Raw genomic sequence first — 72,089 nt, 5'->3', positions numbered from 1 at the left:
CAGGGGACCTGGGCGAGCCTTTGTGCCTCTCTCTCAGAGCCGATGTTCAGTGGTTGAGGTCTCAGGCTGGAACTACTAGTTTCTTGAACTCTCTTGAATGGCTGTAGAGCTGACTCTCTCTCTCTCTCTCTCTCTCTCTCTCTCTCTCTCTCTCTCTCTCTCTCTCTCTGTGTGTGTGTGTGTCTGTCTGTCTGTCTGTCTGTCTGTTGATGCTGGGAGCTGAACCCTGGTCCAGTGTATGCTAGACCAGTGCTCTGCAACTCTACACCTAGCTTTCCACTCTACTTGAATAGGCCCTGAGCTCAGTGGTCTCTGTCCAGATTCCCAGCTCTGGGGGCCATGGCCAGTGTTGCTGAGGTGGATGGGGATGTGACTTTGGGTAGCACTGGCATCACATAAATCAGTTGTTAGGTTTCGCCACATGCCTTGCTTTGTGTGGAATGCTGTTTAATTTTTCTCATTTGATCCTAAGTGATGAACCGTTGACTCAGGGTACTGGGTGAGGTTGTATGTCTAACAGTGCTGAAGCTGGGGTGAGACTTGTACTCCCGAGATCCCCTGGGTCTGTGCACAAGGAGGTCGCTCGGGCACTCTGGATGTCAGACTGCAGTTGCTTGCCTTCAATCACTGTGGAAAGACAAGTGGGTCCTTGGTGCTGGTGGAGCTGCAGAGACTTCTGCAGCCGCCTTGGCCCCTGTGTGCTGCAGCTGTCATCCTCCAGCCTCGAGCACATTTGTTGCTCCAGAGTGGATCTCAGTGTTTCCACCTGTCCTTTTATAGAGTGCCAGTCATGGAGGGAGTTCTGAGTGCTCACGGGCAGCCATCAGATCGTTGCATTTCCAGATGTAGCCTCAGCGTGTACTGGACAGTGCCACCAGTACTCTCCGGGCACTGAGTAGGTAGGCCCAAACCAGAGCAAAGCTACCTAGAGGCAAGAGTCCCCACGCTCCACTACTCAGGTCTAAGGAAGTGGGAGCCAGAAGGCAGGTTATCTTACGGCTCCTAATATCAGTTTCCTGGCTTATGAGTAACTTTGGTCTTAGATGGCCCTTCCAGCCATTATGAGAAAAATTGATCCAGTGTACTCAACGGAGTTAACAGTTTTAAAATTTGAATAACTGAATTTTAATATGTATTTTGTGTGTCCGTGTACACACAACTACATGAGTTTCTGGGCATCACATGTATGTGGGTCAGATGGCGTCAGACCCCTTGGAACTGGAGTTACAGGCCTCTGTGAGTTGCATGATGTCGGTGCTGGTAATCACACCTGAGTCCTCTCCTCTGCAAAAGCCTGAGTTAATATTTATTAAACGCCCAATATATGTCAGGAGCCACGGTCAAAGGCCTTAGATGACAGCAGTCAACAGAATACAAACGTACTTGGAGGCTAACAAGATCCCCAAATTACATGTCTATATACCATGCATACCGGTATGTGCACGTCTCTGAGTATGTACATTAGTGAAAGAACAGGCTGGATTTGTTCTAGGGTGATCAGGAAGTCTCACTGATCAGATCGAGTGGGAGAGTGTGGCACATAGATTTTAGGAAGAAGCTTTCAGTATGCAGTAGGGATGGCCACCGGAAAAGGCTGGGGTGGGGCTGTGTTGTGCTCTACCTGTTCTTCAGTAGTCACAGTGCCAGCAGCTTTAGGAAGAAGAGGCACAGAGAGGTTGCGTGATTAGCCTAAGGCCACGTAGCTAGTAGGGTTGGAAGAGGAGGTGATATTTAAACAGCAGTCTAACTTCACCTCCTGAGTCCTGGGGTTACAGTTATGCTCCTGGCTCTCTCAAATGCCATTCTGAATCAGCAAGCTTCTTCACACTGGGGACTCTTCTTTCACAAACAAGCTGGTGTTTAATTCATTGTTTGGTTCTTCTGGTTTCTAGAGGATTAAGCATCACATTGACCAAGGAGATTGCTAACCCAGGAGAGGCATGATTGATACCAGCTTAAGACTCAGTGTTCCTCTCTGTGAATTGGATGGAGGTGGTTCTTTTGATTCAGGAAAGTCCCATCTTGTGACAGAAGGGGAAGAAACACCTTACTATAAATCAGAGAAATGGGAGAACTGGGGTTGCCTCAGTCCCCCCACCTTCATTTTAATTTCCCTGGGATAGGCTCACTACACTGTATTATACAGCGGTAATTAAAGCACTTGGATTAGTGGACTGAGGTTTATAGGGCAAACAGGAGCCAGAGAGGAGGCGACAGCCTCTCTTTTATTCCCAGGCAGGTATCCGGATTGCCACATGCTTGCGTTTTCTTCCTGAAACCATCGCCTTCGCTGCTTGGATACCCTTCTTCCCTCTGTATTTCCACCGCCCGCTCAGCCTGCTGTTCAGCACAGCTTGTGTGGACTGGAGACCAGCACTCCCCTATCCCAACAGCCTAGGGAAAAGGGAGTCAGAATCCAGCAGGCTGCACATGAGTGGCAGAGAGCAGGGGCAGCCAGGAGCAGAACCTGGGCCAGAGTGAGCAGATGCCAGGCCTCTTCCAGCCTCCCCAGACAGCTGTCCACACGTTTGCAGTGGGAAAGGGCAGTGAGAGTAGACTCTCCCAAAAGCAGACCACCCCAGGGCGCCTTCCCAGATCGGATGCTGTGTCATACTGTACTGTGCTCACAACATTGTTTTCAACCATGACATTGAGGAATAAGGAAACAGAAATGGGGGCGGTGGGGGCGGGGATGGTACTCAATTTACAGTCTGGATCCTAGAACTCTAGAACTTGTTCTAGACCCTAGAACAAGGAATAGTTGAACATGGCTGATGAGAAATTTTGGCCAAATTAATTTGTTTGGGGACCAAGATAATTACTGAGTGCTTATTATTATTTTTTTTTAAAGATTTATTTATTTGTTTCATGTATGTGGGTACACTGTTGCTTTCTTCAGACACACCAGAAGAGGGCATCGGATGCCCATTACAGATGGTTGTGAGCCACCATGTGGTTGCTGGGAATTGAACTCAGGACCTCTTGGAGAGCAGTCAGTGCTCTTAACCCCTGAGCCATCTCTCCAGCCCCTACTGAGCGCTTATTATAGGACAGATGGCCTAGGTGTCCATGCATGGGAGAAGTGGAGTTGTGGTTACACACGTGCATCCTTGTGGGCTTCTGTCTCTGCCTGGTTGACAGGACAGGACTGGCAGTCTTTGCTATAGAGAACAGAAGAGGTATGCCTGGTTTAAACAGCCTTGGCCAGAGTGTAGTCCTGAGTTCTGGTTCTATGAGGTAGTCTGGTTAAAGCAAGGACAGAAGTCCTTACTGCTTGAGGGGAGTGATCTGAACCTCAGAAGACCTCCTTCCTTCCCAGGGCTGATCCCATCACTGGGTGATGGTCTTGAAGTGTTCCTGGAATTCAAGGTTACTAAAGACAATGGCTAGAGACCTCTGGCGCCTTTTGGGTTTGTTTTGAAAACACCAACAGAAGTGCCTCAGTCCCTGTTTGTTTCTGCCTTCAGCACTGGATGGGGCTGAGAGGGTTAGATAACCATTGTGTTTTAAATAGACACTCCCAGTGACTCCAACACCTACCTGCAGGACTGAGTGAATGACTGACCCAAAGTAAAGGAGACAGATACAAGAGGAAGGAAGAGGTGCGCTCTCAGCCAGCTTTTAGTTAAAGGTGGACCCAAGGACAGAGTCAGTGTTGTTCTGGCAAAAGCAGCTTTTCCGAGCCCGTTAAAAAAAGCCCATTGTGGTCCAGACTGACATCTGACCTTGAATCTGACGTCTCTTAGCCACGTGACTCTTACGTTTTGGTAGTTTACCATCTTGAACTTTACTTTCCTCATAAAGGAATAGAATGAAAAAAATTACACAAAGCAATACGTAATCAGGACTTGGTGGAATGTTAACCTGTTATACTTAGCGTTAATAACGGGATGACTGAGGGCCTAAAGGATGGTGACACGTGGGAAGAGACACGGTTCCTGATGCCCGCCCTTTTCTCCATATTCTCCGTTTGACCATACACCAGGAAGGCAGGGGGAGCTAGGGATTCTCATCTAGAGTTCAGGTGGGAGTGGATTCAGATGCTGGCTTGGGATGTGAGCGGTCCGATGGAGTTCAGAAACAGATGTTAAGTGTTTGAGTTTATTCTTCAAGATTATTTTCCACATACGTTGTGTTTATCCAATAGTCCACAGCAAGCCCTGTGAGAGGCTGCGGCTGCCCACTTGACAAACAGGAAAACGGGCACCGGATGTAGGAGTTCCCTGCCAAGGTCACCTCCACGGTCCTGAGGAGGTCTCCTGCCAGCAGCGGTCAGCAGCCAGTTAGAGAAATCAGGAATGAAGGATATTAGGCATGCACAGGGAGGTTACCTGTTCTGTGGGAATCTCAGAAGTAGGACCCCTCCTCTACCTGCAGGGTTCGGCACTCTCCTGCTCAGCCTCCCAAGTGGCTCATGATCCCCTCAAAACTTTTGGACCTGCTTTGGGGCAAAGGAGAGGGGATCATTAAGCATGAGGGATGGAGGGCCTGGGGATGTAGTTCAGTTAGAAGGATGTTGGCTGGGCATGTGCAAAGCATGGGCCAGGCATAGCGGTACGCTGGCAATCCTGCAGTATAGCACAGGCTGCATATACACTTAGAATGAAAAAAATTCTCCAAGGTGACAGACACTCTAGGTGAGAGTCCTCTATTTCCCTGAGGGTGTGCAATTAAAACAAAAAAGCCAGGCTTAGTCACTACTACTGTGTTGATGTTTGCTGTCCTTCCTTCCCTTCTCCTCCCTCCTTTCCCTTCCCCTCCCCTCCCCTTCCTTCCCCCTTCCTTCTCCCTCCCCTCTCCTTTTCTCTCTCCCCCCCCTTTTTCTTTCCCTCCCTCCCTCCCTCCCTCCCTCCTTCCTTCCTTCCTTCCCTCCTTCCTTCCTTCTTCCTTCCTTTTTCTTGAGACAGGGTTTCTCTGTGTAATAGCCCTGGCTATCCTGGACTTCCCTTGTAGACCAGGCTGGCCCCAAACTCAGGGATCCTCCTGCCTTTGCCTCACCAGTGTTGGGATTAAAGGCACAGTCCATCACACCTGGCCTTGTTTGCTTATTTTTGAATAATGAATTGTCTTTTGAGATAGACTTTTTCCCCCTGTGTAGCCTTGGGTGGTCTAGGACTTGATAAATAGACTAAGCTAGCCTTGAACTGGTACAGTGGAATTTGCTTCTTTTCAAGTTCTTCTTTTCTAACCCTTTATCCCCCAACCCTTAGTTTCACCCCCCCCCCCACTAGATAGGAGATAAAGAAGGTCAGAGGGGAGAGAGAGGGATAGAGAGCTCTGAATCTAATTTCTTCCTGTTTGTTCAAGCACAACTAACAATTCCCCAAAACCCCACTCCCCAAATGGCCAACAACCACCCACCCTACCTATTGGAGCTCTAGCATTTCTATACCCTTAGAAAAATTCCCAGAATTCCAAATGTGACACTATTGCAGAAACTATCTGCAGCTGGCAAAACCATGCCTTTGCTAGAGCACGAGGCAAACCATAGTCAGCTGCTGCGGACAGCTCAAAGCATCCCCATTTCCCACCCCCCAGGATTAAAACAAAAATACTTTCTTACAATATTCTTGTGTTTATTTAAAGAAACCCAAATTCAAAAATTCTTACCACAAACTATCAATGAATTCTCCTACCTGTCTCTCACTTGCTGGGACTGCTGGCCTGCTATGTTTTATGTGGGAAATATCATTGAACAGATAATGCAGATGAAAGGTTAGCCTTCATTTATGTGAGGAGACCATTTTTAGGAAAAGGGGTTTGCTAATGCAACCATTTCTATATATGCAATGAAAAAAGTAAAAATGAAATCTCCCGAAGCCCTTCCTGGGACAACCAAAAAGGGAAGGGGACTCTGATATACAAATTTGTAGTTTTACTGTCACATGTTGGCAACATTTCAAGTTTTCCCTTTTGTAGAACTTCATTATTATTTGTTTTTTTTTCTTCCTGCCTTCCTTCCTTCCTTTATTTTTATTTTTGAGACAGGGTTTCTCTCTGTATGGCTCTGGCTGACCTGAAACTCACTTTGTAGACCAGGCTGGCCTTGAACCTACAGCGATCTGCCTGCCTCTGTCTCTCCAGTGCTGTGACTAAAACTGTGAACCACCACACCTGGCTCATTGCTGTCTTTTTAAACTATTACTATTTTTATTTATTACTGCCATTATTCTTTTCAAAGGACATTTAAAACATTGATGATAATGATGATGGTGAAGAGGAAGAGGAAGAGGAAGAAGAGTATGTAATAGGTGTTTTCTCTCCCTCAGTGACACAGGTATAGGCCAGATTAGACCAGGTGGGTGAAGTTGGGGGAAGGAGGGCAGACAGGGTTTCCCAGCTTGTACAAGGGATGGGCAGAGGTTCCAGCCTAACAGTGCATTCATGTGCCATGATGCATATGTAGAAGTCAGAGGGCAGCTTTCTGGAGTCCTTCTGTCTGTCTTTTTTTTTTTTTTTTTTTTTTTGCAGTCCTTCTGTCTGTCTTATACTGCACGTGCCTGTGTCCTAAGCCACTGCTCTAATCCCAGTTCTTTTTTTTTTTAAACCATCTTAACTTTTTAATTTTTCTGAGAGAAGTTCTTACAAATGGCTATTAGAGTTGTTCATTTTATTTTACATCAAATGTTTTGCTTACATGTATGTATATGCAACACATACATTCCTGGTCCCCTCAGAGGCTAAAGGAGAGCATCAGATCCTCCAGAACTGGAATTACTGGTGTACTGGTGGGTGTGAACCACCAGATGGGTGCTGGAAATCGAACCCAGGTCCTTGGTAAAAGCATCAAGTGCTTTTAAGTATTAAATCACCTCTCTAGCCCCCAAAATGAGATCTTACACAGTCTGATCATAGACTTGCTGGGTATCCGAGGATGGCCTTGAATTTCTTACCTTCCTACCTGTACCAACTGCTAGGCTTAGAGCCATGTACCACCAAGCCTGGTTTCTGCATGTGCATATTACATGTGTGTACATATGTGTACATATGTTTGTGTGTGCATGTAGCCTGAAGGCTACTTTATCATTGTTCCTCAGGAACTGTCTATCTTGTAGCTTTTTTTTTTTTAAAGATTTATTTATTTTATATGAGTACACTGTCATTGTCTTCAGATACATCAGAAGAGGGCATTGGATCCCATTACAGATGGTTGCAAGCCACCATGTGGTTGCTGGGAATTGAATTCAGGACCTCTGGAAGAGCAGTCAGTGCTCTTAACTGCTGAGCCATCTCTCCAGCCCCCTATCTTGTAGCTTTAAAAACCTGTTTAAAAGCCAGCACTCAGGAGGTAGATGCAGATGGATCTCTGTGGGTTTAAGTGAGTTCTAGGAGAGCTAAGGACCCATGGGTTCCCAAGACTACCCAGAGAAATCTTGTCTTAAAAACCAGCAAAAACAAAACAAAGAAAAAACAACAACAAAAAACTGATTAAAATGTTTTTTAATATTTTATGCGCACATGAATGTCAGAGGACAGTTTTCAGGAGTTGGTTCCAAAATTTGCTTTTTATTGTTAATGGTTTATGTCCTGGTCAGTTTTTTGTCAATATGACTCAATCTAGGGTAATTTTGGAAGAGGAAACTTCAATTGAGAAAATGCCCCTACCTGAATGGCCTGTGGGGGAATTTTCTTAATGAATGATTAAATGGAGAGGGGCCAGCCCATTGTGGGTGGTGCCCTCTTCCGCCCACGGCAGGTGGTCTTGCATTTTATAAGAAAGCAGGCTGAGCAAGCCACAGAGAGTAAACCAGTAAGCAGCAGTCTGCCATGGGTTCTGCTTCAGTTCCTGCTTCCTGGGTCCTGTTCTAAGTTTCCCTCTTGATGTCCAAAGACAAAGTGTGATCTGTGAGGCTGAAGTAAACCCTTTCCAAGTTGCTCTTGGTCATGTTTTATCATAGTAATTGAAACCCAACCAAAGCCAAAATTGGTACCAAGTAGTGGGATATTGCTGTAACAGTTCTGCTTATGTGTTTGGGGGAAGATTGAGGTGGCATTTGAACGTTGGACTGGAAAAGCTATTGAACGTTCATCTCAGTGGTCTGTTCCGTGGGAGCTGGGAAGGTGAGAACGGGGAGAGCAATGACAATGCTGGAGGCCTGGCTTGTGAGGGTTCAGAGGGGAGCAGAGACCAGTGAGACTCCTCATGTGTCATTTTGAATTAAGGCTCTGTGGTTGTGGTCAGCGAGGGCTGAAGAACTGAGTGTGAATAACGAGAGACCAGAGCTGGTAAAGCAAACCTTTGCTGGGATAATTGGTTCTAGTTAGGTGGAACTGAAGAGTGGCTGTCATAGAAGAAATCAGTGTAGGGTACAGTGGCTCCTGTTTTTAAGCACTCAGGAGTTAGAAGCAGGAGGATCTATGTTAATTGGAGTCCAGCCTGGTCTGCATAGTGCCAGGACTACATAGACAGACCTTGTCTCAAAAAATGCACCCCACTAGACACACGGGAGTAAAAATACAAGAGATGAGATGGTGTTGGAACCTCCGAACTTATTCCTAGGAGCTGTACCTACACCAGAGGGTGACGGTGATGTCTGTTCTCTGTGGAGGTGACTGTGAACCACACACATATATCCCACTAAACTCTGACTATATTCCTGGGGCAGCTCCCATGCACAGCCACTCCCAGAACTCGTGTGACGGTTCTAACTGCTAAAGTGCAGTGTGGGAGAAGTAACAGATGGCAAAACACGGTGGAGAGAGACAGTGGTGTTTACTTTGTGGCAACTAAAAAAAAATTGGATGTTGGCAAATGGTAGAGAATCCGACTGTGGGCACCCCCAGGTTCTTCCCAGGGCCTTGGAAAGGGCTAATGCAGAAATGGGGCCTGAGTTCCAGTGTCATGGCTGTGTAGTGGACCTGATTAGCATTTTTAATATCATGGTGAAGAGTGGTTTTTTTCCAGGTGTGGTGGCTCTTGACTTTAATCCCAGTATTTCGGAGGCAGTGTCTGGTAGATCTCTGTGACTTTGAGCCTGGTCTATGTATTGAGTTCCAGGACAGCCAGGGGCTACATAGTGAGACCTTGTCTCAAACAAACAAACAAACAAACAGAAGTGATGTTTGTTTTGTTTTGCTTTTTTCTTCAGGGTCTTGCTGTGTAGCCCAAGCTGGGCTTTAAGATGCCATGTTCCTGCCTCAGCCTCTGCAGTGCTGAGGTGACATGTGCGGACTGCCATAGCTATCTGGTGCTGTGCTTTTGAGCTCAGTGGAGCCCATAGGGTAGTGTGGCACTTTTGACATGTGGGCTACTCAGTTACATTAATCAGGACACGGGAATAGTGTGTCCTTACTGAGAGTTAAACCCTTCAAGGGCAGGCAGATTGACTGCTTAATTAATTGACTGCGTAATGTCTAAGGTGGAAATCCTAACCCCATCATGTGACTTTGGATGTATCAGCAAGCAAGCTCCAAGGTCTTAGAGAAAAAGTCTGCCTTGACCCAGAGAACACTGGGGACTGCCTGTATTCTATTCAGAGCCAAAAATGAAGGTGGCCCGGCTGCCTCTCATGTCAAGAGGGAGTTTAACCTGCACTGGTTATCTGAGTTATCTATCCCTTGGTCAGGGTTCTGAAGGGAGGTTCCTAGGTATCGCTTCTGGAATTGGTTCTGATCATCCATTCCAGAGACTCTGTACCTTTCCCCGCCTCCCCAACCTGGGTCCCTGAACTGCTGTGAGGTTAGGAGACAGCGGAAAGATCAAAGGTGAATGGTTTTGAGCCATAAAATAGCCTGAAAAACAAGTTTGGAAGATGAACGGCTTTGAGTCTGTGGGGCTTAGCTGGGCAGTTCTGAGAATTATTGACATTCCTGCTTGTGAGTTCCAGAGACCCCGCCCCCTCAGAGGTTTTCCCCCACAGTTCCCCTCTATCTCCTGGGGACTGCAGATGGAATGTTCACCCTATGTCTCAGAACCCTGGAGATGAAGCCAGAGCGAGCCTTGTCCCTATATGATAGGAGCTATGAACCCGGGGACTGAGCAATTGTAACTTGCAGAGGAGGGACAGGATTCCAGCGTGACTTCCCACACCTCTTACCTGGCTGTCCTCTGCCTGGCAGCTGAACTCCGCACCAAGTTCCACCTTGGCTCTCTTTGTGTTGACTGTGCCTCTATGGGCTGGCTTGGGTCTCCCTTCTGCATGAGGGCTCTGGTGGGACAGGCTGGAGGTGTTCACGTCTGCCCTGTCCTTTAAAGACATAAGTAGGATGTGGCAGCTTCTGCCTTCAGCACCTCCACTCCACCCCACGCCCCCACCCCACCAGCCCTGGGATAATGTTTATATACAAATTCTGCCTTTGATCTCCACCCAGGAAAACACCAGCTGCTATTGGAAATCTTTTAGCTTGTGATGGAAAGCAGGACAGCAGGGCCTCATGCAGGCCTCCTCAGGCTTCTCTGGAGGGTGTTAGGGAACAGCAAGTGTGTTTTATTTATATTTTTTGAAGTCATCCCAGAACCGTGTCCAGGCAACTGAAGGTCTGTCAGAGAGCCGAAAAGCTTAATTCTGTTTAGAAGAGACAAAGGGATTAGGTGTCCCTGGGACTTTAACCAGAGCATTGTTGGTGGTTTTGATTTAGGTTTCGTTTAGGGAAGGCAAGTGCAGAAAGGATGCCAAAGATCTGGGCTGCCAGTGTTGTGGAGATGTTAAGAAACCGGCACACATGAGGTGCTGGCAGGGCTATGAATTAGTGTGGCCTTTGGGGGGGAAATGCTGGCAACGTGTTTCAGTACTAATGAGCCTGACCTTAGATGCAGCGACTCACACACTGGAAACAGTCCTGTGCAAGGACCTGTATTCAGAAGTTCTCGCTGCAAGACTGGGGCTGTAGGTCAGTAGTGGGATGTTTGCTTGCTTAGCATGTTCAAGGCCTTGGGTTCCATCTTTAGTACTGGAATAATAGTACTTATTGCAGTAAAAGGGACAGAGTCATCCTCAAAGAATCAATAAAAAATATTGTGTTGGGAAAAATAGTCACCCGAGTCTATTAGAGAACAGGTTCAATAGGTTATGGTTTACCCAAGCACTGTATGGGAATTAAAGAATTAAAAAAGGAAATAAAAACAATGAATAACATACAGATGGTGCTTGGTGACCCTCCTATTCCCAGGGCCATCACTTAAGAAATTAGCTCACTTATAATATTAACTGAGCCTTCATAATACTAATACTTTGGGTTCTGTTATTAGAACTTTTTTCTTTGTCTTGTGGGGAAAGGGATGTTATGTAACTTGGCTAAGGCTCCATCACTGCTGAGTACAGGGCTTGTCTCAAACTCTTTGCCTCAGGGACAGTGACCACCATGCAGTGCCTATATAGACATGTTTCTGATTTGCCATGAAGTGAAAGATGCAGGTAGCAGAAACATATTTTACATACATTTTATGTATGCAAAAAAGAAACCATCCTCATGTATGTTTATCTGGAAAAAGGAGCAGTCTGCAAGAACACACATTGGTTTAGCAATTCTTTGTAGGAAGGAAGGCAGAGTAAGCTATTTAAAAAGTTTTTTTATGCTAGGCATTTATATTTTTGCAGGCACCCCCCAACCAACACACACACACACACACACACACACACACACACAGACAGAGAGAGAGAGAGAGAGAGAGAGAGAGAGAGAGAGAGAGACTTTATACAGTGTTTTAGATTAAGTCCAGAGCCTCATGCATGGCTGCTGTGTGACAAAATGTTTCCTGGGGAGATGTAACACACAGGTCTCACTCCTCATAGGAATTCTATGACTGAATTCAGTTTGGTGAACCAATGAGTTTTGTTGGAGTGACTTACATGAATTTGGGTTAGGGGTTATTTACAGGAGCAGAAATGACCCAAGCAGCTGCCCTACCAAAGCCCCCTGACATATAGGTGACAGCTTACAAAACTGGGAACCTGGAACTCATAGCACAGCCTGCAGGCAGCTCAAAGACTTGGGAAAGCATCCTGCCCAGCTACCTGGCTTTCTCTAAACCTTTGCAGGCAACTTCTGTGGTCTCAATCTTTGCCCTTTGTAGTTTGGCTTTGCTGAGTCTAACGGTGACACTTAGCTTTTATTGATTATTCTGTTGGGAAGGAGCCTAGTGAATCTGTTTGGTTTCAGGGACTTCCTGAAGGTATTTTGAGTTGTTTTCCCTTCCTGCTTAAGGAGCTTCCCTTTAAAATGGAAAGTTTCAATTTTGGAGAAGACTGTTATGCAACAATCATACATAAGTTTATGTCTCCAGCTTTCTTGAACTGGTCATTTTTTAAGAAGAAACAAACAAACAAACAAAAAAACACCCCCCTGCCCCCAAATAACCAAAGTAATACTGTCTATGTTTGTTCTCTCTTGTTGTGATAAAGACTGTATCCAAAAGCAGGTTGGAAAGGAAAGGATTTATTTACCTTATATATTTTGGGTCACAGTCTGTTGAAGGAAGCCAAGGCAGGAACTCAAGGCAGGAACTGAAGCAGAAGCCAGGAGGGGTGCTGCTTACTGGCTTGCTCTTCATGGCTTGCTCAGCCTGCTTTCTTTTACCATCTAGGACCACCTGCCCAGAGGTGACACTGCTTACAGTAGACTAGGACCTCCTGCCTCAATCATTAATCAAGAAGATGCCAGCAGACTGATTTCTGGAGGTATTTTCTCAATATAGGTTCCTCTTTCCAGATAATTCTACCTTATGTGGAGTTGACAAAACACACACACACAGACACACACAGAAACACACACACACACACACACCCCACACAACACACCAGCTAACCAGTACACTAATAATAAGAAAAAAAGAACTTAGAGCCGGAGAGATGGCTCAGTCAGTAAAGTACCTGCCTGTCACAAAAATCTGAGGACCTGAATCTGGATCCCCAGAAACAACAGAAAAACCTGAGAGTGTCTGCTCACCTGTAGTCCCAGTATTAGGGAAGCAGAGAAAGATCCCTGAAGCTCATTGGCCAACCAACCTAGCAGAACTTCAGGGTCAGTGAGAGACTCTGTCTCAACAAAAAAGAGGGTGGAGACACATAGTGTTAGTGTAGACCTCAGGTCTGCGTGTGCACTCACATACCCATATGGGCAAGCATTCCCACGCACACCGTGCAGACCCTCTCAAATAATAATAACTTAGTTTCCCTTGCTAAATAGCTTATTAGAATGAGGAGACTTCCCGTAATCCTGGGCTGGGAGTGACTTTCGTGTGGCATAAAAACTGTGGCACCGTGCCTAGAGGAGTTATAGATCACCTGAAGGGAGCAGAGAGGTTGCTCGTTCCTCTGGCAGGCTAAAAGTCCATGAACTAATGAGCTGACCTTGTCCTCCAAAGTCATGTCTCCTCTGGGAAGGTCATTTACGCTCAACCCTGCACATTTCCTCTTCATCCCCCTGCCCCAGTATGTGGTTTGATCACTTATTGTACTGTTGGACATTGTGTAAATAACCCAGCTACTTGGTCTTTGCGAAAACCCCTTCTCCTTCCGGATCACTCTGCAAGAATGGATTCCTTAGGTATTCCATTTATAGGTTCTTTACAGTTTGCAAATCTGATTCCTAGTCATTATCTCAGCTAACTGGCGTTGGGACCTGACCTAATGCACCTTGTATAACCTCTCTGTGAGAGTTAAGCTATGCATGGGCTTAGGAAAAGTTTGGATGGAGAATTATAAAGGTTGTCAAAATTGCAAGTCCCCTCTCCCAACTTTTGTAGTTCTGGGGATGGAGCCCAGGGTCCAGAACATGCTAGAAAAATGCTCCCCCACTGAACTACTTGTACCTCAATGTATCTTTCCTTCAATCCTTTGCTCTTAAAAGCCACCTCTCCTGTGTTCAGATACTGATTTCTGAGGTATCATATCACAGAGAATATTTAAAAAACAAACAAACAAACAGCACCCGGGAGGAGGCAGAGGCAGGGGGATCTCTGTGAGTTTGAGACTAGCCATGTCTACAGAGCAAGTTCTAGAATAGTCAGGGCTACACATCAAAACTTTGTCTTGAAAAACCAAACTGGGCTAGAGAAATGACTCAGTGGTTGAGAGCACTGACTGTTCTTCCAGAGGTCCTGAGTTCAATTCCCAGCAACTACCTGGTGGCTCACAACCATCTGTAGGGTCTGATGCCCTCTTCTGCTGTGTCTGAAGACAGTGACAGTGTACTCACATATATAAAATAAATAAATAAATCTTTTTAAAAAAGTGAAAAAGAAAAACCAAACTGAACCAAACAAAGCAAAACAACAACTACAACAGCAACAACAACAACAACAATATTGTTGGCACTGAAGAGATAGTTTGGCAATTAAGAGTAGTTGCTGTTGGGGGTTGGGGATTTAGCTCAATGGTAGAGCGCTTGCCTAGCAAGCGCAAGGCCCTGGGTTCGGTCCCCAGCTCCGAAAAAAAGAAAAGAAAAAAAAAAAAAAAGTAGTTGCTGTTTTTGCAAAAGACCAAGTTTGGTTCTCAGCATCCACCTGGTGGTTTATAACCATCTGCAACTCCAGTTCCAGGGAATCCATTGCCCTTCACACATAGTGCACAGACATACATGTGGGAAAACACTTACACACAATAAAAAAGAAAGACAGGAACGGGTCTGCCTGTTGTGTCAGAGCAGAAAGCACCATGTTTCTGTTTTCTGTCTTTTTATTTCTCAAGGCAAGTTTAGGGACTTGTTGTTATTATTATTGTATTTGTTAATATTTTAAGATTTAAGGACTATTTTAAAGATCTATTATTTCTGTAAAGAAGATAAGGCTGTATGAAAGGTCCTCCGTGTTTCATGGAGAAGTAAGAGATGGATTTCTCTCTCAGGCCTGTCTGTCTGTCTGTCTGTCTCTGTCCACAGAGTTCAAGTGTTGAGCCTTTCCTTGGAGGGAAAAATAGAAAACAAACAAACAGAACAGGAGGCTGTGAAAACGCACCTCTCTAACATTCTGTCAGCATGCTCAGCTTTATTCCCTTAGAAATAAACCGGGAAAACCAGACTGGCCGTCAAAGAGCAAGTGTAATAATGGTCAGAGCCTATTTTGATTCTTTCTCTTACATCATCACTGTCATCACGGTGAGTGTCGTTCTTGGTGTTTCTTGCTTTCATTTTAAATGATCACACAGTATTTCAGGAGAGTGGTGTCCTTGGGAGAGAGTCCTAGACATGGGTTGAATAGATCCATCACTTACGGCTGATGTTCCTATGTTTGTCAGCTCAAACTGCTTTCTAAAAGAGCTGTGCCCCCTCCCCCAGCTTTATTTATTTATTTTCTTGATGAGACCTTGTCTTTTTGTGCCCCATGCTTGCTCAGAACTCCTGTGAAAAGGAAAGTGACCTTGAGTTTCAAATCCTTCTGCCTCTCTCTGCCTCCTAAGTGCTGGCAAAACGGATGTGTGATGTCATGCCCAGCTTCAAAAGAGCTGCACTTATGTGAGTTGTAATCAAATGCCTGTCATGTACATCACTGTGTGTTCTAAGGTGGGGTCTCACCCCTGCATCACTGAGTGTTCTAAGGCAGGATCTCACTCTTGCATCACTATATGTTCTGAGACAGGGTCTCACCCCTGCATCACTCTGTGTTCCAAGGCATGGTCTCACCCCTGCATACATCACTGTATGCTCTGAGACAGGGTCTCACCCCTGCATCACTGTGTGCAGGGTCTGGGAAATGGTGGAGTTGGAGAGGCTTTACTATAACAGGTAGCAGCCAAATTAGCCCTCTTCAGTTTGTTTTCTCAAGTGCCTTTCTCCCTTCCCTAGGGAAGACTCCCACCACCACTGGAGAAATCGGATCCCAAAAGACTGGTTGCTTGTCCAACACTCTTACCCTTCCTGCCTCAATGCCCCTGAGTCATGGCCACTGGAGGTGGTCTCCTTGCTTCCCGGCTGCCCTGGAGAGGCTGCCAGAAGACCCAGGATGGGGAACATGAACATGCCCAGCTTTTGACTCTAGGTTTTCCCACTGCTGCTTTTGTTGACTGCTGCTGGCTCCGAGCTCCCAGCCCCCAGAGGACATTGAGGACCATTGCTAGGTCCTCTTCGACTTGCTGGGGCCAGCAAGGTGCAGTCCTAGGATGTGGTTACCCTCTCTATTTGTCTGTTCCCCCCACTGTCAGCTGAAATCTTCTCCCAGGCACGGGTGGTCTTTTTTTTTCCCCAAATAGATGTGACTGTGTCACTTAATAGGTTTGCTTAATGCCTTAACAACTGTGGCAAATGAAGCCGGAGGGGCACTGGGTGCCAAACTGAGTTCAGAGAGAAGGGAGCACCTTGCAAGGCGTTTCTCCTTGTGTACTGTTTCCCCATTCAGCATTGGTAGGGAGGTGCAGGCCTTGGGGGGACACTCAGGCTGGGTTGGGTGACTCATCCTGACAACTGCTACTCAAGGGGCTGGAGCAGGAGTGGAGCTTTGAGTGCAGAGGTAGAGACTGCCCTGGAGACTCTGGAGACCCTGTTTCAGAAGAAGGGAAGTTGAGTGTGCTGAGGCAAGGCTGAGGCAGGAGGATTTTTATGAGTTTGAGACCAATATGGGCTACACAGTTTAAGGTCAGCCCGAGTTATAGAGTGAGACACTGTATAAACGAACACGGATGGTGTGAGAAGCCTTCAGACAAATTTGAAAGTGTAGAAAGTCCACGGTGACAGCAGCCAGTAGCTTTCCTAAGTCAAACAAGCTGCTGTCTGCATGTGGGCATGGTGCCTGATGCCCAGTTCAAACATAGCCTAGGCTCCGACAAATGGTTCTCCTCCTCACTGGCAGGGTCCTGGGTGGCCCCAGTTATCTTTCAAAGTTTCAGGGTTTGGTTGCTGTTGTTCTTTCAAGTGCCGAGAGCAGGAGCCCTGGCCTCTAACATGTTCTGCAAATGTTGTACCCTGAAGTACAATTCAGCCCCAAGCTATTTTATATGGCACAGAAAATGCTAAGTGTGGCCACAAGTCGTGGCATACGCCTTTAATCCCAGCACTTGGGAGGCAGGTGAATCTCTGTGAGTTTAAGGCTAGTCTGGTGTGTAGAGTTCCGGGACAGCCAGAGTTATGTAATAGAGAAGTCCTGTCTCAAAAGAGAACAGAAAATAAAACAAAAAGCCTAAGCACAGTGGTTCTCAACCTTCCTAATGCTGCGGCCCTTTAATACATTTCCTCCTGCTACGCTAACCCCCAACCATGAAATTATCTTCATTGCTATTTCATGACTGTAATTTTGCTAGTTATGAATTATAACTATCTGATATGCAGACGGCCTTAGATGACCCCTGTGAAAGGCTTGTTTGACCCTGCAGAAGTTGAGAACAACTGGCTTTGCGACAGTCCGTGGTCTTTGTTTTTATAGAATGTCTTACGTAGCAGAGAGTGGCCTTGGAACGCCTACTTCAGTTACCGGTATGTACCACCACAACCCACATAGGTGTTTGTGTGTTTATCAGTGTTTTTAAAAAGGAAAGCTTCTGTTTGAAAGAAACCAATTGAACCTTGAAGGAATTCTATTCCTTTTAAACCAGTATTGGGGAGCAAGCCATCCCTGTGAGCTGAGACACCTTTCTGAATTGACAAGAATCACTCCCAAACCTGGGGATACGTCTACAGCAACCCCACTCCATACTAGAACATGGTGTTTTCTTCTTTTCCTCCCTCCCTCCCCCTCTCCCTTTCCGTCACCCTCTCCCTCCCCTTCCCTCTCTGCACCCCCCCCCCTTCCTTCTCTCTCCTGTTCTTTTCTTGAGACAGGGTTTTTCTGTGCAGCCTGGGCTGTCATGAACTCACCCTGTATTCCAGGCTGGTCTTGAACTTACAGAGATCTGCCTGCCTCTGCCTCCTGAGTGCTGGATTAAAGGTGTGCGCCACCACTGCCCCATGGACATAGTGTTTTCGGTGCTAAAACCAGACAGTTCCTGGCACACCTGAGTGGTCAGTTATCCCTAGCATGGTGAAAATGTGTGATGGTATCCTGTGGAAAGATCCGAGGAAGAGAAGGATTCTGTGCAAGATTCTGACGAATCTGGGTGTGCCGGTTAGGAGTTAGTGAAGTGCCCTCCAGAGGAAGGAGGAGGAGGAGGAGGAGGAGGAGGAGGTTGTAGCATGTCCCAGATTCCTGGGGTGTAAAGTGCCAGCTACCTGGCATGAGTTCAGCACATCCAACTTCGCCTGTTCAGGCTAACGTGCTGAATGGTGAAAAAGATTGGTTCCTTCCTCTTGCCTAGGTACCGTCCTACCCTCTGGGTCTCTTGAGTGGGGTGGAGCCAGTGCTGAGAGGGGCTGAACTTCACCTGCAGCCCGGGGAGCTGGTAGTTCCTCTGCTGTGTCTAAGCATTTTGGAAAATCAGATTAGTGTTCTGAAAAACACTTGTAGCTTTGCCCTCCTCTGAGAGGCTCAAAGGCTGAGGAAGAGCCCACATCTGTTTACTTTTCTTTCATTTGGAACTCCTTGGGCTGTTCCTATAACCAGTCACCCTTCCCCCAACCTACTGCCATCCTGCAGGTTTGGGTGGTTTGAATTTTCAAGCCATTGGCCCTCAGTGGATTTGAGGGTTCAGTGAACACTTCTGCTGTCCAAAAGCACTCTTTGAAGGCCGAGGACCAACTGACGCATGCTGGGCTGGACGAGCGCTGCACCTGTCGCTTGTGCAGCTGTCAGCACGAGGGAGAACAGACAAAGCTAGCCTACCAGGAACCAGGGCCTCATGCGTGCTAGTCAGACCCCAACTTACCACTGAGCATCTCATAACTGCAGCTCGGTTCTTCCTCTCCCTAATTAAGCCCTAGAAAAATCTAAGTGATGTATGTATGTGGTGGTCATGTATGACGATGTCATATATGAAGGTGGTCATGTATGAATGGATGTGTAGTCATAGCAAAGGCTGGATGGGCATTGCAGAGGTTAAGAAGGGAAGAGGGCAGATGGTCTATGCTGTATTCTGCTTATGAGTGTTTTTTATATTTATTTATTTTCACTCTCTTTTGTTATATTGCTGGCTGTCCTGGAACTCTCTTTGTAGATCAGGCAGGCCTCGAACTCACAGAGAGCTTCCTGTCTCGGGGTCTCAAGTGCTGGAATTCAAGGCATGAACCACCACACCCAGCTATGTATTCAGTAACTCGACATGTGAAACTGTAGAATTACCCCTAAGATTAGGTGACTATGGCTAAGAAAAATACAATGTCATACAGGAGAAAGTTCAAGATTGAATTTCTAGAAGTGAAAATAGGTAAGCCTGAGACCCACAGATAAGTAGAGGCTAGATTTATTCATTCGTCAACTATTTGCTGGGCTAGAGATGTAGTTAATCTGGTATAGTGATAGTTTAACATGCATATGGGGGTTTGGGGATTTAGCTCAGTGATAAAGCGCTTGCCTAGAAAGCGCAAGGCCCTGGGTTCGGTCCCCAGCTCCGAAAAAAAGAAAAAAAAAATTTAACATGCATATGGGCTTGAGTTCAATCCCCAGTATCACGTAAAACTGGGTATGGTAGTGCACAGCTGTGACTCCAGCATTTGGTGACTGGGGCAGGAGGATCTGAAGTTCCAGGCTATTTTTTTTTAGCTATATAGTGAGTTTGAGGCCAGCCTGGGATACACTGAAACTGTCCCAAAAGAGAAGAGGTTGGGTATCTAGAAGAATGTAAAGTCCTCCTCTTGTAGAACTTCAGTCCAAAGGAAAGAAAAAGAGAAACAAAAGGTTTATGGAATTAGAGGGTAGAGCTTAGTGGTTAAACATTTGCCTAGCATCTGTAATACCCTCCTAACACACACACACACACACACACACACACACACACACACGGACATACAGAGACACAGATACACACACATAGACACACACACAGACACACACAGACACACACACATAGACACACACAGACACACAGACATACACACAAACACATACACACACACAGACAAACACACACAACAGACACACACACAGACATACACACAGAGACACAGATACACACACATAGACACATACACAGACATACACACACAACAGACATATAGACACACACATACACACACACAGACATACACACACAACAGACACACACACAGACACAGATACACACAGATACATACACACACACACATTTGTTCAAGGAATAAGTTTGTGGGTGGTGTTATGAGTTAAAAAAACAATCTAGGCTGTCTAGGCTATTGAGTACACAGAATAATAGGGGAGCTCCTTTTGTGGCACTGGTATTGAAATAAGACCTATACATTCTGGGTAAACTATCCTGAGCTACATCTTTAACCCTTTGTTGGGAAGGGACAGTGAACAGAATCTTATTGTGTAGCCCAGGGTGGCCTTGAACTTGAGATCTTTAGCCTTCTAAGTGTTGGGATTAAGAAGAGTACACACTGCCTTATATTGGTGATACATGCCTTTAATCCCAGCACTCAGGAGGTAGAGACAGGCAGATCTCTGAGTTTGAGGCCAGTCTAGTCTACAGAGTGAGTTCCAGGATAGTAAGAGCTACATAGAGAAACCCTGTCTCAGAAAAATAAAACAACAAACAAACAGTATATATCATGGCTAGCAGGACAATTGTTTCGTTTATTTTTAAGATCGGTATTGAAATATTCTGTAACCCAAGCTGGCCCAAAACTATGTGTATAGTAGCTCTGGTTGGACTAGAATTTGTGTTCTCCCTATTTCAGCCTCCCAAGTACTGGGGTCACAGGCATGACACATCACATCCAACTTAGAGATGCTTTTTTTAAAAAACAAGAAACAACGATAGAAAAAAGACTATTTATTTACTTTGCTCATGTGTGATGTGTGCTTTTCTGCACGTTCGAGCATGAGCACATGTGTACTTGTGTCATCGAGTGTGCATGTGGAGCTCTGAGGACAACCCACAGGAACGGGTTTTCTTCTTTCCCCATGTGAGTCCTGGGGATGGAGCTCAGATGGTCAAGCTCATGGGCAGCTGTCTTCATCTGCTGAGCCGTGTCCTTGACCCCAGCGATGCTTTGTGATCGAGAGTGTTATGTTAGCAAGGACTCTGAAGGGCAGAAACCCAGTGATGTGAGAGAACTAGACTTGCGGATACCCACAGGAGGTAGGTGTTCGAGGTGTCTGTGCACAGCAGCCGAGGATGTGTTAGAACAGCCATAAGCAGGAGGTAGTTTGTAGAGGAAGGCTTGAGTGAGGTAGCTGGGAGAGGGTGTTTATGCGAGTGGGCAGGAGGGTTCTAGACCTTGCAAAGCCTTGTAGAATGCTATGAAAAGGAGCTAGTGGGCAGGGAGGCAGGACCACTGGAATGCGGTCAGAGAGATCTTTGCCCATCTGGAGGACTTCAGAGTGTCTGTGTCTTAGGAGTTGCAAGAAGTGTGTGCCAAGGAGCTTGAGTCCGGAGGAAGCAGGTAGAACTGTCTAGATGGGCAGAGAAGTGGCTCTTGTCAAAGAGGGCGGGATGGGGCACACATCCTTCTATCTTTTCTTTTTCTTAATTAATTTATTTATTTTTATACAAGCACACTATAGCCATCCATAGACTAGAAGAGGCCATTGGATCCCATTACAGATGGTTGTGAGCCACTATGTGGTTGCTGGGAATTGAACTCAGGACCTCTGGAAGAGCATTCAGTGCTCTTAACCTCTGAGCCATCTCTCCAGCCTACATCCTTCTATCTTTTCAGGCCGGGATTCTCAAAGCTTTCGCCCCGAATGAAAAAAGTCAAGCCTTAAAGGGAAGAACGCCTTACCGTTCAGTTGAGGAACTGCAGAAGACAGGAAGACAGAGTTAGCTCAGATAAACTTGGAGCAGGCCTTGCTTGGCTGGTTGCCCTTCCTATAAATATCAGCTTCCTAGGCCTGGAAACACAGCGGTCAGGGACGTTGGAAGCTGTTGGGGAACATCCTTCCTGGTCCGGTGTCTAGGAGTTCACTGTCTGCACACATCTGCACGCAAGCACCAGAAGCAAGCAGGGTAGGCACAGTACCAGAAGGTGGTTATTCTGAGACCACTCCCTTTGCCCCTGTGGGATGCCTTCACTTCCTCTGGGGGCCCAGGCAGTTCTCTGGCGGGCCTTCAGCAGAGAAATCTGTAAAAGTCATTCGCCTGATTTAAGAGAACTAGGCCTTTGTGCAGGGGCTGTTGGAACAGAGGGAGGTCAGCTCCCCTGCCAGAAAAGGGATGGTCCTCCGTTGGTGGTGAGCCATGCCACCTGCCCGCCACTATAGTCTTGAGGGGAGAGGGGGAAATGGATGGAGGAGCTAGGATAATTCGGCAACACGTGAGTTAAATGGCCGAGGAAAATCCACAGAGAAACCAGACATTCTTCCTTGCATGCAAGCTCCTGCCGAAAGTTGGAAGAGGAAGGAATATTTTTCTTGCTTCTTAGACATGACATCCTGTGAGGGGAAGATTTAGAACAGATGGGGACCAGGGGAGCTTCGACGGATTTGCTTGTTTCACCACAATTTTTCCCTGTCCTAGGGCCAGAAAAGTCTCCCCTGCCCCCTTTAGTGAAGTTAAGAAAAAAAAAAAAAAAGGACTAAAACAATGTGGGTGGACTGTGTGGCTCAGCTCGTAAAGTGCTTTGCCCCTCAGACATGAGGACCTAAGTTCAGGTCCGGAGTACTCACACAAACAGGTCCATGGCAGTGTTAGCCTGTAATTCCAGTGCAAGGGAGATGAGGCAGGAGGATCTCTGGGACTTGCTGGCCTGCTCATCTTGCAGAATCAGTGAGCTCCGGTTTTAGTGAAGCGTTGTCTTCAGAAGTAGGGTAGAGAGCTAGAGGAAGGCACACGGAGGCATCCTTCCTCCTCGTGCACGCACACAGACGTGTGCTTTCCCCGTATACAGACATGTACACCTAACGCATGGACTCCACACCACACAGATAAAAAAAACCCAACTGGATGTGATGGCACACACCTCTAATCAATCTCATTACTCCGGAGGCAGAGTCAGGCAGATGTCTGTGAGTTCAAGGCCAGCCTTGTCTACGTAAAGCGTTCTAGGGCAGCCAGTAGCCAGAGCTACATTAGTGAGACCCAACAACAAAGTTAGAGAGGAAAACTCCAAGAAGATTGAATCAAATGTTTATTGTAAAGCATTCCCCTGGGACCAAAGATAGAAAATGGATTTAATTTGTGATTTCAGAAGGAGGAAGGAGAAGCTACCATGAGTTAGGTCAGGTCAAAGAAAACAGAACTGGCCGGTTAGAGTTTAGAGCAACCCAGTTGAAACGTAGTAATAACTCAGGGTTATCGATAGGAAATAGACTCTAACCGCATAGAGAGTACCTCTCTGCCCAGCTCTTATGCCATTTAAGTCTTACTATAAATACAAAGGTTGTGTCTTTTACCCAGGAACTGAGTGATCAAGGCCAAGTAGAAACCCTGGACTGGGGTTAAAAATTTCTACAGCAAACTTCTCTGTGTTATCTGTATTAAGGAGGAGGAAGAGGAAGGACCCCAGTCAGGTGGGGAAGAGGTTGTCTGACTGACACAGGTGAGGGGTGTTCTGAAATCTTCCAAGCGCCATGTGTGGGAGAAAACCTGTGCTCCCTCAGTTTGAGGGTGTGGGCTTTGGACCCCAGCTTGGGTAAACTACAGAAGGCTGTCCAAGTAGGGGAGAGCAGCCAGGTCTGCTAGAGTGCACCTGTGACCCCAGCACTCGGGAGACTGAGGCAGAAGGATAGAGTTTTAGAGGTCAGCCTGTGTACTGGCTGGCTTGTGTGTGTGCTTCACACAAGTTAGAGCCGTAAGAGAGGAAAGAGCCTCAGTTGAGAAAAATGTCTCCCCGGGATCCAAGCTGTGTGGGTTCTATAAGAAAGCAGGCTGAGCAAGCCATGGGAAGCAAGCCAGTAAGCAGCACCCTCTGCGTCATGAATCCTCCGGTTCCAGCCATGCTTGAGTTCCTTTCCTGACACCCCCCAAGTGATGGACTATGATCTGGAAGTGTAAGCCAAATAAACCTCTTTGCTCCCCAACTTTCTTTTTGGTCATGGTGTTTTGTTGCAGCAATAGAAAGCCTAACTAACTAAGTCAGTCTGGGATACGATGAGCTTGTCAAAAAAGGAAACAAAAAAAAAAAAAAAAAAAGAACCAAAAAGAGAAAACAAAAAACCAAGTGTGGTGGTTTGAATATGCTTGTCCCAGGGAGTGGCACTGTTTGGAGGCATGGCCTCGTAGGAGGAAGTGTGTCCTTGGGCGTGGGCTTTAAGACTATTGTCCTAGCTGCTTTCAGACGATGTTGTAGAACTCTCAGCTCCTCCTGCACCTTACCTGCTCCTGCCATGATGGTAACGGACTGAACCTCTGAACCTGTAAGCCAGCCCCAATGAAATGTTGTTCTTATAAAGAGTTACCTTGGTCATGCTGTCTGTTCACAGCAGTAAAACCCTAACTTAGTTAGACACCAAAGCAGTGATATGAAGGGTCATAGCGTACTCAGATGACTGCAACACTGTCCCTCGGTCACCAGATCCCTGCATGAAGTTGTCTCTGAAACTGTAGCTGGACAGTTTTGCTAAGAATATCCAGAGTTATTATGTACTGTTTCATCCGGGCTGCTCTTAACTCCAAATGGCCAGCCCTCAGGGCCATGTTTTCTTGACCTGACCCATGGTGGCTTCTCCTTCTCCTTCTGAAATCAGTGTTTCCACCGTGTTCTGCAGAGGGAGCATGCCAGTGCTTCTAGAGATTGGGAACTGAAGAAGAATTGACGATAAAGGGCACAAAGGAAAAAACATCTTTTTGAGGCAAACTCGTACTCTTTAGCCCAGGCTGGCCTTAAATGTGATCTGTGCCCTAACTCCTGACTTTTCTGCCTCTGCCTCCTTGAAGGACATTTTTGTTGTTGTTTTGTTTTGTTTTTTTTTCTGAGACAGGATCTCTCTGTCCTGCCTGCCCTGGAGCTCACTTTGTAGACCAGGCTGTCCTCAAACTCACAGATCTGCCTGCCTTTGTCTCCCAAGTGCTGGGATTAAAAGTGTACACCACTATGGCCCAGTTTTAAACTTTTGTTTTGCATTATTTATTTTAGGCGTGTGTGTGTGTGTGTGTGTGTGTGTGTGTGTGTGTGTGTGTGTGTGTATGGGGGGTATGTATGTATGTACTTGTGCATGTGTGTATGTGTGTGAATATGTTTGCATTTGTTAGTGTGTTTTTTCCAACCATCTACATCGCTGAACTATCTTGAAGGACTCAAAGGAAGTTTTTGGTACTATAAAAATGTTCTCCACCCTGACTGTGAAAGTATTTATTAAAATTCATAGGGCATTTTACTAAGATGCCTGAATTTTATTGTATATAAACAACAGAAAATTCCTTATCGTATTAGGTTGCTGGAGTCATACTTTGACGTTTGTTTGTCTGTTGTAGTTTATGAGACACAGTCTGACTAGGTAGCCCTGCTCTGCCTGGAACTCTCTCTGTGACCAGCTGACTTCACCTCCACAGAAATCTGCCTGCCTCTGCCTCCCTGGTGCTGAGATTAAAAGTGTGTGTCAGTGTGCCTGGCACATTTGGGTGTTTCTTGAGAAAACTGAGAACAAGTCACTTTCCCTGAGCGACAAAGTGATAAAGCCTGTTGTGTCACGTTTGATATGGCAGGGAAGGCGCGTGCCCAAAATATGAGTTCTTTTTTGTTTTTTGAGACAGTGTCTTGTAGCGCAGGCTGGCCTTGAATTCTGTATAGCCTAGGCTGACTTTGAATTGCTGACGGACATGCATCTTTCTCCCACAAGCCACCACATCCAGCTTGCTTCTCTTTCTTTTTCTTTTCCTTTTTTTCTTTTCTTTTCTTTTTTTCTTTTTTTTTTTTTTTTTTCTTCTGACTGGTCTTTCTCTATAGCCCTACCAATCCTCATGGCTCAGCTTCAGATTAGAAGTAAATACCATCCCTGTTGGTTCTTAAAGTGGAAGGGACTTGGTTAGAGGGAATCTGTTGCTGACTTCTCTCCATCTCCCTCTTCCTCTGAGCAGAGAACATCTCTGTGTGTTCCTGGGAATGCTCTTGACACGAACCAGGGAATTTCTTGTGGTATCTTTTTCTTTTTCCCCCTCCCTCCTCCCTCCCTCCTCCCTCCCTCCCTCCCTCCCTCCCTCCCTCCCTCCCTTCTCTCTGAGACATAGTTGCTCTGTAGACCAGGCTGGCCTCTTCCTCCTCAAATGGAATTAAAGGCAATACCACCACCACTGTTCATGGTTCTTTTTTAATAAGCCAGAGCTCTTGGGGCAGATGGCCTATTATTTGTTTGTTTGTTTGTCTTCTGTATTTGGTGGGGTTAGAGCGTGTGACTCTGATGAAGAATCTACTCATCATGCAGAATAAAGACATTCAGAGCTAGTTTTTTGATGTGTCAGACTCTAGAGCCAGCCATGTCTGATCTGGCTTTGTACCCAGAACTCTCCAGGGACGTGAGCTAACGATTTCTGCCCCTTTCCCACTTACGCCCCATTGACTTGCTCCTAGACCACTTACAGATGTTTTCGCAGTGGTGCATCTTTTGACCTACATGATTTTGACAGAAAAACTAGAGCTTCTTGTCCTAGGAGATGATGGGGTAGGAGACAGACAGCTCAGTCGGGGAGTCTCAAGAGGAGCCTCTCAGGGTTTCCTGTCTCCTTTTATTATGGGGACTGGAGCAGGTGCAGAGGGTCATGATGGAGAAGAATTTGGGAAACTGAAGGCCGGGAGGACAGGCATGGCCTTGGTCCAACAAGGGGAGGGAATGTCAGGGCCCCATCTTGTACCAGCAAGGGGGTCTCTGGTGATGGCCAGGGAGCCAGCAGGGATTTGCCCACTGCAAGGCAGTCATGGGCTCCTACCCTGTGTCTGTATGTGACTTCCTGGGCCTCTTCTTCCTTTCCATCGAACCTAAGTGTTACACACGTATGTCACGTATTTCAAGTGGAAAAAATGCTTTTTTCATAATTCAGCACAGTTGGAAGGTGATAGGACCTCTGGGAGACACTGTCTTGGGAGTCATGTTTAGGTCACTGGGATTGTCATTGAAGATGATTAGGGCCATAGGTTTCTTCTCCTTTCTCTGCTTCCTGGGTCACAAGGTTGAGTGGTTTACTCTAATGTTTTGGAACAAAATGGGGGAGGCATCTTAGCGAACAAAAGGTTCTAGGGAAGTGACATGTGCTGGTGCACTGGAGATCTTTACAGATGCTCAGTTTAAGGTTGTAAATGACATGTTTAAGTAAACGTTGGAGATATGAGGGCTGGCAAAATGCCTCAAGCATGTAAAGCCACCTGCAGCAAAGCCTGCAATCCTTGATCCTCGAGACCCACAAGGTGGAAAGAGGGATGTAACTCCCACAAGCTGACCTTTGACTCTGCGACTTTGGCTGGTTCTCTGAAGATTCCTTAACAGTCTCTTGGGGACACTGTGCCTCTCTCCCAATTAGTGGAGAGGTCTGTTCCTTAAAGGTACCTGGATTGGCTTGTGGTTGGCCCTACAAAGGGTCTCCCCAGAGGCCCCTAGCATGGAGTTCTGGAGGGGAACTTCTCAAACCGTTAGATAACCCTTTTCTAGCTACTACAGTCGAGATGTTGACAGCGCTACATAGCCTGCTTTGCCAAATCCTTTCATATTTATATCAGGTTGTCCAGCCTCAACCTACTGGGCCGTTAGATATAAAGGTCTTACCGGTGTGCTGTTAGTTCCCAGAAACCCCAGGGCAGGAGAGTGGGAGAGAGCTCGGAAACTAGACTGCCTGCTATGTAATTGAAAAAAATGGGGTTGGGGATTTAGCTCAGTGGTAGAGTGCTTGCCTATGCAAAGGCCCTGGGTTCGGGTCCCCAGCTCTGGAAAAAAAAAAAAAAAAAAAAAAAAAAAAAAAAAAAAAAGAAAATGCACAACGGGCGCTTTTTGTCTGACTTAGAGATAAGTAGTGAAGTAAAAAGTAAGCGTAGGGGCTGGAGAGATGGCTCAGAGGTTAAGAGCACTGACTGCTCTTCCAGAGGTCCTGAGTTCAAAACCCAGCAACCACATGGTGGCTCACACCCATCTGTAATGAGATCTGGTGCCTCTTCTGGTGTGTCTGAAGACAGCTACAGTGTTCTCACATAAATTAAATAAATCTTTAAAAAAAAAAAGTAAGTGTAGGGCTAGGGAGATGGCGCCGAGGTGAGGTGCTTGCTGTGTGAGGCCCTGAGTGAGCATCCCAGCTCCAAGGGGAAACATCAGGCTCAGCAGCTTGTGCCTGTCATCCCGGCCCTGAGAAGTGGAGGCCGAGGACTGTGGGGCTCAGTGCCTATCCAGTCTGGACAGTGCATGAGCTCCAGGTCCAGAGAGAGATCCTGCCTTTAAAAAAAATACATTGAGGGGCTGGGGATTTAGCTCAGTGGTAGAGCGCTTACCTAGGAAGCGCAAGGCCCTGGGTTCGGTCCCCAGCTCCGGGAAAAAAAAAAAAAAAAAAAAAAAAACATTGAATGGCAATAGATAAAGACCTCTGGCTTTTACCAGAGTATACATGAGTGTGCGTCTACACACATGTGTGCCCTGTGTAAAGCACACACATAAAAGTAAGATGTAGTTGATCAGTATGTGGAAACAGTAACTCACAGACAGCGAATAAAACTGGAATTTGGAAAGCACAAGAATATTCTATGTTGCCTCTTATATTAGATTCCTCTGTCTAATCCTCAGCACAGTCCAGTGAGTTGAAATGCAGACATGTCAAAAGACGATGGGCCAGCATCAGGCAGGGTGGCTTCAGTGCCCGCAGCGCTGCCTCCAGCTTGAGGTTCCGAGTAGGTTGGCAGTTGGTCTCTGGTTATCTGTTCCCTTGGCCGTGACATTGGATGAGGGGGCCCTTGCTAGTGTCTGTCAGTTACTTCTTGTGAGCCAGGCACAGCTCTCAGTGCTCAACAATCCTCTCCACACCCCTCTCCCTATCTCTCGGAGACAGGGTATCACTGTATCACCATAGCTTGGCCTAGAGCTTGCTATGTAGACCAGGTTAGCCTCTAATGCACAAAGATCTTCCTGCCTCTGCCTATTGAGTGCTAAGATTTAAGGTGTGTACTACCATGTCTGGAGATCTTTGTCCCTCCTCTTCTACCTGCTCCCTTTGTGTGTGTGTGTGTGTGTGTGTGTGTGTGTGTGTGTGTGTGTAAGAATTAGAGTTCTGCCATAGGTTTGAGCCTAGTTAAACTCTTCTCAAGATCTGAAGTCCTAAGGTGCCCTTCTATGGTAGCACCCTATCTGTAGGGCCATGTTGGTACACCCCAATACTCTGTTTTCTGAAGGCAGGTGTCCTGCGAATCAGAGATAGAAGCTAGAACCTAGCTGTCAGTGGATGGAGTGCCAGGCCAACTGTGCTGGACTGGTCCAGAAATGCCGTGTCTGAGCTGTGCAGCATTTGAGGTGCCCGGCATACAGGGGTCTTGCTTCTCCTCCTGCCTCTGAGGTAGGAACTTTGTCCTGCTGTGCAAATGGAGTCACAGCTCCCAAGACTGTAAGCGTCTGTTTGAGAGTTTGAGTGGGCAAGGTAAGGACTGGAGTCCAGGCTTGTCTGGTCCCAGAGCCCATGCTATCTGCTCTGTTCTGTATGCTTGGTTGAGCAAGGAGGCAGAGATGCGGTGAGTTTGTACGAGCAGGGCTGGGGTAGTTAATGAACACATGGTCTTGGACATGGGATAAACTGAGGTTCAGATCTTGTTCCTTTCTTACCTGATTGTGTGTGTTCTGATAGGCAACGTTTCATCGGCTTAGTTCAGTAGTCACCCCACTCAGATCATTCCCCTGCTTTACAGAAGAAGAAACAGGTTTTCAGTCTGTCTTGTACTTCAAGGATAACACACCCACGGGAACTCACTGAGCCAGGATGTTAAGGGTCTTGCTTTCAAGTAAGATGAAGCTGTGGCCCTGTGGCCTTCAGCTGCCCCACTGCTGGGTGGAGGTTTGCTGCAGAGGCTCTCTGGCATCCTCCAGCTCGCTCCCTCTCGTAGGGTCACCTTGCATCTCTGCCTGCCCTGTGGCATCCCACGGAGTCGAGAGGCTGTCCCTCAGACCTCCTCCCAGTTTCTTGATCCATAGGAAACATACGAAGTGGCCCTTAGAATGAATATATTCCGACGGGAGCTGTGTAAGGCAGGAAAATAAGGCTTTCGAGTTGCTGCATATAAACTTGAGCATCAGTGAAAAGCTTTTTATTTGGTTTCCCACCCAGACTTTAAGAAGACAGTGGGCCAGTCGGACTGGGAGCATGTTATCGGCAGTGGTTTGGAACAGCAGTTTGGAACACTCTTTGAAGAGTGAGGAGGGAGATTTACTTTGGGGAAGTTAAGATAGCCAAGAGTCTGGGATGTCAATAAACACATGTGGAGCACGGAGAGCCTGCTCTGAAAAAAAAAAAAAAAATGGAAGTCAGCACCTTACTCCCCCCACCAAGTGTCTGAGGAGGAAAATGCTTAAAGTAAGCCATGTTAGCAGCTTTTATAGCTTCCTCCTCGTAATGTGCTGGGCAGTCCCTGAACAGGCTGGTGTTTCATTTCCATGTAACAAGGCCCAAGGAGCAGGCGTAGTCTCCCAGCAGCAGCCTGACTGAGCCTTGCCTGTGGAATAAGGGGATTGCCTCGAGCCGTGTACAGCAACATGGCTGGGTGACTGCTGGGTAAGCCAGGAGGAAGGCAAGGAAGGAGCAGGATTCCTGGCCTCCTCGCCAAGCTTGCTTGGCTTGTTAGGTACTTAAACCTAAGGTGCTTTCACAGCCAACAAAGGAGGTGGCAGGCAGCAGTGGGAAGGCAGCCATTCTGGGGAGGAAAGCACCAATGCGTGCTGTTGAACATGCATGGGAACCTTAGTGTGGGGAACCACAGGAAAGTCTTTGTGGCCTGTGCTGTCCTGGGCAGGATACTTTCCATGACTTGATTTTAACCTACGCTTATCTTCTCTCTTGTTTGGTAACATGTACATCTGTATATGAAACGTTTTTGAACGTGGAGTTATGTGCATGGTTTTAAGAATATACGTCCGGGGTTGGGGATTTAGCTCAGTGGTAGAGCGCTTGCCTAGGAAGCTCAAGGCCCTGGGTTCGGTCCCCAGCTCCGAGAATATACGTCCGGTACATTAGTGACCTGTGTGAATATATTATGCAATGTTCTGGGAAGCTATACACTGTAGGGAGGCAGCAGCTAATAGCTTTAAGATATTAGTAAAACTCAGAACATCTCTCCTAGACGAGGGTAGGCACTTAGATTTGCTGTTTTCCTATAGAGTAGTAGATTTTTTCTTCCTTTTTTTTCCCTCCAGATATTGTTTAGAGACTATGCCTTGGTGTGGATGTACACGAGTCTAACACAAACCCAGGGCTTTGCACATGATAGGCAGGTACTCTACTGCAGAGTTCACATTGCTAACCCTTGGTTTTGTTTTGTTTTGAGAGGGAATTCCATTATATAGCCCTGACTGTTCTGGAACTTGCAATAGAGACCAGGCTAGCCTAGAATTCACAGAGATCTACTTGCATCTGTCTCTCAAGTGCTCGGATTGAAGGCATGTGCTAGAAATATTCTAAGTGAATACTTAAAATATATCACGCTTATAAATTAAGTTTTTTTTGTTTTGTTTTGTTTTGTTTGTTTTTTTTGGCTGTTGATGAACGTGGAGGTGGCTCCCTAGGTTTCCTCAACCCATTTCATCAGGGGAAGGGTGTGATCTTCAGAGGCTAAGTCATTTGCTCAGAGCTCTAGCTCAGTTCAGAGACATGGCTCTCCTGCTTTGCCTAGCCTGTGCTCTATGCCCAGCCAGCAGGGAAAAAAGGAAACCGTTATTTGCCAAATGCACACAGCTATTGTAAGCTTTCCAGCTGGAACTCCCCAACCCTGTATTCCTAAGACCACCTCTGTGACCCCCCATACTCCTCTTGTAGGCTGAGGTTCTGAATGCAAATGTGTGTATTTGTAGGAACTCATGCTCTCACAGACCTTGCACAAATGTTTCCGTACTCCAGGTTTCCATCTCTGGAGCCTGCAGGAGTCAGACCTCAGGGGCTGGGCATTTAGCCCAGCTCTTCATTCAGTAGAGGAGAATTAGGTCAGCTTAGAGGCCATCTGCTGTGTCCTGTGTTGGCCCAGCCTGCACCCCACCCCCCAGAGTGTGGGGGTGGATCTGGGCCCTGCTCTCCCATAAATTCTCTGCCTCATCTTCTTGGTTGTCTCTTCCCAATTCTCTTCAAGTTGTCTCTTGGTGAAGCTTCCAGCCACTTGGCTCTGCATTTGCTCACATCCCTCGTGAGCCTGTGTGCAGCAGGGCAGGGGTGAGCTTAGTCTCAGTCCCTCAGACTTCATCCTCATCAGCCTCTGGAACTTGTCTCATCCTCCCATGCCTGTGCCTTGTGGCATGTTGCCAAGGCCAAGAGAAAAAGTCCTGTGTGCAGGGAAGATCTGGAAGATAAAATTTCTCCAAAGTTCTCAGTGGTGAAAGCTGTGTTCCTTCCACTCTGCCATCTTTGCCGCTTCCTGGCCAGCTCTGTCTTTCTTATTGCCTTCCTTCCAACTTCCCCTCATAGCTGTAGCTATTATCCTAGTCTCTTCTTGTAGAAAACTGACTGTGCGTTCTTGTCACACAACAGCTGGAGCAAAGCAGATGAGTGTGTGTGTGTGTGTGTGTGTTTGGTATTGGAGATGTTCAATCTCCATTTGAATTCAGTTCTTAGGCCCTCAGGCATGCTATGAAGTCAGTCACCTTACCACAGAGCATATACCCCCACTCCAATATTCCTGTTTCTTGAACAAACCAGGGTTTCTGAAGTGACTGTGCCCAGGCTTTCATGGACTGAGTGTGCAGAACAGATGGGAAAGTAGGACTGTGCACCCTCCTGTACTCACTTCAGAAATACTGGTGCCGTTCTCAGATGACCCTGTGAGTGTGTTTAAGTATGTGGTAGCATCTTTTGACCTGTTCACATCACGTGGGCCTCCAGAGCAGTGGAGCCAAGCATTCACTCCCTCAACCTGTTAGATACCTTTGGTGGAGAGCTGACGTCAGGGTCTGGGATTGTGCCTGCGATGGTCAAGGCTTGGAGATGACTAATTAGAAGGCCTACTGGAAGCCAAGGTTACTAAAATGGCATCCCTACCTCCAACCTCATTAAGTGCAGGTCCCTGTCCCCTGCCGCCCTCTGAGGCATGCAAAGAGAATTAGTTTCCTTACAGGAAGCCCCTTGGGCCAGCAGGAGAGGAAGGAAAGAGGATTAACCCACATCCTCCTCAGGCCTATCTTTCCTTAACTCTGCAGAGTGGAGGTTCCGTTGAGACCTCTGGTATGCAGGGAGTGAGCAGCTCCCCTCCCTAAACAAACAGGTGGACATAGATAGGGAGCTAGTGTGGTATCACTGAGGGTCATAGTCAAAGGAAGAAAATACCGGTGGTTCAGTTGTCCTGGTTTTTGTTGTTCTTTTTCTTTGTCATCATCCAGTACCTCTGCATCCCCACCCCCACCATCTCAGATAGGGCTTCTTTGTTATAGCCCTGGCTATCCTAGAACTTACTCTGTAGACCAGTCTGTCTTTGAACTCACAAAGATCCTCCTGCCTCTGCCTCCAGAGTCCTGGGATTAAAGGCATTTGCCAACACTGGCCAGCTATGTTTTTTTCTTTTCTTTTCTTTTCAATTGACCTGTTTTTGCTTTGTTTTGTTTGCAGTTTATTGTGAGAGCGTCATTCCAGTCTGTGTGACACAAAGGTATCACTGACTTTGTTCCTACCCTGAAGGATGGTTCCTGGCCTAGCACCAGCTGCAGCCCAGGGAACATGTTAGAAATGTAGAATCCAAGATTCAGCCTCATCTCACAGAACCAGAGTTTTCAGTGTCATGGGGGCTGCCTGGGCCTTGCTTGTGCACTGGTGTTGGGAAGCCCTGGGCTAGTCCACACTGCCCCTCTTGTTTTGGCCATGACCCACATCGCTAGGTAAAGAGTGTTCTCACTTTTCTTTCACTGAGTCTCCAACTCGGTGTGACATATATGGACACACATGATAAGTGTTCGTATATGAAGACAAGATACAAGAATACCTCCTCACAGTGTTGACTCACACTTCCAGGGGCCTGTTTCCTTCCCGGGATAGGCTCAATGAGGACTTCCCTTGGGGCTAAAGGATGATACAGACAGCATCTTTGTCTATCTGAGAGGGGTGGGGTGGGGTGGGATGGGGTGGGGTGGGTGGGTAGGGGTTGGGTCCTTTTAGTTGTGAGCGTATCATGCAGCATGTGGCCTGGTGGTTTATTGTGTGAAGGAAGCTGTGGTTGGAGCCGGGTAGCTGTGAGCCAGGGTATGTTAAGGACTTAAAGCAAATATTAGAAGAGAGAAACTTGGAACAGGGTGTCTCCCAGATTAAGTCGAGTGTGGACACACCACACACACACACACACACACACACACGAGTTCAAACACTGCATTCTAGGCTGCATTCCAGGCTGTGACTGTAGCTCAGTGGTCAGCTCTTCCTGGGTATGAAAGAGCCTCCTGAGTTTGAATCCTAGCATCTCGGAAACTGTAATGACAACTGGCCATGCTTTAAGGGTTAAACGTTATGACAGATGAAACCAATGGATGTTGAGGAGAGATTGCATTCTGTGAAGTGGCAGGTATCTGGACACTCTTTTGATAAGCATTTGGGGGCTCTGCCAGTGAGGGGTGTGACACAAGACAAAGTTCCTGTCCTCAGGGGACTCAAATTACTATGGGGAGGGCTGGTGATAAGCAGAGAAGAAATTTACAAACAGCCAACTTTGATGATCAGTGCTTTGAAGGGAATAAACAATGGGCGGAGGGAGTGGCCCAAGATAGGGATGGGATGGGATGGAGAGAGATAGCTCCAGCCAATTGTCTTGTTAGCCTTCCTCTGAGGACCGCCATTTTATCCGCTACGCTATCACTTTTTAAATGACGCACCTTCTCTCCCTCTCTTCCTGAAACAAGCATGAGAGCCAAACATTGGCCGTTTTGTAGCCCTGGCTCTGTCTGTGGCTTTCCCAATCTCTGATCACAAAGTCCACCCATGTTTCCCTGGAAGTGACAGTCTAAACAGGCAGGCGGGATTTCAGAGCCTGTGGCCTGGTCCTCTGATCCCTGTCATCAGGTGTGTTTGAGTTGTCATTCTCTCCCCTCCCTCCCTCTCTGCAATGAAAACTTCTTTCCTTTTTGCTGTCTTCTGCTCCTCCTAGGATCTCATCCCTAGTCCTCAAACTCTGGTCCCATCACATCTGTGCTCCTGTGATTCCTTTCCCAACCTCTTTCTTGTTTGCTGGGTGCCTGTCCTGCACCAGGCCACGTGCTGCATGATGTACTCACAACTAAAAGGACCCAACCCCCACCCACCCACCCTTCCCCAAGGTTCTCACATAAACAGATGCTGTCTGTATCATCCTTTAGACCCGAGGGAAGTCCTCATTGAGCCTGTTCCGGGAAGGAAACAGGCCCCTGTGGAAGTGTGAGTGCACAGTGTGAGGAAGGAGGTAGCCTGAAAGGGCAGGTTACTAAGATCAGGATTCAGAGTGTGTGGCCATCGATAAAGAGGGCTGGAAGGTGTTTGCTAGGCAGAGCAATCCCCATGTGAACAAAGCAAGTCTTGAGCAAAAGGGCAACAGCTCCCTGAGAGAGGTGAGAGGGCCCTGTCCTCTCCCCCTCACACCTCTCTAAGTAAATAGCCAGCTGCTGCCAGCCCTTCAGCCTGTCCTTGCCAAATCCAGCAGCCGCTCCTCAGGCTCACTTTCTGTGACCTGTCAGCAGCAGCATTTGGCACAGTTGGCCATTCACCTCTTCACTTGGCTTTACTGCCTCCTGGGCCTCCTGTTGTCCCACCCCATCCCCCACCACCACTTTCTCGGCTTTCCTTTTTGTCTTCCTTCTGACCTTTCCTGTTGGAGTGTCTCTTCTGTCAGCTCTCCTTCCCTTGAGGATCTCCATTTTACAGCCTGAAATGCCGCCACTCCACACCCCCAGCTCATCGCTGTGCCTAACTCCGCTTCCCCATTTTAGCTAGACACCTCAACCTTAGTGAGGTCCGATTTGTTCTTTCTCGGACCGTCCTACCAGATACTTAGGGCTCAGACCTTGACCCTCGTCCCCCACATCCTCACATTCGGTGTCACCGGCACCTGTCCATGTGGCATCTTTTAGCATCTCACCCCATCTTCCCGGTCTGGGTCACCGTCAGTTCTTGCCTATCCTGTGCCAGTCAGTTCTGACAGCTTCTGTGGCTGACCCTGCCCATTTCAACTGGACCAACCAAAGAGACCTTCTGGAACGTCACCAGGTTATGTGCCTCTGCTCAGAGTCTCTCAGTAGTGGTAGCTACCTCAGCTGGCACAGTGCTCGCTGCTTCAGTACCAGTGCACTCAGTCAAAGCCAGTCTTCACCGTAGCCTCAGGGCCTAGGTGGACTGCCTCTGCCTGCCTGCTTGCCTCCCTCCCTCCTTCTCCCTCCCTCCCTCCTTCCCTTCTTTTTCTTTCTGATGTTCTCAGGCTCATCAGAACCAGAGCTTTCAAGTCCTCACACAAAGCAGTCTATCAGTGAGCCCTTACCATTCCCGCCTACCCTGTTACTAGACCTTCTGGGCTTGCTACTTTAAGGCATTTGAATTTGATGACTGGTGCTTTGGATCTAATCAGGTTCTCCTGGAGCTACACCCTGCAGTCAGACCTTAAAGATTGTTATTCCCTCTGCCTCCGCCCTGCCCATCCCCACCTCAGCGCGCAGCATTTCTTCCATATCAGGTTTTGTTGTATCTCCACCTACATTTTACTTCCTTTCTGCTGGCCAGCCATCTGATGCTCTTCCCTACGTGTTTTCTACTTCTCTGTACTTACAGCCATGGCTTTTTATCTTTCTCAGTTAAAAGGTGAGCTCTGGGAGAGCAGGAATTCTCGTTCTTTCTCCTCCTCCTCCTTCTCTGTGTGATATACGTGTGTGTGTGTGGTGTCTTTGTTTTGTGCCTTATTAATAACCTTGAGACTGGGTTTCTCCCTGAATCTGGAGCATGCCATTTTGGCTCGCCTGCCAGGGAGCTCCCAGAATCCACCTGTCTCTGCCCAACTGAGATGTTGGGGTTGCGAGCACAGGCAGTCATGCCTAACTTTTGCCTAGGTAATGAAGATTTGAACTCAGGTCTTCAGACTTGCAATATAAAGGTTCTTGCCTACGGAACCATCTTGCTAACACTTTTTTCTTTGAGATAAGATTTCCCTAGGTAACTGAGGGCTTCATTCCATCCAGTGCACGTTGATCTTGCAAACTCCATCTCCCAAGGCTGAAGTAGAGGTGTGTGCTACCACATACCACACCTGGGACTGTTTCTCTATTCACTGTTAAAATCCTGGGGTTTAAAATAGTGCCCAGGCTAGAGAGATGGCTCAGAGGTTATGAGCGTTTGTTTTTATAGAAGACCAGGGTTCAATTCCTAGTGTCCATATGTGGTTCATAATAATCTATAACTCTAGTGCCAGGAGATCCCATTCCCGCGTTTGATCTCCATGAGCACTGAGCACGCAGGTAATGCAGAGACATACATACACTGGGCAAAACACACAATAAAATAAAATAGAAATGAATGAATCTAATTTTAAAAAAATCCAGTTCCAGGGGCTTTGACGCCCTTTTCTGGTTTTTAAAGCAGTGCATGCAAATGGCACATGGACATCATGGACATAGACTTAAGTAAAACACCCACACATGTCAAACATCTTAAAGTAGGGCCTATCCCACAGGAAATGCTAAAACACACTTTTTTTTTTTAAATTTTTGAGGTGTTGGAGATTAAAGCCAGAACTTTACACACAATGAGGCCCTACTGAACCACACACAGGCAGGCACACACACACACACACACACACACACACACACACACACACACACACAGCACATATATAATAATACACATATAAAATAACACACAAGGACACGATAACATACACACCTTCAAACCCATGAGCACGTACACCTCTCCACTTACACAGATCTTCATTAATTTCTCTTATAGTGGGCTTCAGTGTGTATTTCTGTGCAAACACTTGCAGTGAGCGCTCTGCAAGCTTCGGTACCTGAGTTCGAGTCACATAGGTGTGTGCTTGCAACTCCCATTGGTAGGAGCAAAGATAGCAGATCCTGCCTAGCTGAAATGACTAGTGTTTTTTTCTTTCATGTAAGGATCTTAATATTTTTTTTCTTTATAAGTAGTAGCAGAAAGATAGCTTTGAGGTTAAGAGCGAAGAGCATTGGCTGCTCTTACAGAGGACTCTGGTTGTAATCCCAGCACCTATATGACAGTTGAAAACCATCTGTAACTCCATTTCCAGGGGATGCAATGCCCTCTTCTGACATCCATGGGCACTGCACAATAAATATGGTGCACAGAGATAAACTCATAAAACACCCATACACATAAAATAAATTAAATTAAAATAAAAAATAATGATATAAGTTCTCTTTATGTAGCCCTGGCTATCCTAGAACACTAGACCAGGCTGACCTCTAACTCACAGAGATCCAGTTGCTTTTGCCTCCCAAATGCTGGATTAAATGACACACCACCATGCCTGGATAATTTCTCTTCTTTCAAAAATCATCATTAAGAGAGTTGCTAAAGGGGCTGGAGAGATGGCTCAGTGGTTAAGAGCACTGACAGCTCTTCCAGAGGTCCTGAGTTCAATTCCAAGCAACCACGTGGTGGCTCACAACCATCTGTAATGAGATCTGATGCCCTCTTCCGATGTATCTGAAGACAGCTACAGTGTACTCATATACATACAAATGACAGACTAGGATAAAATATTTGTAAAGCATAATTCTCATAAGAGAGTTGTATATACGATATATAAAATACTTTAAAAATGAAATAAGAAGACTCAATTTAAAAATGTACACGACGATTAATCTTGAGTATCAGTAGGAGTTAGAGTCACCCAGGAGATGCACCCTGGGAGTGAGGATGTTTCCAGGGAGCTTTAATTGAGGAAGGAACTCCCTCGAAATGGGTGGCATCACTCTGTGCCCTGATCCTGGACTGGATAGAGAAGACACCGAAACACATTCATTTTTCTCTGCTTCTGACAATGGGTGTCATGTGACCTGCAGCCATTTTGCTATGGTGCCTGCTGCCATATCTAGGGCCACTTTCACTGCCACAGCCTCCCTGCCTGTGATGAGCTGTGAGCCTCTCAAGCTGTGAGCCAAGCAGCTGTTTCCTTTCTTCAGTTGCTTTTTTTCTCAGGAATTTTGTCATAGCAGCAAGGAATGTAATTAAAGCCATGGGGAAATGATTTGAAAAGACACTTATCTAAGACTATGTAGGATGCTTAACTTGCTAGTTATTGGAGAAATGCAAATGAAAATGAAGTGAGCCTCAAAGACGCGCCTGTTAGACTGCGTCAAAGTTAAAAGAGACAGAGCTTACTGGTGTTGCCAAGGGAGAAGGCATTGGAACTTTGATGCACTACTTGTGAGAGTGCAAATAACTCATCCACCTTTTTGCTTTTTCGATTTTTACATAAACAAAAAACAGAGTTTTGGGCTGGAGAGATGGCTCAGTGGTTAAGAGCACTGACAGCTCTTCCAGGGGTCCTGAGTTCAATTCCCAGCAACCACGTGGTGGCTCACAACCATCTGTAATGAGATCTGATGACTTCTTCTGGTGTGTTTGAAGACAGCTACAGTGTCCTCGCATACAATAAATAAATAAATATTTAAAAACAAAACAAAAACCCACAGTCCCATATGATGATTTCATGGATGTATAACAGGCATTTTCTCATCTTTGTTTTCATTTCATTCCCGCCACTTCCTGTTGGAAAGCAGTTTCTATAAGGACTTAGCATCCATGTCTTACGTGCTGTAAGTATCCCACTCCTAAATATATACCCACAAGAAAAGAGTGAGGAAGCAGGTTGTGTGAGTGTTCATACAGAGAGAGCAGCTGTGTTTTTAAATCGGAGACCCAGAGGCAGCACAAGTGACCGTTTACAGATGGCTGGATGAGCACGCGGGACAGCGAAGAGGCTTTCCTGGAGAACTCGCAGTCTCACTTTCTGCACTTCATCTTCAGGGCAGGATGTTTAGGAGACACATTCCAGCCCTCTCCCATCATTCTTTCTGGATATATTCCTATTGGATTCTCCTCCTCCACCTCCTCCTCCTCCTCTTCTCCCCCGACCCCTCCCTCTTTCTCTGTCTGTTTTTCTCTGCCACTGCATACATGCATGGGGAGGTCAGTGGACAACTTGGAAAAGATGGGCCCCTCCTTCCCCATGTGAGTCCTGGGGATTGAACTCAGGTCATCAGGCTTGGTAGCAACTGACATAATTCACCAAGGCATCTATCTAATGGTCTCTGCTCCTGGTATCAAGCTCTCTGAATTCCCAAAGAATCCCCAATGTGTTTATGAGATTTTGTTACTGTGCCAAGGTTACCCCTTCTTCATTGTTGTTTCTTATTCTGGCCCATTCCGTCTCAGACGGGGCTTATGTGGTTTTCTCGGGACCTCTCTTTCCGAGTAAGTCTTCTTCTTGCCACTCCTAACATGAGATCACTGCCTGGCTTTATTTAAAATTCTTTTAACATGCATGTAGTGTGTGTGTGTGTGTGTGTGTGTGTGTGTGTGTACACGTGTGGAGGTCACAGGACAACTTCCGGGACTTAGTTCTTTCCTTCTACCGTGTAGGTTCCAAGGGTCAAGCACCTTTACCCACTAAACCATCTGGCCAAACGCTTCTTCATTTTTTAACTGTTTGGATTTAGCACAGAGCTTATAGGCCACATGTATTTGAATAGATGAGTGAACGAATTGATCTTTAATTCTGTGCTTCATTATTTCAAGAATTACTTCAGCAGCTGAATGGTTTTTATAGATTACATATCCTCTTCCCAACCCTTGTGCATGTGAGCCTTTGTCTTGTCTGTCTGTCTGTCTGTCTGTCTCTCTTGAATCAGGCCACATCTTTTACTCTCTAGCTTGATAGTTGATAAACAAAGCCTGCTATGGCCTTGAAGTCTCTCTCCCCTTGCTAGCTGTGAGCAAGCCAGTCTCCTTCCACTCAAACCCCGGTATCCAGGCCCGAGACAACTTTCAATTATGACTTTACTTTTATCTGGTGCCTTCTGCTTTGTGACCCTGATACATAGGCTAGGTCACATGGTATAACCTCTCCCCTTTCCTAAAAACCTTCCCTTTTTCTTGGGAACCAGGGGCACCCCTTCACCACTGTTGATTTATCCACCATGACTGTATTACCTGACGTTCAAGAGCTAATGCAATTTTCTCCCTTTAGGGTCCTATCGCGCTGCCTGTAATACAAACCCATAACTCTCCTAATAGTTCTAAACCGAGGGGGATTGGCGGCTCTCGCCCTTCAAGACCCCATCATGATCTACCTGAAGTTCTTACTGAGGTGTTACTCATCCTAGCTTCCTTTCTACAGAGGCCATAGCATCTTTTATTATTTATGACACATCGATTGGCTCTTTATTGAGCTGAACCTACGTTCCATTTCAGTAACACACCAACAGCTGTGACTCAGCCTGGGTTACTGGGACATGTGCTGTCATCCTGATTTTTCCTGTTTCTGTCACCAATAAGTGACAGAAACAACTTCAGGGAGAAGAGGTTTATTTTGGCTCACGGGTCAATGGTATAGGATGATTAAGGTCAGAGCTTGAAATACTCAATCCTGTTGCAACCACAGGCTGGAAGAGAGAAAGAAGAACGGATACTTCTGCTCAGCCTTCCTTCTCCATACTGTCCAGGATCCCAGCCAGGAAACAGCACCACCCGCAGGGAGAGGATTGATGGATTGATCCACCTCAGTTACTCAGCTGAAGCTAATTCCCTCCCCCTAGGCATACCCAGGGCCTGGTCTCCAAGGTGATTCTAGATTTCGTCCGGTTTTTTTTTGACTTAACACAAATCATCACATGACTGTTAGGGAGAGTTGTGGGTTTGGTTTTTTTTTTAAATTTCTTTGTTTTTGAGACAGAGTCTTACTTTGTAGCCTAGGCTAGATTCAAACTCAGAAGCCTTTTGCTTCTGCCTCCCTAGTGCTAGAATTACAGGTATATACTGGGATTACAGGTGTATAACACTATGCCTAAGTATTCCTTCCTTCCTTCCTTCCTTCCTTCCTCCCTCCCTCCCTCCCTCCCTCCCTCCCTCCTTCCCTTCCTCCCTTCCTTCCTTCCTTCCTTCCTTCCTTTCCCCAGTTGGCCTAGAACTTGGTATGTAGATCAGGCTGGCCTCAAACTCACAGAGCTCTGCCCACCTCTGTCTCCTGAGTGCTAGGATTTAATGCATAAGCCATACCAACCTTCTTTTTTTTTTTTTTTTTTTTTTTTTTTGAGGTTGAATACAATTCTAATTTATCTGTATAGTCGTACAACCAGGCCGATCTATTCATTTTTAAATAGATATTTAGGTTGTCCCCAGATCTTTTTCATTTGGTTTTGTGTGACAAATCTCATGTAGCTCAGGTTGACCTTGGACTCCTGATCCTCCTGCTTCTACTTTATCCCCGTGTGCTGAGATTATAAGTATAGGTGTGTTGCTCTCTACATTTTTTTTTTTCTTTTTTTTCGGAGCTGGGGACCGAACCCAGTACATTTTTACTCTGAAGAATGGAGCTGAAAATAAGATCTTTGAGATTCTCTTTCTTCTTTCTTTCTTTCTTTTGTTCGTTTCTGTATGTGGTGTGTGTGTGTGTGTGTGTGTGTGTGTGTGTGTGTGTGTGTGTGTGTGTGTGTGTGTGTGTGTGTGTGTGTGTGTGTGTGTGTGTGTGTGTGTGTGTGTGTGTGTGTGTGTGTGTGTGTGTGTGTGTGTGTGTGTGTGTGTGTATGTGTGTGTGTGTGTGTGTGTGTGTGTGTGTGTGTGTGTGTGTGTGTGTGTGTGTGTGTGTGTGTGTGTGTGTGTGTGTGTGTGTGTGTGTGTGTGTGTGTGTGTGTGTGTGTGTGTGTGTGTGTGTGTGTGTGCTTTCCAGTTCATATATGGAGGTCAGAGCACACGTGTGGAGTTGGGTCTCCCCATCCATCTTTATTTACCTGGGTTCCCAGGATCAAACTCAGGTCAGGCTTCCAAAGCAACTGTGTTTCTCCTCTTGAGCCATCTTGCCAGGCCAAGATCCCACTTTCAGTGCTTTTGGATTTATACCCAGCAGTGGGGTTGCTGGATAGAAGGGTAGTTCTAGCCTTAAGGTTTTGGCCCTCCCGCCATTTTCCATGATGGCTACCACCACTCTCAGCAGCAGTGCAGTTCCCCATGTCCCCAGCTGCTCACCAGTAAGCTGCCAACTTGATTTTTACTGCTTTATAAGAGCTGTGTTGATAGGTTCTGATAAGGCTTCTACTCCTCTTCCTCATCCCTTTCTTCCTCCCTCCCCTTCCCCTCCGCTCTCTCTCTTCATGTCTTTGTGTAGCCCAAGCTGGTCTCAACTTTGGGGCCCTCTCTCCTCCACTCCCCATGTGCTGGGGACAAAGGCGTGTGCCGCGACAGCCCACCTGACATGTTTTCACGTAGCTGTTGGCTATTGGTGTGTTCCGTTAGAGAAATGTCTGCTTTTAAGCTGGGTTATTACTTCCTTGTTGGTGGTGTTACTGTATCGTAGAAGTTCCTTGCATGTTTTAGGAATCAACCCCTGACCAGATACAAGTGAGAAATATTTTCTTTTTTTGCTGCAGAGACTGCCTTTAGCGCTTCTTAACATTGTCCATGGCCATTACAACATCAAAAAGAGGCCCGAGCCAAACGCTCTTCATAGGAAACTGGGTAAGTAGATCTCAATCCATGCGTGTAACACAAGTGCTTGTGTTAGTTTAAAAGACATATGGTTCTGGGCAGACTGATGTGGAGATAAATAAGTGTAATGTTGAGCAAATGAGAAGTGTTTTTTTTTTTTTAAGATTTTTTTATTTTTGTGTGCATTGGTGTTTTGCTTGCACGTACGTCTGTGCGAGGGCATCAAATGCTTCTGAACTGGAATTACATGCAGTGTGTGAGCTGCTGTGCATGTGTTGGGACTTAAACCCAGGTCTTCTGGAAGAACAGCCAGTGCTTTTAACCACTGAGCCATCTCTCCAGCTCAAAATAAGTAGTTGTAAACCTATGGATATGGCTGCAGGGTGTTGGCCTAGTGTGAGTGAGGCTCTGGATTTGGTTCCCAAAAGTTGGAAAGTCCTAAAACGGAAACAAAATTCCATAGAATAAGATTCTGATTTCAAGAAACAAAAACTTATAAATCTATAGAGACCAATAGACTATGAGTTAGTGTTTGTTTTATGTTTGAAAAAGGGCCTTGCTATGAAGTCCAGGCTGGCCTTGAACTCCTGTCAGTCTTCTTGCCTCTGACTCTTATGTACCGGGATTACAAGAGGGAGCTCCACCCCTCCTGGTGCAAGCATGTGTGTGCTTGAGTACACACACACACACACACACACACACACACACACACACACACACACACACTATATTCTATATTGATATGTTCTTAGAAAAATATAGAGCTGTGAGTGTAGCTTGGTAGAAGAGTGCTTTTCTATTATGTGTGAGGCCCTGGCTTTTGATTCCTTAGCACCACAAAAGGGGTGGAAAACAGAGGGAGAAAAAAAAATTCCCTTTGACCCAGAATGACTTGGGCGTTGACACATCTAGAGAAACTTTGTTTCATTCTTCTTTGTGAACTCTGCTACTGTTTGTTAGGGACTTGCTTTTGCTTCTATAATTGAAAAAGAACCATAGAAATTAAGAAAACAGCACCCGACTGGAAAGATTCAGTACTGTTTTAGTAAATTCCATGTGTCTCAAAGATTGATTCTTAGCTGGGTGGTGTTGGCCCACGCCTTTAGTCTCAGTGCTCTGGAGGCAGAGGCAGGTGGATCTCTGATTCCAGCCCGGTCTGCAGAGTGAGTTCCAGGACAGCCAGAACTGCACAGAGAAACCCTGTCTTGAAGGAAAAAAAATTGCTTCTTAGACTGATTATACTGTCGTGGATTTTTGTAGCATCTTTCAGAAATCTATTACTTTCTCCTTTCCGGTCTTGTTTTTTACCTTCAGGGTCTTTTGAGAGGTGGAGTGCACAGAAACCTAAGTCCAGGGAGGGAAGATGCAGTCCACGGATGCAGTCAGAGCCTGTAGCCTGGGGTTTTGTTCCCATGGTTCTAGCCCAGGGTTGATGCTAGGCTAGGAAATCCTAATTCCTGGCACCTGGCAAAGGTGACCTCTCACGGGTTTTGAGGCATAGACTCCTTTTTGACTCCTGCCCTTACCAGCTGTAGGCTATGTGGGACCTTGGGCAAGTGGGCAAGATTTGTTTTTTTTTTTTTAATTTTGTCTTGTTTTTTTGTTTCTTGAGACACTGTCTCTTGACGTAGCCCTGACTGTCTTAGAACTCCCTATATAGACCAGGCTGGCCTCAAACTCCGAGATCTGCCTGCTTCTGCCTCCGGATAGGAAGTTTCTTCACCTCCCTTTCTGACTGTGGGCTCCTCATCACAATCAGAAACGTTCTCATGTTCATATTACAGGATTGTTGAGCAGTGTGGGCATGAAGGACCCACTGGCGCTCCATAGCTGTTTTTATTGTTGTTGCTTCTTTGGGTGGAAGGACAGCTCAGCACCTGAAAGAAATTAGGATAGATTAAAGGAAGTAAAAAGAGGAAAGGAAGAGTCGGAGATACAATTCCATTTCCTAGTCACTGTCTCCCTCCTCCCCCTCTCTTTTTTCTTTTTAATTAAGCCTCCTGTTGCTAAGTGCTAGCAGATGCGCGTAAGTGGTAGCTCTGTAGGAATTGTAGGAAGGCCTGAGGCAGTACTTTGCAGTAAGTGGAAGGATAGGGGGCTTGCATGGGCTAGTGAGAAACATCCACAAACAAGGGGCTTGGTTGTTCTCGGCTGAACTGCATTCACTCGGGAAGGCAGGGCCTCTCAGATAAGCCTTCAGCCGTGAGCGGGCTTACTAGCCATGAAAACACCCAGCCTACGGAACCCATGGCCTGGTGTAGCTAGTGCTATTACCATAGCCCCTAGGCCAAGAACTCTGAGTCACCAAGCTGGGTCAGACTTTCTGCTGAGGTCTCCGACCAAAAGTGCTAACTAAGAAGGTACCCTGAGATTTTCCACCTGATGGACAGGCTGTGTGTGTGTGTGTGTGTGTGTGTGTGTGTGTGTGTGTGTGTGTGTGTGTGCTATTGGTAAATTATTTCTCTGCTGGTAAAAGCCAATTCAAACCAGATTAGATTATATTTAGGGCAGGAACTCCAGGGAGCGGTCACTGGCCCCAAGGACTGAGGCCACCAGAGGAGTTGCCATGGGGGCGGGGTTGGGGTGGAGAAAGGGCGGGCACAGGGAGAAGAGATCAATACGACTGAATTATATAGGGAGGGGCCTTTGAGGGTAGGGCAGCCTAGCCCCTGGGCTGGAAAGTTCAGGGTTGGGGGCAGGGTATGCTAGGTAGAGACTGAGGAATGCCAGGACAACCTGGAAGCCGGGTTTGTTTTGATATGTGAAATATGCACTTTGGTCCCTAGTTGGGGGTGGGGTAGGGTCAGAAACCAAATGGATGTGCCTTTTGAGAGGAGTCATAACTGGCACCCCACGTGGGTCTGGACAGAGGTTTCTTACTCTGTCTTCACAGCCATGGGGATTGAGATGCAGTAGGCTGGTGTAGTTTTGGTGAAGCCTTATAGGGACCCTATAAGAAGCATTTTTTGTTCTACACCAGTGGTTCTATACCTTCCTAATGCGACCCTTTAACATAGTTCCTAATGTTGTGGTGACCCCCAACCATAAAATTATTTCACTGCTACTTTATAACTGTAACTGTTATGAATTTAATGTAAATGAATATCTGATATTCAGGATATCTGATTCAGACTCACAAGTTGAGACCCACTGTTTTGCATGGTGTTTGCAAAATAATGATGTCCTAGGGTTCTTCTGCAGTGAAGAGACACCATGACCTCAGCATCTCTTAGAGAGGACAGCACACCGTTGGTGCTGGCTTACAGTTTCAGAGCCTTGTCACCATGGTGGGAAGCATGGTGGCTTGCAGGCAGTCATGGACCTGGAGAAGCTGAGAGTTCCACATCGGATCTGCAGGCAGCAGGAAGAGAGAGACAGTAGGTCTGTCTTAGGCTTTCGAAACCTCAAAGTCCAGCCTCCGGTGATGCACTTTCTCCAACCAGGCCACATGTATTTCAACAAATATATAGCTCCTAATTCCTGTCAAGTAGTGCGACTCCCTAATGACCAAGCATTCAAATATACAAGACTGTGGGAGCCATTCTTATTCAAATCACCACAGATGGTAAAAACTTGTTATGTAGTGTTTTCATGTGCCAGCCACTGTTAGATACACACACACACACACATACACACTCATACACACACACACTCATACACACTCATACACACACACACTCATACACACACACACACACTCATACACAGACATACATACACATATATACACAAATCTGCACACATACAGGAACACACACACAGGGACATATGCATACACACAAACACAGAAATACACACACACATATACACACATACGCATATATGCCCATGTAGACACACACACACACACACATTTTTTTATTCCTCACAGTAGTTCTAGAGGTGACATATCTTGTTTTTCCAGTTAAGAAAAACGAGACATGAGAAGGATAAGGTGTCCAAAGTCACTTGCAAAATCAACAGAAGCCTGAGGCTAGTGACCTGGCTGGACTCCAGGGTCCCCACTGCTCACTCTCCCATGGCATTATTGCCACCCAAACTTTTGAGCCTACAGTTAAAAGTGGGAGGTAGGCCAGGCTATGAGAGAGCTGGCTTCTCTTGACAATTCACCAGAGGATACGAGGACATTCCTGTCACATTTGCCTGGTACCCCATCATACTAGGCCCTGAGTGGAACATTGTACCTCAGTCCCCTCATTCCTGCCAAGGCCCGCCCACTTTATCCAGTAACCTATTTGCATCCAGTGTTTGTTTGTTTGAATTTGGAGCCTCAGGTACCACCTGTCAGGGCTCCCCACATCCCAGCACCAGATCCTTCTCGGCTTTCCCAACCATTTTCCCAGATCAATTCCCGTTGACACATTAATCTTCAGGCTGGTCCTTGTATGAGTCTGGCTTTTCTTTCTTATTTTATTATTTTACCTTACTGAGACAGTGTCTTTCTTTGTCCTGGAACTCACTCTGTAGACCAGGCTGGCCTTGAACTCACCGAGATCAGATCTGCCCCTGCCTTATGAGTGCTGGGATTACAGGTGTGCTCCACTGTGTTTGGCATTCTTTATTTTCTTAAAAATGTATTCATTCATTTATTTTCTATTTTTAAAATTATATTTACCTTTTAACTGATGCTTATATCAAGAAAAACTGTACACACTGGGCTGGGGATTGTAGTTCAGTGTGACCCAGCAAGTTCAAGACTGTGTTTGATTTTCAGCACTGCAAGCAAGGGAAAGTATATATTTATGTGGTAATGAGAGATTTCCATACTCATATACCCTGTCCACTGTTTAAATCAGGCTAAGCATATCTTATTAAACAATTATCACTGTCTATATTTGAAAGCATTCAAAATTCTTTCCCCTAGATTTTTAAAATTGATTAATTTATATTTAAATTTTTTATTAGACTTACTCTTTTCCTTTCTTTTTTTTTTTTTTTTTTGGTTCTTTTTTTTGGAGCTGGGGACCGAACCCAGGGCCTTGCGCTTCCTAGGTAAGTGCTCTACCACTGAGCTAAATCCCCAACCCCTTTCAGTTTTTTTTGAGACAAAGTTCTATGTGTAATAGTCCTGGCTGTCCTGGAAGTTGCTTTCTAAACATGCTGATCTCAAACTCAACAGAGATCTGTCTGCCTCTGCCTCCCAAGTACCAGGATCCACCAGGCCCAGCTAGATTTATTCATTTTACATACCCGTGTTTTGCTTACATACACACACACACACACACACACACACACACACGCACACCATGTGTGTGCTTGGTGCCTGCAGAGGTCAGGAGAGGTCAGAAGAGGGGGTCAGATCTTCTAGAACCTGATGAACCACCATGTGAGCATCGGGAATTGAACCTGAAACCTCTGTAAGAGCAACAAACATACCTTACCCCTGAGCCATCTCTCCAGCCCCTCTGCCCTCCTCTAGCTCTTTAAAAGATGTGCATTCCTGTTCCCCTACTGGACCATGACGCACCAGAGCGCCGTACTCATCTCTCACCATGACAGCCTCATTGTTGGCTTGAAGGAAGGGAGTCTGAATCAGGTTGGATTCTGCACTTCTGAACTTTGCCCTGCGCTGGGGCTGGGCTTTGCTCTTGGTGTTGTTTCCCATTACGTGGTTTGGGAAGACGTTGCTAGAGGCCCAGTTAGAGGCTGTGGCGGTCAGATTAGCCAGCCATGCAGAACACAGCACGGTACTATTGAAGGAGGAAGTGCTAAAAAGCCAAACTACAGCTAGAGTATGCTTTTGGGGAAGGCTGGGCCAGAGAGGCTGCCAGCCATGCCCTTTGTCTTACAGTGTACCCAGGCTGTCCTTAAGCAATCCATCCTGCAGTTCTGTTTCCCATGGGCTGGGGTTACAGGTGGGCACCATCACACTCAGCTCTGGTTTAAAAAATAATGCTTTGAGACAGGGTCTCACTGTCTCTGACGGGCCTGGAACTTGCCCTGTAGTCTAGGCTGGCCTGGGACTCATAGAAATCCACCTTCCCTTTCCTCCTGAGTGCTGGAATGAAAAGACTGAGAAAAAAATTTAAGGTTGTATTGGCACCTACTAGAAGTTAAAAAATATTTTATGTGCTAATGAGATAGCTCAGCCTGAGTGGATCCCTGGGACCCACCATGGTGGAAGGAGAGAACAGGCTTTCTTAAGTTGTTACACACACACACACACACACACACACACACACACACACACACACACAGAGAAAGAATAAGTGTCAATTTTAAAAATTAAAAATTTTAACAATTTTTGTAAACTGCTTTGATTAGCTGCATGTATATATACATACATATATTACATATATACATCCATATACATATACATCATATATACATATATGCATCATACATACATCTATACACCTATACATACATCATCTGTACATATATACATATACACATATTCACATACATACATCACTCGGAGGAAATGTCTTGCTTTTTCTACCTGGGATCACCAAATTTTGTTTTGTTTTAATGTCTTTCTTTTCATTGTTATGGTCATTGTAAGAATTGTGGAGTTTCATCCAATGTTTCAGGCGAGTTTATCTGGACACCCCTAGTGTTCTTAAGTGACTCAGGAGATGGACGGAGGTTAGTAGGGCAGCTGAGAAAGGGGCTTTGTCCTGCACGTGGTTCCCGCAGGTGAGTTGGGGGTCCCTGAACTCTTAGCCACTTTTGTGTTCACAGCTGTGTGGGGGAGGGTGAGGATTAGCAGCGTAGGTGGACCATAATATTATGGTCTTGTTTTGTTTTTGTTTTTTTAAACTCAGCACCATCTGCTTCAGGATCTTCACAGGCTCGGAGCTCTCCCCCAAGTCCTTCCTCCCTTCCTCCATATCTAGATGCCTAAATTCACTCTGGACAAGTGACAGATGTGCAGTATAGAAAACACAACCAGTCAGCTACCAGCTCAGTCTGTAGTCGTTTCTATCACCCGGGCATAGCAAAGAACCTGGGATTCTGCCCTGGCAAATAGCCTGATTTAAGAAGACTTGGCTGCACGTCTGTCAGACAGAGGCATGCAAAGAGTTTGGTAGGGGAGGAACTATAAAAGTTAGTGACAGTTGGTAGGGGTGAGGATACAGTGACAGAGACCCATGCCCATGTGAAGGCTGCCTATGCGAAGCGCCACAGGAAGCTGAGTTTCCTTTGTCATGGCTCTGCCTTGAGAATCAGCGCTGTCCTGAGTGAATGAGCACAGTGCAATCAGAGGACAGTTAGATAGGAACAAAGCTGCTTGTGTAAGTGTGTGTGTGTGTGTGTGTGTGTGTGTGTGTGTGTGTGTGTGTGGTGCCCAGCTCTCTTCAGCATAGTCCGGAAATTCATCCTGTAACAATGAACTGTAATTCCAAGTCAATGACACCTTCTAAATCCTCTCAGACTCTGCCCAAAATTACAGAGGAGGAGGGATGGCGAGTCCATTCCGTTCAGTTAGAACTGGATAGCTGTGTACTTTGCTCAAATGCCTGGGATCTAATGGAGATGGGCCGGCAGCCAGGAACAAAGCAAGTCAATACCGGGCTTGGAAGAACTCTGATGCTCGGGCAGATAATGAGGAAAGGGCTAGGATCTGAAAGCCTGACCTCGGAGTCTTCCTGTGTAATGAACGCAGCATAATGGAGGGCTGAGATCTGAGCCCTGGGTGCACCTGTGTCTGGGTGAGCCAGCCAGCATCCTGGCTGGATCCCTCAATAACATGGTGATCTCGGTGAGAGCCTGGTGGCCTTCAGACTGCCTCGTCTGTGCACTGGACAGAGTAGGAAGCGAGTAATTTCCTCTGTGGGAGACAGGCGTGGGGCTCAGTGGTCAAGAACTTGAACTTGGCTTAGAGACCTAGTGCCCCATTTACTAACTGTGTCGACTTGGGCCCATTTATGCTGAGTCTTAGGTTTATCTGTAAAGTGAGGGAAGGAAATTATACACTTTTCCTACGGGGTTATTATGAGGATTGAGTAAGACGAAGGATTCGAAAAGCACTTTTCAGTGTTTATGGCACTACACTTGAGTACTTGATAAATATATCTGTTATTAAAGAATGTAGCCATGGGACTGGGGGGGTGTCTAGTGGTAATGAGACCCTGTGCTTGTTACCAGCACCAGGGGAGGGTTGGGGGAGGGAAGTTATGGCTGAAGTGACTGAGCGGGTGAAGGTGCCTGCCGCCCAACCTGGCAACCTGAGTTCAGTCTCTGAAACCCACATAGTTGAAGGAGAAAACTGAACCCAGAAAGTTGTCCTCTGACCATTTGGGCACCAAGACACATTGCTCGGATACATGTATGTGCACATACAGGTTCACACAAATAAACAAATGTAATAAAAAGTTGAAGAAAGGGGTGATGATCACTGTTTTAGTTACATGCCTTGTGGCTGTGACAGATTACTGGAAGGTACAACCTAAGGAAGGGTTAATTTTGGCTCACAGGGGATGTGAGGTAGCTGGTCACAGCGAGGAAACAGAGACGTGAATGTGGATGCTAAACACGTGTTTTCCTTTTCATTCAGTGTGGGGCTGCGAACTGTGGAATGATGTTGCCCATGGCTCTTCTACTTCCATTTATGCTGTAGCTACTCCCTCATCGCGTGCCCAGAAACTTCCAGAAAATGCTTTCCTTGGTGATTCTGGGTCCCTGTCAGTTACCACCGCCATTACAGTATGACAACTGTTTTCTTTTCTCCCTCTATGCACTCTGGACATGGCTTCTTCTGCTTTACTCCCCACCTTGAAATAAAGAATGAACTCAGGTTGTTGGATAGAGACGTGGGGGGCGAAGTTTTGCAACAAGGCTCTTATGACCATGAACTCCAGACTCACAAACTCAAAGGACAGTTCTCTGAAGTTGAAGTGGGAGACGTACCACAGAGGGACACGATAATTTGATCTTCTCCCCATAGTGAACGTTGACTGTCTCAAGGAAATGCTTCTTCCGGGATGGTAAGCTGTGAGTCGTTCAGGGGGCTGCCTCTCTAGCAAGCTCCCAAGTGTTGCTTCTATTCTTTGTTCTGAAATCACATTTTATCTCCAAAAGTCCTAGGTGGCCTTGAGTCCCTTGGCACAGTGGCACATCTGACTTCTTTACTTCCTTGAAAACACTCAGCTAGTTTTTGGATTTAAAGCACCTCACTGGCTAGGTAACCTTGGTTTCCAGACGGCAGGGATGAGAGGTGTGTGGAGTCCTTTGGTTGACCAGTTGCCTGGGGCATCTTCCCAACGATTCTACTTGATTACTTTGGCTAATAGCTGGCATTTACATTCTCACTTTTGGCTTATAGTAGGAGATAGCCATGGTTGGGGGTTCTACAGTGGCTGTGAAGGGTCAGCAGTCCCTTGAAACATTTGCAAAATTTTCTCTGTCTGTTTCCTTGCCTGGAGAGTTCCTGTAGCGTTCAGCAGCAGTGTTTCCTGGGGAGTCCGTTTCCTCAAAGGTGTGCATCCAGGATAGCCCCAAATATGGCCTGACAGAAAAATCACATACTTACTAAAAACATTTAAGATTCCTATTTGATGACTCAGTTGCATAGTTTCCCACGTGAACCATGTTGTGTTGAGTTGTCAGAAGGTTGGACATGCCTATGTGAGGTTGAAGAAGCAGTGAATTCTCCTTGGATCTCCACAGCATGCTGTATGCCCTCACATATCTGTTTGGAAGGTCTATATAACTATTCTGCTAGCCAAACTGCCACAATCTTCATGAGAACAGCTGTGCCCACTTGCAAAAGATCATCACAGCTGGGCTTGTTGACCTTCCATCGTAGAAGGAGCATTGGGGAGGGTCATGGGACCCGGCACTGGATATCCAGGCAGTCCTCCCAACCAGTTGTATGCAGTTCTGCTCTCATTGCAAGAGGGCTTGGGGTTTGGAAATGGACTAGCTTATGCTGCTGGGGATGTACAAGGGATGGAGACTCCTCCATAACCATCCTGGGAATTTTATCTCTGTTCTGTGCTGGCCTTCCTGTGTGGCTGCTTTCAAATCATCTATGTTTCTGCCTGTATTCACTCACTTCTTTGCTCTGTAAGTAAAGTTAATAAACTCATTGGTTTTCTAGAGTGAACGTTGGTGTGATGGTACCCTGTCCTGTCACTGGGACCTTAGGAGGTTATTTATGTCTCGCCCAGGAACAGAGTTGTGCCAGCAGAAGCCTAGATTCTCCCAGGTTTCTGTACATCTCATCTGTTTCTTTCTGTTCTGTAATCTCTGTGGAGTATGCTTTGGGGGCACCTTTTTCTTTTTTTTTTTTTTTTTTTTTTTTTTGGAGCTGGGGACTGAACCCAGGGCCTTGCGCTTGCTAGGCAAGTGCTCTACCACTGAGCTAAATCCCCAACCCAGGGGGGCACCTTTTTCATTTTAACAGTTTTTCGTAGTTATCTGTGTACCTCTAAGCTTGGTACCCAGGCCATGAATAAGTTTCCCTCAGGAGTCATCTTCCAGCAGGAAAGATGATAAGTCTCTTCTGGATTTGAACCGTGGCTTGGCTTCGCTTCGCTTCTCTTCTCCTCTCCTCTCCTCTCTCTCCTCTCCTCTCCTCTCCTCTCCCTCCCTCTCCTCTCTCTCCTCTCCCTCCTCCTCCTCTCCTCTCCTCTCTCTTCTCTTCTTCCTCATCTTAAAAGTGCCACATCTTTGTCTACTTTATAATGTTACCAGCTTAGAATATAAGTGCTATAGATTAATTTCCTTATTCATTCTGTGTACGGGTTGGGGTAGGTGTGAGTGCAGCACAGTGTGCATGTAGAGGTCAGGAAACAACCTGTGGGAGTTGGTTCTCTTTTTCCATCATACGAGTCCTGGGGATTGAACTCAGTCATCAGGTTTGGCAGCAAGCACCTTTACCCACTGAGCTCCCTCCCCTCCCTCACTATGTAGAAGTCTGGCTTTCAACTACGATTCTCCTACCTTATCTTCCTGAGTGCTGGTATAGTAGGTGCCAGTCACCAATGCCCACTAAAGAAAAAACGTGTGTGTGTATGTGTGTGTGTGTTTTTTTTTTTTTTTTTGTTTATGTCTTTTTTTTTGTTGTTTTTTTTTTTTTTTTTTTTTTTTTTTTTACCTTGAGCTAAATCCCCAACCCCTTTCTTTAAACGAAGACGGCCCTTCAAAGAGCCCGTTTTTTTTTTTTTTTTTTTCCCCCGGAGCTGGGGACCGAACCCAGGGCCTTGCGCTCGATAGACAGGCACTCTACCGCTGAGCTAAATCCCCAACCCCGTGCGCGCGCTTTTTAAAAAAAATTTTTTTTATTTATTTTAGTCATATGAGTACACTGTCACTTTCTTCAGACACACCAGAAGAGAGCATCAGATCCCATTACAGATGGTTGTGAGCCACCATGTGGTTGCTGGGAATTGAACTCAGGACCTCTGGAAGAGCAGTCAGTGCTCTTAACCACTGAGCCATCTCTCCAGCCCCGTGTATGTGCCTTAAAAAGCACACAAAATCTGCTTCTTTCTGTATTAGCTTACTGTCATCATAACAAAATACTTGAAATATTGGACCTTCAAAGAAAACCCGTATTTTGGTTCTTTGCACTTCCCTCAACCCCTCTTTGAGTCAGCTTAGGCTGGGCTTATATTCGTTGCACAGCCAGAGTGATCTCCAGCGCATGGTCCTCCTGCCTCAGCCTCCCACTTGCTGGGATTATAGGTATGCATCCCTATGCTCGGCTTGACTGGGGTTCCTGTCCATGGTTGAGTGTACACATTTGTCCCTCTGGGGACAGTGTTAGCCCACAAGGACAGGAGCCAAAGCTGCTGCCAGTGGAACTGCTTACCTCCTGGCCAAGAAGCAAGCAAGAAAATGACAACAAAAGAGCCTGGGGCCCAACAATCCAGTCTTCCTAAGGGCAGTGACCCAACAACCTCCCGGAAGCCCCTTCTCCTTAAGTTCAGAGCATCTTTCAATAGTTCTTCCCCTGGCAAGCAAACCCTTAGCAAGTTGACCTTAGGGGACTACTATTTACTATATGTTTACTGGACTGGGGGCAAGGAGCTGGCATAGCAACTTTGATCAAGCCATAATTCAAAGGTTCAGGTCCTATGACCATGGGCCCAGTTTTTTCTTCTCTTTTTGTGAGCACTAGAGGTCCCAGGTTTGTTGTTGTTGGTTTTGTTTTCTTTTATTAGATATGTTATCTCTGTATAGCCCTGGCACTCAAGAGTTTGTGCAAATGCTAGGATCACAAGCATAAGCAGCCATGCAGGCACCGCCTTTTATTTTCTTTTTTCTTCAAGACTTATTTTTTGTGATGCTAGGGAATGGAACACAGGTCCTTGTGCATTCTCAACATGCTCTACAACTGTCCTGCTAGTTCTTTAAACTTAGCTTGATTTTGAGACAGTCTTGCTAAGCTGTTCTGGCTTGTCTAACATTCACTTTGTAGCCCAGGCAGGCCTTGACCCTCTGCTGCTCCTGCCTCGGCCTCCTGCATAGCTGAGGTTACAGACCTGACATTGTTTTTCCAGGTGCTGCTTTTTGCCTCCTTTTCCTCCATCCGAGCGCTTTGTGCTGCGTTTCAGGTGGCCTGTGCAGGGCCTGCTCTTTGTTCTCATAGAGTGTTCCTATAATTAGACCACAGCCCTGATGGCACCACCTGCTCTCCTGGGCTCCCCATGCAGCATAGCATCATCTTCATGTCTGATCAGCATGGCAACAAAATAACGATGTCGAACATCGGGGTCAAGGACAGAACCAACAGCTCACCCCTAGAGATGGATGCTGTAACTCCTTTGAACACGGATGAGCATTTCTCAAAGCTCGAACTATGGTAGCATCCTCGGGGTGCTCCTCAGAATTAGACCCAAGGTCAAATATGCAGAGAGAACGTCCCATACCATCACCCCTTCTCCAAGATTCACCATGATGATTACCAGTGTATATCGAAAGTCAGAGAAAAGACAATGTCAGGCATAGTTTTCAGAACACATTTGACCATTGTAGGTTGTAGTACAATCTACAGTCTGTAGATTGGTACTCTAGCAGAGTTTGAGATGAGCTTGTGTGGATGTTCAGCTCATGACAGCCTATGGCATGCCAGTGTTCTGTGGCCCATATTCCTTCCTTGTTGGTCAGAAGGGGAAAATGACAGATGATGCAGACTCCTTGGAAAAAACAGTGTGTCTTGTCAGTCTGTTCCTAAGTCAGTCCAGTGGATGGGTGCCCTGGTATTTTTCAGGTATTATGTTATGAATAAAACTCAGGTATATTTTGAAACTCTCAGGGAACCTCAAGGCTGGGAGAAGACTACTACTGCTGGCCTATGAGTGCTCATGGTAGTAGGAATCGGAGTGATGTAATAGCCCAGTTATTGAGCTTGGTGCCAGATCCCTCATAGGTCGTATCTCTCACGTACCCTGAGGCTGGACAACACCAATCTTAAGGAAGTACAGCATGCAGAACTTAGAAAAGCTTCTCCTTAAGAGGCACAAGGAACAGGAAATAGAACCAAGTGTCCAGCTCACATGTTTCCCACCCCAGAGCCCTGTACTCAACACATTCGCTGTTACGAGTTTTCCCACACCTGTGCAGGCTTCAGGCATTTTTTTTTCTACGTCAGCTTTGGATCTGACGTACTGCTTGGTTTAGAACGAGAACATCTGCAAAATAGATGGCTTGCTCTTCCAGGGAACACTTGACCTCAGTGGAGACTCTACCACTCTGAAGCACAAGAAGCAAAAGTGAGGGATGCGAGTGTCAAATGTCTCAGGAGCAGCACCCGAGGTGCGCCCACCGGCTGCACAGAGCCTCACAGAAACAGCGCACCTTCCTAACCTGCCCATGAGTGCCTCCTGCCTACCCCATTCCACTTTACCCAGTCGTACAAGCGCCCTTCTTAGTTTTCATCTTTTTGTGTGACCTCAGCCTGTCCCCAAGGAAAACCACTAACCACTTGGCTCCGCATTTTAGGTCTGTGGTGACCTGCCAGCTGACATCTACGGGGCTTGGAGGTGACCTACTTTGAATGAAATGCTGGCTTTTCAGTCCCATGTTCAATAGGCTGAGTTGGCAGCTTGTCAGCAGGCTTATGTCATCTAGTGATTGTGTCAGTTCCTTCCCTGTTTGGCTTCCTACTGGCAGATACCCTCAGGGTACTCTTGGAAGCCAGAAGGTGTGGGAGGGCCTGTGAGAGACCACAAGAGAGCAGGGAAAAGAGAGAAGCTGAGGAGACAGCAAACCCCAAGTTGTCAAAGGGGAAAACAAAAACAGGGACAAGAAAAGGGTTTTCTCAAACAGAGACAACACCCTGCAGTGAGGTGACTCCCCACAGAATAACTCTGCTCACCTCTTCAGTCTGGATGCTAAGCTATATTCCATCTCATCCATACTGATGACCTGCAGGGATGAGGGTGGAGAGGTTTCTAGCTCTGACTCTTACTCCACAATGCCCCTCCTTTCCATGATTCGCTCTGTGGACTTTTTCTTCAGGCCGGGTTTGTTAAATCTCACAAAGTGTAGCTGTGTTTGGGACCTAATTTCTCTGCCTCACAAAGGCCTCGCATCCGGGTTCCTGCCCTGTGGCTGCCATTCTGCATGGTGGCTGGGAGTCCTAAGGTTAGATGGTGTATGCTCAGAGCTCTGGGATCTGGGCACAGTAATTCAGTGACCTCTTTCCCTGGGGTGTGGCCCCTCTTTTTCTGTTAGAGTTGGCCAAAGGTTTCCAAGGGCAGTGGGGATACTAGCCTGGGGCCACATAGGGCCATCCTAGAGGCCTGATCAAGCCCCAAGATCCCCAATAAGGACTGCCTCTCTGGAAGGCAAAGGTCAAGTTTGTGTGAGCCACGAGAACACAGGAGTTGGTTAGAATCCTCTGTCACTTTTTCTAAACTGGTTAAAAACTTGAATTAAACATCAAACTAAATGGAGAGAAACTTGAAGCAAGCCCACTAAAATCAGGGACTGGACAAGGCTGCACACTCTCTCTCTACCTATTCAGTATAGTACTCGAAGTCCTAGGCAGAGCAATCAGGACAAACAAAAGGAGGTCAAAGGGACACAAATTGGAAAGGAAAAAGTAAAAATATCACTATTTGCAGACGATATGATAGTATACTTAAGTGACCCCAAAAGTTCCACCAGAGAACTACTAAACCTGATAAACACCTTCCGCAAAGGGTCGGGGTCTAAAACTAACTCAAACAAATCAGTGGCCTTTCTCTACTCAAAGGATAAACAGGCCGAGAAAGAAATTATGGAAATGACACCCTTCACAATAGTCATGAATAACATAAAATACCTCGGTGTGACTTTAACCAAGCAAGTGAAAGATCTGTATGACAAGAACTTCAAGACTCTGAAGAAAGAAATGGAAGAAGATCTCAGAAGATGGAAAGATCTCCCACGCTTATGGATTGGCAGGATTAATATAGTAAAGATGGTCATTTTGCCAAAAGCAGTCTACAGATTCAATGCAATCTCCATCAAAATTCCAACTCAATTCTTCATCGAGTTAGAAAGAGCAATTTGCAAATTCATCTGGAATAACTAAAAAAACCCAGGATAGTGAAAATTATTCTCAACAATAAAAGAATTTCTGGGGGAAATCACCATCCCTAACCTCAAGCAGTATTACAGAGCCGTAGTGATAAAAACTGTATGTTATTGGTACAGAGACAGGCAGGTAGATCAGTGGAATTGAATTGAAGACCCAGAAATGAACCCACACAACTACAGTCATTTGATCTTTGACAAAGGAGCTAAAACCGTCCAATGGAAAAATGATGGCATTTTCAACAAATGGTGCTAGTTCAACTGGTGGTCAACATGTAGAAGGATGCAAATCGATCCATTCTTATTGCCTTGCACAAAGTTCAAGTCCAAGTGGATCAAGGACCTCCACATCAAACCAGATACACTCAAACTAATAGAAGAGAAAGTGGGGAAGAGCTTTGAACACGTGGGCACTGGAGAAAATTTCCTGATCAAAACACCAATGGCTCATGCTCTAAGATCAAAAATTGACAAATGGGATCTCATAAAATTGCAAAGCTTCTGTAAGGCAAAGGACACTGTGGTTAGGACAAAACGGCAACCAACAGATAGGGAAAAGATTCTTACCAATCCTATATCCGATAGAGAGCTAATATCTTAATATATATATATATATATATATATATATATATATATATATATAAAGAACTCAAGAAGTTAGACTCCAGAGAATCAAATAAAATTGGGGTACAGAACTAAAGAAAGAATTCTCAACTGAGGAATATTGAATGGTTGAGAAACACCTAAAGAAATGTTCAACATCTTTAGTCATCAGGAAAATGCAAATCAAAACAACCCTGAGATTCCACCTCACACCAGTGAGAATGGCTAAGATCAAAAACTCAGGTAGCAGTAGATGCTGTTGAGGATGTGGAGAAAGAGGAACACTCCTCCACTGTTGGTAGGATTGCAGACTGATACAACCACTCTGGAAATCAGTCTGGAGGTTCCTCAGAAAATTAGATATAGTACTACCTTAGGACCCAGCTATACCACTCCTGGGCATATACCCAAAATATGCTCCAACATATAGCAAGGACACATGTTCTACTATGTTCATAGCAGCCTTATTTATAATGGCTAGAAGCTGGAAACAATTCAGATGTCCCTCAACAGAGGAATGGATACAGAAAATGTGGTACATTTATACAATGGAGTACTACTCAGGTATTAAAAACAATGACATCATCAAATTAATAGGCAAATGGATGGAACTAGAAAATATCATCCTGAGTGAGGTAACCCAATCACATAAGAACACACATGCTATGTGCTCACTGATAAGTGAATATTAGCCCAAAAGCTTGGAATATCCAAGATACAATTTACAGACCAAATGAAGCTCAAGAAGAAGGAAGACCAAAGTGTGGATGCTTCAGTCCTTCTTAGAAGAGGGAACAAAATACTCACATAATGAAATATGGAAACAAAGTGTGGAGCAGAGACTGAAAGGCCATCCAGAGACTGCCCCACCTGGGAATCCTATTCCTTATACAATCTCCAAACCCAGACAGTATTGCTGATGTCAAGAAGTGCTTGCTGACAGGAGCCTGATATAACTGCCTCCTGAAAGGCTTTGCCAGAACCTGGCAAATATAGAGGCAGTTGCTCGAAGCTAACCATTGGACTGAGAACGGGTTCCCCAATGGAGGAGTTAGAGAACTGAAGGAGCTGAAGGGGTTTACAACCCCATAAGAAAAACAACATATGAACTAGCCAGATACCCCAGAGCTCCCAGGGACTATACCACCAATCAGAGTACACATGGACAGATCCATGTCTCTAGTCACATATGTAGCAGAGGATGGTATTGTCAGGCATCAGTGGGAGGAGAGACCCTTGGTTCTCTGAAGGCTTGATACCCCAGTGTAGGGGAATACCAGGGCAGGGAGGAGGGAGGGAGTGAATGGGTGGGTAGGTGAGGGAGCACCCTCATAGAAGCAGAGGGAGGGGGTATGGGATGGGGGTTTCTGGAGGGGAAACTGGGAAAGGGTATAGCATTTGAAATGTAAATAAAGAAAATATCCAATAGAAGAAAAGGAAAAAAAAAAGCTTGGATTAATAATTGTGAAGATTAGTGTCAAATTTTCCCACCAGAAAACTGTTCTTTTGATGAGTATGTGTCTCCTAGAGATTGGAGACCTGATTTCCTCCCTGGCTTCAGTCTGTCTGTGAGGTCATTTATTCACCCGTGTGTTGTTGCTCAGTCCTAAGCGTTTGTTGAGTGTGTTGTTTCTGGGTGCCAGAACACAACAGACAGGACCTGTGCCTTGTGGTGTTGATGGTGAAGAGACAGGGAATTCAGGAGACTGGAAAGATGGTTACAAGCACTGACTGCTCTTCTAGAGGTCCTGAGTTCATGTCCCAGCAACCACATGGTGGCTCACAACCATCTGTCGTGGGATCCGATGCCCTCTTTTGGTTGTGTCTGAATAGAGCACTCATACATAAAGTAAATAAATCTTTAAAAGAGAAAGAAAAACAGAGGAATAGAGAGACACAGAGACAAAGAGACAGAGACAGAGAGACAGAGAATTCAGAGGTGAAGTCCTCTGTCCCAAATGATGGTGTAGCTATAATGTAGAATCAAGGAGAAGCTTCCAGTGGGTCATCAGGCAAGGTCAACCTGATTTGGTGACATTTGGGCTCTGTAGTAAAGTATAAGAAGGAGCCAAGACACTGGAGGAAACTGGTCTGCCAGTTCCCTGCACAGTGTCAGTAAATGTACACATTCCTTGACAGAGTGAACTTGGCAAGCAGTTCCTTCAACAGAATACGTGGAAGCAGGCATGCTGGACAGTTTTATGTTAACTTGACACAGCTAAAAATCATCGGAGGAGAGGCAACCTCAAGAGAATGCCTGCATAAGATCCAGCTGTAAGGCCTTTTATTAATTAGTGATTGATGAGGGAGGGCGCAGCTCACTGTGCGTGGTGCCATCCCTGGCCTGGTGGTCCTGGGTTCCATAAGAAAGCGGGCTAAGCGAGCCAGGGGAAGCAAGCCAGAAAGCAACACTCCTCCCTGGCCTCTGCATCAGCTCCTGCCTCCTGGTTCCAGCCCTGTGTGACTTCCTTTGATGTGATGTGGAAGCATACATTGAGTAACTGATTTCCAGCCCACCTTGCTTATTGGTCTTGCTGTTTTATCTCAGCAGTTGAGACCCTAACTAAGACGCCAGGTGTGTTGTCTCATGACTGTATTCCCAGCCCTTGAGGCAGGAGGATGGCTATGATTTGGGGGTCAGCCTAGATATATAGGCTATTTGTGGCCATTCTGAGTTGCAGTGTGAGACCCTGACTAAAAATAGAACAAAACAAGATGGCATTTGGGGGCTGAAGAGAAAGATTAGTGGTTAAGAGCCTTTGTTCTGGCAATGGACCCAGATCCAATTCCCAGCACCTTTTTACTGTCTCACAACTGCCAGTAACTCCAGTTCTAGGGAATTCAGAATCCTCCTCTGACCTCCACAGGCATCAGACATACACATGGTGCATAGACATACACATGAGCAAACCACTCACACACAAAATAAAATAATATAAAATAAACCAATCTGGAAAGACATGATGGAGTCTGGTGCTGAGTTCTGGGTTGCACCACAGAAGTAAACACTCTGCTATCTGCAGGACTCAGGGGAAGAACATCACCACATCAGTAATTTGACTCTGGAAAATCTGGGACCCATGTTTGATAAACAAAAGATGTGCAACATCTGACCCTACACCGGGTATACCCTGCCCTATCGTCTTACTTAGAGTTTTACTGCTGTTGACCAAGGCAACTCTTACAAGGACAACATTTAGTTGGAGCTGGCTTACAGGTTCAGAGGTTCAGTCCAGTATCATCAAGGTGGGGGCATGGCGGCATCTAGGCAGGCATGGTGCAGGAGGAACTGAGAGTTCTTTATATATATATATATATATATATATATATATATATATATATATAATATTTTTTTTTTTCCATCTTTATTAACTTGGGTATTTCTTATTTACATTTCTATTGTTTCTGGGCCATTTCCCTAAGCCCTGACCTTCCCCTTCTATATGGGTGTTCCCCTCCCCATCTTCCCCCCATTACTGCCCTCCCCCCAACAATCCCGTTCACTGGGGGTTCAGTCTTGGCAGGACCAAGGTCTTCCCCTTCCATTGGTGCTCTTACTAGGCTATTCATTGCTATCTATGAGTCAGTCCATGTATAGTCTTTGGGTCGTGGCTTAGTCCCTGGAAGCTCTGGTTGCTTGGCATTGTTGTTCCTATGGGGTCTCGAGCCCCTTCAAGCTCTTCCAGTCCTTTCTCTGATTCCTTCAACGGGGGTCCCATTCTCAGTTCAGTGGTTTGCTGCTGGTATTTGCCTATGTATTTGCTGTATTCTGGCTGTGTCTCTCAGGAGAGATCTACATCTGGTTCCTGTCAGCCTGCACTTCTTTGCTTCATCCATCTTATCTAATTGGGTGGCTGTATATGTATGGGCCACATGTGGGGCAGGCTCTGAATGGGTGTTCCTTCTGCCTCTGTTCTAAACTTTTCCTCCCTATTCCCTCCCAAGGGTATTCTTGTTCCCCTTTTAAAGGAGTGAAGCACTCACATTTTGGTCATCCTTCTTGAGTTTCATGTGTTCTGTGCATCTAGGGTAATTCAAACATTTGGGCTAATCGTCACTTATCAACAAGTGCATACCATGTGTGTTTTTCTATGATTGGGTTACCTCACTCAGGATGATATTTTCCAGTTCCAACTATTTGCCTATGAATTTCATAAAGTCATTGTTTTTGATAGCTGAGTAGTATTCCATTGTGTAGATGTACCACATTTTCTGTATCCATTCCTCTGTTGAAGGGCATCTGGGTTCTTTCCAGCTTCTGGCTATTATAAATAAGGCTGATATGAACATAGTGGAACACGTGTCTCTGTTATATGTTGGGGCATCTTTTGGGTATATGCCCAAGAGAGGTATAGCTGGGTCGCTTGATATTCTCTACTAGGTGTGTTTAATATCCTGGCGCGTGTTTGTGTGCTAACTGATCAGTGGAGAATGCAGTCTCTTGGCAAGTGTATTCCTCAGAGGATCCGATGCCCTGCTCCTCACTCATTCTATGGGCCTGGTCTCTCTGCTGCCCATCACAGTGCTACAGCACTTCGTGCATGAAGTTAGAACAAGAGTTTGTGTAATGAGTGTTGTGTTTCTAAAAGGATAAAGACAGGGGGGGATTATGTTCTCGTGGGTCTGAGGAATCCCCTTCATCCTGAGGGACCAGCCACAAGACGGAATAGAGTTCGTTCAGGGCATGAGGAGGGGAGTTAAGAGGGAAGTAGGGCAGAGAAAGAGGGAGAAGTAGAGAAATAGAAGAGTAGAGACTGGCCATGAGCATGTGGAGAGAAGGGGGAAGGAAATTGGGAGAGAAGGGACAAAGGGGGAAGAGGGTAAGAGCAAAAGAGCAAGAGGAGCAAGAGCAAGAGAGTGAGAAGAGGGCAAATAGTACACCTGGCTGTTGCCAGGTAACTGTGGGGGTGGAGCTAAGACAGAATGCTAACAATGAGTGTCATTTGTGATGTGCCTGACAGTTCAAGTCAGAAAGTACAATGTTTCCCCTCTGTTTACAATTTGCATTCCAGGGTTGGGGATTTAGCTCAGTGGTAGAGCGCTTGCCTAGCAAGCGCAAGGCCCTGGGTTCGGTCCCCAGCTCCGAAAAAAAGGAAAAAAAAAAATACAAGGCAAAACAATTTGCATTCCAGTATTTAGTTAACTGCTCTGAGCTTCAGTTCAAAAGTAATAGATGGAAAATTCTAGAAATGAGCAGACTATGTTTTCAGTTACTTTTGTCATAGGGCACTGTTACAGTTCTACTTTCATTATTAGTTATTGTTTATCTGTTATTTTGTCTAGTTTATAAGTCTTCTTAGGTATGTAGATGGGGGAAGCCATCGTCTGTGTGTACGAGTGTCTGTGTGTGTGTGTGTGTGTGTCTGTGTGTCTCTGTGTCTCTGTGTGTCTGTGGGTGTAATCAGAGCTCATCCATGATTTCAAGCATCCATTGAGGGTCTTGGGCATTATCCTTTGTGAATAATGAGGGTCCACCATCCATGCCAGATAGCATGGCGGTTCCCAGAAGTTAAAATGTCATAGTTGGCTGGTGTGGGGAAGAAGCTGGTAGCCTATATTTTCTGACTGAAAAAAATCACATTTTTTCCCCTTACCATGTGTAATTGCCATTTACAGCCTGGATGCTAATAGGAGATGTTTATTTATTAGGAAGGGCTGGGAAATTGGCAAAACCTCCTTATGTAGCATGTATGAAGCCCTTGGTTCAAACCCCAGGACTGGAGGGAAAACAAACAAATTGCACAGTCAGATCCCCTGTCCAAAGAATTTGGAGCCTGACAAATCTCCTGCTCCTGCCTATGAAGCCCGTTGTTCTAGTCCCTCCCTGGTGAGACTCGAAAGCTGGCCCCTGAGCACTGGATAGAAGTGAAATTGGTTAGGCTGGCTATTGCAACGAATTTCAAAGCCAGTGTAACTGTTTAGCTTCGTCCTCTGTGAGTTCGGAGTGGGCTCAGCCCTGACCACCCAGTTCCCGTCCTCACAGTGGTTCATCTCAGTGGTGAACAAACAAGCAGGCATTAACATCAGCATGATGAAGTTTAGTTTTTAAAATAGTTGTTTTTATGTGTGGATGATGTGTACTCATGTTTGTGTGTGAGGATGTGAGAATGGCGTGACATGCCTGTGAGTTGCCCTTGCCTTCAACCTTGCTCCTTAGGCAGAGTCTCAGCTCAAGGCACTGATGGTTTAATTACATTTATTCAGTGTACATGCATGTTGGTTTGAATGAAAATGGCCTTCATAGACTCATATGTTTGAATGCTGGGTTTCATGTGAATGGAACTGTTTGGGAAGGATTAGGAGGTGTGGCCTTCTTAGAGACCCATTACAGGTCCTGTCTGTCTCTCTGTCTGCTCCTATGGATCAGGATTTAAAGCTCTCAGCTACTTCTCTAGCACTGGACCTGTCTGCCATGATGACTAAGCATCCTCTGAAAGTATAAGCAAGCCCTCAATAAAATGCTTTTATAAGGGTTTCCTTGGTCACGGTGTCTCTTCACAGCAATAGAACCGTAACTAAGATTGTGTATATATGTGTGTACTCATACACATACACAAATTAAAGTAAGGACAAGGTGCAGTAGTCAGTTCTCTCAAGATGGATCTAGGGATTAAACTCATCAGGTGTGGCAAGTGCCTTTATCTGTAAACCCATCTCTCAAATCTCTTTTTCTTTCTCCCTCTTCTCCCCTTCCCTTTTTCCTTCCTCTCCTTTCCCCTAATTCCTCCCACATATGTATATTTTGGGACCAGGTCTTTCTGTGATGCCTAGGGTGATGTTGAACTCTTGGGCTAATGATCATTTCTAGACTTAGCTTCCTTGAATGGCTGGGAGTCTAGGCATAGATTATCACAGCTAGCACAATCACCTTTTCTCCTTCTCCACTCCCTTTTTGTGAGATGTGGTTCATATAGCCCATGTGGCCTTGAACCAGCTATGTAACTGAGTATGACCTGAACTGCAACTTCTGCCTTGAATTCTAGGATTAGAAAGAGTATATCATCAGTCCCAATTTTATTCAGTGCTGGGGATTGAATCCAGATCGCTGTGCATGCTGGGCAAGCAAGTATTTTCCCAACCGAGTTATTACATCCTTAGCCCAATAATTGCTGATATTTATTTATTTATTTATTTATTTATTTCAGGGGCATGGAGGTGTACATAAATAAAAGTCAGAGGACAGCTTGCAGGAGTCAGTTTTCTCCTTCTCCCAAGAGGGTCTTGGGGATTGAACTCAGGTCGTAAGTTTGATAGCAAGTGACCTTACCCACTGAGCCATCTCATTGGCTCCTGTAATACTTTTAAAAAAGAGAAATCAGTGTTCAGATTTGTATATTAAATCCTGATTATGGCCTCTTTATTTAGTGCTAGGATTGAGCTTAATTAAGCTAGGCAAGTACTTTGTCATCGGACCAAATCCTTGCCTGTAAACTCTTGAAATTTTTAAATGTCAGCACCAAATCCTTGTTTAAACATTGCCTTATGCTGTGCCTGGAGAGATGACTCAGCAGTTAAGAGCACTGGCTGCTCTTCCAAAGGACCCAGGTTCAATTCCCAGCATCCACATGATAGCTCACAACTTTCTGTAACTCTAGCTCCAGGGAATGACACCCTCACATAGACACACATACAGACAAAGCACCAGTGCACATAAAATAAAAATAAATAAATCATTAAAAAATTGTCTTGTGGCAAACAAAGTTGTCTTGAGTTCAGCAGTCCGTGGGCCATCTGATTGAGGGAAGGCCTGTGTCCCCACTAGAGCTGCAGCGAAGCTGTGTGTGGTGGGGGCAGATGTCCCTGGCAAGCATAGATTTGTCTCCCCTGCTATGAGCCAGGCAGGCCTGGGCTTGCCCTCTCTGAGCTCCAAGTTTCCTGTAAGTGAAAACGCAGCCGTGATAATAACACCTTCATCTCTACATAGCAGATATCGTGTGAAGGCCCCAGAAAGGCATTCATTCCAGGCCTGGTGTGAACTGTGTACTCATGATTGTACCTTGATTGCTGCCATGCTTGTTTTTAGTTTTCGGTGGTTCCAGCAAAATCCATGTGTTTCTGGTAATTGTTAGGGGCGTCTCTGGGGTTGTCCATGGAGTCTGTATCACGATAACATTCATGTGGGGTTAGGGAAGAATAGAGGTGGCTTAGATGGGAAAGCCCTTGGCCATCCTTTCCTTACCCAGTCTGGTTTTCTCTCTGTGAGTAAGTAACCTGTGTGCATCACACACGCGCACGCACACGCACAGCACATGTGGAAGGAGGGAGGGAGGGAGAGAGGGGGAGAGGGGGAGAGGGAGGGAGCACGTGAGAGAGTGCTAAGGCACTCCTTGTCTCACCACCCACTCAGTCTCTTTCACTGCTCTCTGTGACGTTGTGGTTTAATCTTCTTCCCAGGCTGTAGGCTTCAGGCGTCTTGCTCAGTCCGTAGATGACAAAAGGAAGAGCGGCAAACTCTATAGCGAGGTTGTCAAATTACTAGTGAAGTGTGGGATTGTGATCTGCCGTCAACTCTGACTGGATTGGATCCTCAAGAAAAAAGAAGGCAGTTAGTTCTAAGTGCAGTTCAGAGGGCTGGTGAGATGGCTAAGTGGGTAGAGGTGATTGCTGCCAAGTCAGAAGACCTGAGTTTGATCCTAGGGACCCACAAGGTAGAAGGAGAGAGCCCATTTCTGCAAGTTATCCTCTGACCTGCACAGACAACCCTACACACACACAAACAAACAAACACAAGCAAGCACATGCCATTTAGATCCTCTCCAGTTTGGTCTGTGGTAGATTCAATTTTATACGTTTCTTTCCTTCCATCTTAGCTCTAGAGGAAGGAGAAAGGGAGGAGCCAGCTTATTCCCACTCTGGTGAAGGCTGGTTTGCTTCTTGGCCTTGGGCTATGTGAAGGCCTTTTCTTGATGACCTATATCATTAGCAGGAGTAATCGCACTGATGCTCTGCTGAGGGTTTTCCAGTAGATACTATGTCGTTTTATTTCCATAGTCAGCCAGTGGGGTAAATGCTGCCCCACTAAAGACAGGCTTTCTCTTTGTAGTCCTGGCTATCCTGGAACTTGCTCTGGAACTTCAGAGATTGGCCTGCCTCTCTCTGAACTGGGCTGGGATTGAAGGCATGGGCCACCCGGCCTCAACTTCCTATTTTTAGGAGCAGGAAGCTGAAGCTCAAAGACTCTGGGGTAGCCTAGAACGCTGAGGGGAAAATTGCAGAGCCAGCCTGGGAGCCATGTCCTCTGGTTTTATAAGTGACTTCTCCAGCTGCCTGATTTTACATCATTGAATTTTGGCGTTGGGATATGCTATGGGAGATAGAGAGAGAGAGAGAGAGAAAGAGAGAGAGAGAGAGAGAGAGAGAGAGAGAGAGAGAGAGAGAGAGAGGGAGAGAGAGGGGAAGATGGGGGGAGGAAAAGTTTGAGATTTATTTTGCTAATTTTCCTTGGCTTAGGCTAATATTAAAATTATTTTGAGCACTCCACTGGCAGAGGCGGAAGAGAGAACCCAATTTGATATTAAATATTTGCAATGGAAAATTCGCAAAGTCTTTCTGAATGGAAGATATTTCCGAGCGAGTCCTCTGGGACTCATACAGCCAGTGTTCCCTGCTGCAGCATGCTTCCTGTGGTTGCTCCACTGTTCTCAGAAATGAGCATTCAGGACTTTGAAGTGCCGGGGTTATGCCGGGTGGATGCCGAGCTATGCCTTGGCTTCCCTGGCAATGGATGAATAAAGGGGGAGAGGGTTGTGAATGGTACTCAATTGTCCGACTCGTAATTGTGTGATTTATGAAAATTACATTAAAGCAGGCGCCTCCAGTCGGGATAGACTATATCAGTCAGAGCAGTGGATGCTAACTTGTATTCCCTGGGTGCCCTCACCTTCTAGTCCTGACGGCTTCTCTGAGATGAAGGTTCTAGTCACCGTGCTGTATCAGCCAAGGAGTGTGGAACACCAAGGCTGTGTGCCGGGTCCAATTCGAGTGGAGGAAGGCTGGGAGAAGAGAGCCACGTTACTCGACTTAAAAACCCCATACTCCAAACAGAATGCTGCCATGATCTTCAGAGCTTCTACTTGCTCACAGGCCTTCCAGGCCTCGCCCTGGTGAGGCAGGGTTCCAGGCATCGGGGGCGGAGTTCCTAGACTGACTCAGTTTACCCAGCATCTGCTATATTTCCGTGGGTGGTATCTATCGAGCATACATCTGGGGGGATAGGGGATGACAGCTCTTCTTTTTAACTTTGCAGGGGTGTGCTCTGGACTGTCCAATGAGAGTATGAAGTGGGACCATCCATGCCCTTGCTGTACCTTTGTAGTTCGAGCTGCTGGTGGCTCAGCCTGAGCTGGTGGCTCAGCTGGTATCCGTTTCCCAACTAGGTTAATGTCCGGAGCATAAACTCCAGGAGGCCTGGGGATTTGTGTGCTAAGGTCACTGCCGTGTTCTCAGAACTGTATCTGGGTGTCATGGGAGCTTAGTACGTTATTTGTTGAGTCTTTGTGTCTAATGGTCTCTCTGCTTATGCTACTGACCCCTCGATCTGCCTCACCTTAAACTGTAGTTTTCTATGCTGTTTCTTTTGTATACAAAGCTCCCCCCACCCGCCCTACCCCCTATACGTATCAAGCAGTTCCTACTGTGACTTTTAGCTCTGCTTCTGGTCTGAGCTTAAACATGCCCCCTTGTTGTCCATATGCAAATGGTGTTGTGCTTGGGTTATGTGTTTTCATAATTTCCTTCAAGACATATGTCTCCGTTTATAGTTATACATAGCAAGTAGGACTGCTTTACATTTGACCTCTTAATTCTTGGCACAGGGGCACATAGTTCATTTATTTTTACTCATCTACCCTCCCAGGGTTTAGGACTAGGGCTCAGTAAATATTTGTAAGCAGCTGAGTTCTTTTACCCCCCCCCCCCGCTGACATCAGAATCTTCTGCAGTTAATATGTGTGGTTGGATGAAGTTCTTTTTTTCCATCCTTGATGCTCACAACACCGCTCAGTACCTCCAGCATCTCAGATGAACGAATGCGTTTTCCTGCTGGGTTTGCATAGTTCAGTTGGCTCTCACTGTACCCCTAACCCTAGGCCAGACTAGGGTTGCTGCTTTGAAGGCTTTAGGCTTCCTGAGAGTCATCTATAAAAGCCTTTGTTTCCAATAATTTATTCAGCGCCTGCCTCACTCACTCCTCCCCACCCCCACCCCACCCCCCAAGTATCGGGTTAACACAGAACTGAATGAATCAGTCACTGGGGAACCTAGAGGAAGGTGGAAACATCCAAACCCCCGGTGTTTTCTCCCAAGTAGCAGATGGGTTATGGCCAAAATCTAAGGATGGACAAAGAGCTCTGGGGTTGAAGGTCAGAGCAGGAGGAAGTGTCTCATCAAAGCCTCTGCGGGCTGTGCACTGCCCCTGGACTTCTGCATCGTCAGCCTGTCTTATGAGTTGCCACTATGAAGATGAGACACGCGGGAGCGGCCAGAAATTCTGCCTGCATCCCTCAGGTCCTCCGTGCATCCTCCTTCAACTTTCTGTTCCATTGACCAAAACTGTCCAGACTCTCCCTTGGCCTTTTGTCGTCAGTATTGACTTTCAGCTCTCCCCGCTGACATCCTGTGGACTCTACAGTTCCGATGACTAGCAAGAGCATCAAAGAGGAGCATGAATGAAAAACTGCTTTCTGTCATGCCTTCAAAGTGTCTCTTTAGAAGTTCAAAGGATGTGGAGAGGAGGCAGGGGAATCAAAGAAGATGAGGGAGGGGAGCGAATTCTCCGAGGAATCATTGGGGTTTTCATTGTATATTTTCTACGATACTTGTGATGTTAAGAAAAAAACCAAAAGTAACCCCAGCAACCCACCCCCACCCCCTCTCTCTGTGAGTAGATTAGATGCAGAAGAGGAAAGAAGCCACCTTGTTGGCCCAGGGCTTCGCCCCTGGTATATTAAGTCATGCATTTTATATCTGCATTTCCTGTTTGGACCTCGATCGAATATTTTGATCTGGGCAAAGACTGTGTCCAGAGACAGAGATCGAATGCTGCTTATGTAGTTCAATGGACATGAATAATTTAACCTGTGCAGAAATTCCCCATCACCTCTTCCATTTGAAGACAAGCCAGAGTCCAGCTGCAGCAACCGATATGCATAGTTTGGGAAAGACCTGGCCCAGATACCAGAGACTTCTGGTGACCTGGAGAACTGGGGTTCTGCTCCGGACTGCAGGTGTCCCTCACTACTATGCCAGGGGGAACCTTCTAGTTATTTCCATGCAGCCTTGTGTTTAACCCACTCAATATGTTAACACAGTGTCTGGTAATGTAGAAGGTGTTTGAGGGGTGAGAACAAGTGATCTGAAAAATGACTTTCTTTG

The 72,089-nt window shown here is 46.1% G+C and overlaps 1 long non-coding RNA gene across 1 annotated transcript; it reads left to right on the top strand.

Moving 5' to 3' along the window:
* The first annotated feature begins 12,521 nt into the window (after positions 1-12,521).
* LOC116884863 lies at positions 12,522-43,670 on the top strand. Its single transcript, XR_004385905.1, has 3 exons — positions 12,522-12,617; positions 39,719-39,754; positions 43,583-43,670. It is a non-coding gene; the product is annotated as an uncharacterized LOC116884863 (long non-coding RNA).
* Positions 43,671-72,089: the final 28,419 nt, after the last annotated feature.

Source organism: Rattus rattus, chromosome 15 (genome assembly GCF_011064425.1).
Source record: "Rattus rattus isolate New Zealand chromosome 15, Rrattus_CSIRO_v1, whole genome shotgun sequence".
In the NCBI taxonomy this organism is placed as follows: domain Eukaryota; kingdom Metazoa; phylum Chordata; class Mammalia; order Rodentia; family Muridae; genus Rattus; species Rattus rattus.
Note: the sequence above shows the minus strand (reverse complement) of the source record. Positions and strands in the feature narration are given on the sequence as shown.